Source organism: Odontesthes bonariensis, chromosome 8 (genome assembly GCF_027942865.1).
Source record: "Odontesthes bonariensis isolate fOdoBon6 chromosome 8, fOdoBon6.hap1, whole genome shotgun sequence".
NCBI classification, from domain to species: Eukaryota; Metazoa; Chordata; class Actinopteri; order Atheriniformes; family Atherinopsidae; genus Odontesthes; species Odontesthes bonariensis.
Genome location: NC_134513.1, coordinates 18,372,418 through 18,444,506, shown reverse-complemented (window position 1 = coordinate 18,444,506; position 72,089 = coordinate 18,372,418). Strand labels below are relative to the sequence as shown.

At 39.0% G+C, this 72,089-nt stretch overlaps 4 protein-coding genes and 2 long non-coding RNA genes across 6 annotated transcripts; 1 reads left to right on the top strand and 5 right to left on the bottom strand.

The window, feature by feature from the left end:
- Nucleotides 1-6,830: 6,830 nt before the first annotated feature.
- Nucleotides 6,831-9,374, bottom strand: LOC142385935 (L-rhamnose-binding lectin CSL3-like). The gene is made up of 5 exons (XM_075472611.1): nt 9,292-9,374; nt 9,094-9,197; nt 7,983-8,117; nt 7,070-7,202; nt 6,831-6,975 (listed from the first exon to the last, which is right to left on the bottom strand). Exons 1-5 carry the CDS (start codon nt 9,372-9,374, stop codon nt 6,831-6,833), a joined length of 600 nt encoding a protein of 199 aa, XP_075328726.1.
- Nucleotides 9,375-9,557: 183 nt separating this feature from the next.
- Nucleotides 9,558-10,904, bottom strand: LOC142385447 (uncharacterized). The gene is made up of 3 exons (XR_012770180.1): nt 10,850-10,904; nt 9,883-9,915; nt 9,558-9,626 (listed from the first exon to the last, which is right to left on the bottom strand). It is a non-coding gene; the product is annotated as an uncharacterized LOC142385447 (long non-coding RNA).
- Nucleotides 10,905-28,509: 17,605 nt separating this feature from the next.
- Nucleotides 28,510-32,563, bottom strand: LOC142385934 (L-rhamnose-binding lectin CSL3-like; the record flags this gene model as incomplete). The annotated part of the gene is made up of 5 exons (XM_075472610.1): nt 28,510-28,786; nt 31,136-31,239; nt 31,334-31,466; nt 32,247-32,350; nt 32,445-32,563. Coding segments are annotated over 5 exons (486 nt in total), but the record flags the coding sequence as incomplete, so codon positions are not given.
- Nucleotides 32,564-32,716: 153 nt separating this feature from the next.
- Nucleotides 32,717-35,961, bottom strand: LOC142385828 (uncharacterized). The gene is made up of 4 exons (XR_012770234.1): nt 35,873-35,961; nt 34,004-34,052; nt 33,036-33,068; nt 32,717-32,779 (listed from the first exon to the last, which is right to left on the bottom strand). It is a non-coding gene; the product is annotated as an uncharacterized LOC142385828 (long non-coding RNA).
- Nucleotides 35,962-38,624: 2,663 nt separating this feature from the next.
- On the bottom strand, nt 38,625-41,784 carry LOC142385827 (toll-like receptor 1). Its single transcript, XM_075472548.1, has 2 exons — nt 41,711-41,784; nt 38,625-41,564 (listed from the first exon to the last, which is right to left on the bottom strand). Exons 1-2 carry the CDS (start codon nt 41,722-41,724, stop codon nt 39,095-39,097), a joined length of 2,484 nt encoding a protein of 827 aa, XP_075328663.1. The 5' UTR covers nt 41,725-41,784; the 3' UTR covers nt 38,625-39,094.
- A 12,242-nt stretch (nt 41,785-54,026) lies between these two features.
- Nucleotides 54,027-71,740, top strand: mkrn1 (makorin, ring finger protein, 1). Its single transcript, XM_075471998.1, has 8 exons — nt 54,027-54,129; nt 55,292-55,423; nt 64,475-64,653; nt 67,169-67,392; nt 67,852-68,066; nt 68,219-68,329; nt 69,814-69,958; nt 70,970-71,740. Exons 1-8 carry the CDS (start codon nt 54,056-54,058, stop codon nt 71,180-71,182), a joined length of 1,293 nt encoding a protein of 430 aa, XP_075328113.1. The 5' UTR covers nt 54,027-54,055; the 3' UTR covers nt 71,183-71,740.
- The last annotated feature ends 349 nt before the right edge of the window (nt 71,741-72,089 follow it).

The following is a 72,089-nucleotide window of genomic DNA, read 5'->3' as shown; positions in this document are numbered from 1 at the left end:
TGATAAAGCTTATAGTTAGGGATGGCTCAGGTGATCCTGAAACATCCCATAGTTAAGCTGCTATAGGCCTAGACTGCTGGGGGGCCTCATCTGACACACCTTTCCTCACTTTACTCTCTTTATGTATATGTGATATTATTATGGTCATTAACTCGTGTTTCCCTGTTCCAACAGATATCCTTTGAATGGTGTTACAGTGCCGCCGTCGCGGTGCCCCCCTCCCCCTCCCCCTTTTCTGTCTTCTCAAACCCCAGCTGGTCGAGGCGGATGGCCACCCTTCCTGAGTCTGGTTCTGCCAGAGGTTTCTTCCTGTTAAAAGGGAGTCGTTTCTCTCCACAGTCGCCTCAGGAACGCCGCTCAGGCCGGGAGATTGGAGCGAAAAACAAAAAGTTTTCAGTGCAATCTGTTGGTTTTCTTAGCTAGGAAATTGTTTTTGAATTGGCTCTATATGAACGAATTGGATTATTTTATGAATTATGATTATTATTAATTAATTGAATTCCAATTGGCTTGAATTGGACTTACTATCTAAGTGCCTTGAGATGACATTTGTTGTATTTGGCGCTATATAAATAAAAATGTATTGAATTGAATTGAATTGAATAAACACACAAAACCAAGTACACGACACAACTTAAATCCCAGATCCTGACATTGTAAACCATCAGCAGGCTTTTAAAATCTATTCTGTGACTGAATGGAAGCCAGTGTAAAGATTTTAAAGCTGCTGTGATGTGTTCAGATCTCTTAGTCCGGGTTAAAACTCTAGCAGCAGCGTTCTGGATGAGCTGCAGATGTTTAATGCTCTTTTTGGGAAGTCCAGTTAAAAGAGCGTTACAGTAATGGAGTCTACTGGAGATGAATGCATGGATGAGTTTCTCCTGGTCTTTTTGGGAGAGGAAACCTTTAATTCTGTTGATGTTTCTGAGGTGGTAAAAAGCTGCCTTGGTGACAGCTTTGATGTGGCTGCTGAAAGTCAGATCTGAGTCTGTCAACACTCCGAGGTTACCAACTTGGTCAGTGATTGTAAGGTCCCGAGTCTCAAGATATTTACCAACGCTGACCCTCTTCTCTTTGCTAACAAACAGAATGATCTCAGTTTTGTCTTCATTCAATTGTAGAAAATGAAAAATGAAAAATAAAAAGTTTGTTGTAACATTTGTTGTCCTGTATACAGTGACAAACACCATGCGGCCAGATCTGCTACCTTAAAGTAGATGTTTGTCAACCGTTAAACAAAAGAAAAGGGCGGCCGTGGCTCAGTGGTTAGAGTCAGTCATGCAATACCTGGAAGGTTGGCAGATTGATTCCAACTCTCACCACTCAAAAACATTGGTGGAACTGATAGCTGGAGGGGTGTCAGTTCCACCTCCTTGTCACAGCTGAGTTGCTCTTGAGCAAGGCACCGTACTCTCTATGCGTGCGTCCACAGGTGACAACCTGGATGGGTTAAAAGCAGAGGACAAATTTTGTGTGTATGCATGACAATAAATCAAATCTTAAATATGTTCATTTACAGCTGTTCTCGGGCCATCTGAAGCCCACACTTTTCTATTAATCCATAAAAAGTACCTCACTTTAACAGAGCAGTCACATTTTAAACCATCAGCTGTTTTAAACCCCACTTTGCTGTGCGTGCTGTGTATGAATGGTTGCACACAACAGAAAACATAATCTATGTCAGCAACGTATGACTGTGTGTGTGTTAAGACTTCTTACATCAACCTAACAATCATGAGCACTGTGAAAGAGGCCTCGCCTTGGAAAGATGATTTCCCACTCTGCGGTGCAGAGGTGTAAGAATGTCTCCAACTCCTGGGTCGTGTTTAGTCCAACACATGCTGAGCCGTGGTAGACCCTAAGCATCTAGGGTTATAGAATGTGATGGACCTCTTCGCTCCTTCCCTCAGCTCTGGGTTGAAGATTCATCTGATAGGGTCTCGTTCATCACGGGATAATTTGTTAACCACGAGCCACTGTCACCCAATACAACAATAAACTGACTTTCTTTTATCAGGTAGCTAGTGTATACTAACTTAAATCTGAATGAGGCCTCAATCGAAATGGTTTGATTGGGGGCGGTCGGTGGCGTAGTGGGTTATGCAGCCACCCCATGTACAGAGGCTACAGTCCTCAATGCAGCGGGCCCCGGTTTGACTCCCGCACCAAGCGGCCCTTTGCTGCGTGTCTTCCCCATCTCTCTGCTTCCTGTCTCTCTCACACTGTCCTATCATTAAAGGACAAATAATACTTAAAATAATCAATGCTGGAGACTGTGATGGGGAGGGGACACAACAGAAATGACAACAAGTGGTCCAGTTGGTGAGAGTCCAGTCTGAAGAAACACACTTTTAACATCAGCATTTGTATGTAGTTTTTATGTAGAAGCCTCGCTCCACTGTACAAGAGGCTACAGTCCTCGCTGCAGCTGGCCCCGGTTCGAGTCTTGCATCGGACAGCCCTGTGCTGCGTGTCGTTCCCCCTGTCTCTGCCCCCTGCTTCCTTTCTCTCTAAACTTTCCTATCCATTAAAAGGCACAAAACCCCCAAAAAATTATATATTAAAAAAAAAAACGGAGTGTCTCTTTGCACCCCTGGTACAAATAGCCTTGGCCACACAGCTGAGCTATTCACACCCCGTGACGTAACACCAAAATAAAAGCTGCTGGCTTGCATAAAAAAACATGGCGGACATCCGTTTTTTCGTCATCAGAAAGTGAAGAATACTGCAAGGTTTCGGCACTAAAATCTGTTCCAGTTAAAAACTAGATGGAAACATTGTGTTTTATTTTCATAATCGATGTTCAGTGAACACATTACAACCGTCAGTTTGTTAGTTTCGCGATCATGACGTTCAGCTATATTAACTATAAAGTTACCTGCACACCACAGATATGTTATAGGATCAACTAGGATAGTGGTAAGTGATTCGGATAAAGGTGCAGGAGTCCCGGGTTCGATTCTTGCCCGATGCCTTTTGGAAGGGATAGCGCTCATACCAACGTCTCTGCAGAGAAGGCGCGCAATTTGAAAAACAATTCATTTCTCAAACGGAAGTTTTGATTGCAACAATTAGCTAGTGCACCAGGGTGTAAATAGCACACTTTGCTATAAATAGCATACATTATTCTGAATGTCTATTAGCACCCCTGGTACAATAGCCTTACACTATTCACACCACTGATGTGCTCGTGAGCACAAAGGCCATTGCGCACATTCGTTTTTTCTTCATCAGAAAGCGAAGAATTCTGATGGCACTAATATCTTTTTAAATTGAAATATAGATGTCTTTCTTAACTCTTAGCTGAGGACATCTCTGGCCTAATGGATAGCAACGTAATCCTCCATACGGGAGACAGTGGTTCAACTAGCTGTCATTTCATGCTAAATCACCTCTCCCATTTTTCGTTATGATTATTAGCTATATAACCAAAGCAACCATGAAACAAAACTTTAGCTGCCATTTCAGTTTAGTTTTTCATAATCATCCTTGGGTTCAATTTGAATGCGAGTAGTAGATGGAAATATCTTATGCCCTGTTGCTTGAAGCATATACCTTTGACCTCCGGCATTGGTATCCCTTTATTGATCACCTCACGTTTGGATAGAAAGTCCATGTTTTGAGAAATGTTTCCAATTTCGCGATCAAGAACAAATATGTGTAGAGGAAGAGAGGCATTTTTTTTAAATGTATGTGCACGAGTGCTCCTGGAAAAAAAAGTACCGGGGTACAAATAGCATACACTTCTAATTGCACCAGACGGGGTATCAATAGAACACATTGCTGAGTGCACCGGGGTACGAATAGCATTCACTTCTATTTGCACCAGGGTACAATCAGCATACAGTGCTAATTGTACCAGGGGTGCAAATAGCCTTACCCAAAAACAAAACTGCATTAATGCGCGATAAAATATTTATCGGCGTTAAATAACTAACAAGTTAAAGCGATAATAACGAGTTAACTCGCCCAGCCCTAATATATATATATATTAGTCCAACACAATATATATGTCATTAGCAGCTCCGTGAAGAGAAGCCACCTTGGACAAACAAACCTATACAACAGATATGACAGATAAAGTCACACGCTATCAAACCTGTTTTACAACATAAATCCTGTGTAATCCTTGTTAGACCAGTCGAGGAGTAAATGCAAGTGAACTTTATTAGTGTTGCAGAATGAAATCAAAGAGGTACAGTTGAATTTAACTAAATTAAACATGCCAAATAATTAAAGAAATGAAATTGCAGTCCATAAAAACAGGAAATCAAAGAGTCATTAAATCACTGAGGGCACTAAACAGATTATTAAAACTGCAGGACCTTACTCTTCATTAGGTGGACACGAGAGATGGGTCAACAGATGAGATAGTCAACACTCAAATAGATAGATACATTTTCCACATATTATCGGACACATTGTGCATGTAGAATTGCCCTTGGTTTGTCGATTACTGATTAAAATGTATTTCATCCACCACGTCTTTTGATTTTGTCAGTAATTTTTACCAGTCACATGACCTGCAAAAAAAAAAAAAAAAAGTATTAGACAATAGAATTAAAGTTTCATTATGTACGACTTTGTGACATATTGGAGTATAAATTTTTGATTGTAACCAACTGAATATGTCCAACCTAACCCTCCTCTTTTAATAATCTAGGAATTATGCAAAAGCTATAAAACATGTGAGTGGTCCACAGTAAAGCCAGTGTTTAGTTTGTCCATCTGGGTGACTTCAAGAAGTTGGTGGTGCAACATGGTAAAGAGGTGGATAAAGAGATTTTTTGTCCCTTTGGCAATACAATGCTTATTTTAAGGTTATGAAAATGGAACATTCCCTAATTTAACCAGTTCTATATCATATTATACATATATATTTCTACCAATGGATCATCTTAAGGAGATAATGCCACTTAATGTTATGGCCCCGCAAAAAAGGTTTTTACTTTCTTAAGATTTTAAAACATCCAAACTCTGGGTCCACTCTTAAGCTTTTCTATGTGTGGTGGATGCTCTTACCACCACCACATCGTGTTAGTATTTATTTATTCTATATTTGCATTTTAGATCATTTTTTGAATGATTTACTTGCACTTATTCTTCTGCTTTGAGGTGCTGCAAATTCAGATCAGCTGGAGGAGGAAGCCTGCATACCACTCTTTCTAAAAGACTGAGGGGGGGGGGCTTTATTTGTTAAATTTGGCCTTAGTTCCTTAATTTAGTCCCTTTAACATTCACTTATTATTTGTGCTAAGTTAAAGTTAGTTTTGCTTTATTTGTTTTATATCTTGCTGTAGCTAATCTTTTATTCTCTTTTATTATGCTCCCTCATGTGGCAGATTTAGGTTACTCCGTCCCTATTTAAGCAGCCTTTGGTTCTTTGTTTGGAAGTCAGTTTTTGGTTGTGTTGTTAGTGTTCAATTAGTTGACCTCATTTTAGTTGGGCCCAAATTTGTTTTTTGTATGATTTAATTGTTATTCTTATTTGATTTTTTTGGATTTATTCATATTTGAACTATTAAATTGAAATTGTTCCTCATTTTTTTGAATACCTTTGTCCTTACTTAAGCTTGGTCCCTCACACTATGGAAGCCTCTTTTCAATTCAGCACTCATCATGACTTTACACTTGTTCTTATGATTTAACCAAGAGTGAAACAGCCCAAGAGGGCAGTTGAGCAACCACTCGCAGGTACTTATAGGTACCAACACAGGGGTCTCCGAACACTGAGTTTCTTGCTCTGATATTACAAAACCTTCTTCCATTACATCTGTGGATACAGGTCAGTGTGAGTGAATAAAGGCTTTGGTGTAAATAGTAAAATGGTCCACACTTTTTATACATTTTTTTTTACAATGCCTAGATTCCACCATTTTTTGTCTGCAAAGCATTTTTAACACAAAGGCATTTTGCACTTGCTTATAAACACACACAAGGCACATTTTATGCATTTTATGAATTAACTTGAACTGAGTTGAACTGGACTGGAATTGGATAATGGCTGTTAGTTTTGTTAAGTTTTAAGTTACTGTTTAGTTTTTAGTTTTGCCATGTTTCCCATAGGATTTGTTCGAAACCGCATACTTCTCCTACTACTCCCACTACTCATACTAACTTTTTGAGTTAGTAGGCGAATTTGAGTTAGCGAGAAGTTCCCGGATGCATATTAGATTCGCCGAAATGTTGGGTAAGCATCATGAGGTTACTACTCATACTCAAACTACCCAAGATGCAACGTAACGTGACGTCACAGATCGTCATTTCCTGTCAAAACGGCAGTTTCAAGCTAGCTACAACGAGGGTAGGTTCACTTCCTGTTTTCAAAACAAAAGCACCAATTGTATCGTAATGGCTTTCCCTATGATAAAAGGCCACAGGTATATTGTTTTGTGAAAATAATTGGAAGTGCGTTGCTCACTGCGGCTAGCTTTAGTAGCGCCGAATTTGTGGGAACAAAATTGTAAATAGCCGGTATTTTGTCAGGTTTTCAACACGTTGGGGATCTAAACGACTACTTTCTCGCCTGAAAATGTTTCAAATGTTGCTCTTTACCTCTATACTTTCATATTGTGTGAAAGTACAGAGGTGGAACGAGGGGTCGAGGTCAATACACTGCTGTTACGCATCTGTGGGAGGTAGTAACAGAGGTAAAACAATCCTGCCTTATGTGGGTTTAAGCACGCTTTCAGATGTTCAGTCTCTCTTTGCCATGTGTGAATTACAGCGAAGCAGCGGCAGGTTAAAGAAGACGCATGCATGTGTGAAAGAAGCTAGAGGCTCTTAACTGTTAGCTTTGTGCATTCCATATTGAATACTTTGTAATATAGTCAGAAGTAATACAGCTCCAAATGGTCTTTGAGCCACTTACATTGACATGTGTAAGCCAGCTCCAGGTACTTGTAAGTGCCAGGACAGGGGTCTCCAAACACGTAGTTTGACACATTGATGGAACAGCTGCTTTTCCCATTACAGCTGTGGATGGAAATATAGGCTTGAATGTGAACTGAAGAATGAAAAGTCTCAAATGACAAAAAGTTACCATCAAAGAAAAGAAAGGTATCTATACCTTTCAGCGACTGTTGTTGATTGGCTTGAGCAGCACACATTTTGGATCTGGGAGGCAGGTCGCCCAGTGGCGCATGTGGTCTTATCACGACGTCCATATACAGCACTTTGGACAGATATAACCCGTCCTTGGGCTGACAAAGCGGACAAGTTGGAGAGGGGAAAAAAAACAAAGCAACATCTCAGATGTTACAGGTAATGTATTGTCTTGTAAATCATGCTAACTATCAGTTAAAGCACTTTACACACAATAACAAAGACTCTTACCACAGTTCAGTTGTGCCACAGATCCCTCACAAACCACAGTGTGGACATTTCCATACCGTCTTTCAGGTACTATTGTATCAGAGATGAAGCTAATGTTAGTAACTCTGTTATGATCCAGGAAGTTCATACACCAGCAGCCTCAGCCCAGTTATCACCTGACCCAAGGTTGGATATGGAATTTCTTATGTGATACTAGGTGAATGTGCATGTTTTTCAAAATGTGATTTACTCTTAATATGTAATTAATGTAAATGACATAGAATATTATGCACTGTAATTTGTAATAATGTGTAAATAAGTGAAAATTTCAGTTCAAGATAAAAGTATGGTTTTAACACAAAGTGTAGACGTTAAATGAACCTATTAGTGACAACCTCGGGAAACTGGGTGGAGAATGAAGAGGTGAAAAAGCTGCTATCAAAACAAACAATCACCATTAGGAAGAATCTAAAGTATGGAAGTTTAGCTTTGTTTAAACTTTTGTTGTTCACTTTATATAATATGGAAGTATGAGCAAGTACCACAAGGCATAACAAAGCTATGTGGGCATAGTGCTATATGCCCACGTGGCTTTGTGCATTCCATATTGTATACTTTGTAATATAGTCAGAAGTAATACAGCTCCAAATGGTCTTTGAGCCACTTACATATACATGTGTAAGCCAGCTCCAGGTACTTGTAAGTGCCAGGACAGGGGTCTCCAAACACAGAGTTTATCGCATTGATGGAACAGCTGCTTTTCCCATTACAGCTATGGATGAAAATATAGGCTTGAATGTGAACTGAAGAATGAAAAGTCTCAAATGACAAAAAGTTACCATCAAAGAAAAAAAAGGTATCTATACCTTTCAGCGACTGTTGTTGATTGACTTGAGCAGTGCACATTTTGGATCTCGGAGGCAGGTCGCCCAGTGGCGCATGTGGTCATATCATGACGTCCATATACAGCACTTTGGACAGATATAACCCGTCCTTGGACTGACAAAGTGGACGAGTTGGAGAGGGGAAAAAAAACAAAGCAACAACTCAGATATTACAGGTAATGGATTGTCTTGTTAATCGTGCTAACTATCAGTTAAAGCACTTTACACACAATAACAAAGACTCTTACCACAGTTCAGTTGTGCCACAGATCCCTCACAAACCACAGTGTGGACATTTCCATACCGTCTTTCAGGTACTATTGTATCAGAGATGAAGCTAATGTTAGTAACTCTGTTATGATCCAGGAAGTTCATACACCAGCAGCCTCAGCCCAGTTATCACCTGACCCAAGGTTGGATATGGAATTTCTTATGTGATACTAGGTGAATGTGCATGTTTTTCAAAATGTGATTTACTCTTAATATGTAATTAATGTAAATGACATAGAATATTATGCACTGTAATTTGTAATAATGTGTAAATAAGTGAAAATTTCAGTTCAAGATAAAAGTATGGTTTTAACACAAAGTGTAGACGTTAAATGAACCTATTAGTGACAACCTCGGGAAACTGGGTGGAGAATGAAGAGGTGAAAAAGCTGCTATCAAAACAAACAATCACCATTAGGAAGAATCTAAAGTATGGAAGTTTAGCTTTGTTTAAACTTTTGTTGTTCACTTTATATAATATGGAAGTATGAGCAAGTACCACAAGGCATAACAAAGCTATGTGGGCATAGTGCTATATGCCCACGTGGCTTTGTGCATTCCATATTGTATACTTTGTAATATAGTCAGAAGTAATACAGCTCCAAATGGTCTTTGAGCCACTTACATATACATGTGTAAGCCAGCTCCAGGTACTTGTAAGTGCCAGGACAGGGGTCTCCAAACACAGAGTTTATCGCATTGATGGAACAGCTGCTTTTCCCATTACAGCTATGGATGAAAATATAGGCTTGAATGTGAACTGAAGAATGAAAAGTCTCAAATGACAAAAAGTTACCATCAAAGAAAAAAAAGGTATCTATACCTTTCAGCGACTGTTGTTGATTGACTTGAGCAGTGCACATTTTGGATCTCGGAGGCAGGTCGCCCAGTGGCGCATGTGGTCATATCATGACGTCCATATACAGCACTTTGGACAGATATAACCCGTCCTTGGACTGACAAAGTGGACGAGTTGGAGAGGGGAAAAAAAACAAAGCAACAACTCAGATATTACAGGTAATGGATTGTCTTGTTAATCGTGCTAACTATCAGTTAAAGCACTTTACACACAATAACAAAGACTCTTACCACAGTTCAGTTGTGCCACAGATCCCTCACAAACCACAGTGTGGACATTTCCAGACTGGCTCTCAGGTACTGTTGTATCAGAGATGAAGCTAATGTTAGTAACTCTGTTATGATCCAGGAAGTTCATACACCAGCAGCCTCAGCCCAGTTATCACCTGACCCAAGGTTGGATATGGCATTTCTCATGTGATAATAAATGTGAAATCTAAATGAGCATATTTTTCAAAATGTGATTTACGCTTAATTAAAGTAAAAGACATAGAATATCATGCACTGTTATTGTTTAATAATGTGTACGTAAAAGAAAATTTCACCATCAATTTACCTGCATTTATTAGCAAAATTGTTGCTGCAAGCACTGAAAGAGAAAAAGAAAAGTTATTTTATTCTATTTGTAACCTTTTCATCATTAAATCTATTTTTTTATGACCAACTACAAAAGCCGCAGCCTTTAGAATGTATTACTTTCAAACTTTTAAAATAATATCTCTTCTCACTATATAATTATATATTCAATTTCCCCACCTGAGGGATGAACAAAGTATTTTTCTATTCTATTCTATAATGTTCAGACTACAGGAACTTTGTACAAAGGAAAGAGAATTATTTTAAGCATTGCAAAAATTATGAATAAATGATTCACAAATGCTGTGCATATACATGTGTAGGCTTACATTTGTGCCAGAAAATGTTACTATTGACAAATTCACTTATTATTATAATTCACTCATATGGTGTGTACACTATTGAGCGTCGACTCAATAACCAACTTGCTATTGACTCTCTACAAAAGAGTTATTAATCGCACGTTTTTGACAAACAGATAAAACAGGCTATGTTGTTGTTTATAACTTTTTAATAGAGCATTATAAGATCATCCATTATCATCCATAAAACTTAAACTTAACTTAAACAACAAACCATTTGATTTTGCTTCTGAAATCACAGAAACGTATTGTAGTCACTTAAAGTATAGGTATCAAAACTTTATGAACAGACGACATAAACATAAAAACAGAGAAACTGAATTTTTTTTTTTTGACCAATTCAATTCGATTCAATTCAGTTTATTTCTATTGCGCCAAATTACAACAAATGTCATCTCAAGGCACTTAAATAATATAATCCAAGCCAACGCAAAGGTGAAATGATATGGGATTTATCTTCTTTTTTTTATTTTAACAATTACCCGCTACAGTGCACTCATAAAGGATGTCTTTCAATAGCTGCAACTGGATATAGAAAGTGATTTTTTTTTTCCATCAATGGAGAAGTTTTTGTTATGTACTCACACAGAGTGGATCCAAGTCTGGAGCAGAGCATGTTTAAGAGCTGAAGTGGCTGTAGATGAAAGTAACAGATACCTTTATTCAGACTTTTTATAGGTTCTGTTTGCCCATATTCACAACCAGTGACCAATAGAACAACTCACAGAGATGAAGGAGGGAGTCGGACACGTAATCATCTGTTCTCAGGCACTTTGTGTGCTCTCAGGTACTCTGACAAATCATGTTCTTAGTATATTTGATGCATCACTGAATCTGTGTTTAACTTGTCATTATATAAATAATATAATATCATTATATTAATCATCTTTGTCAACAATGTGGTCATTTCTTTATGCTCACATCCCAGCTTTCATCACCACGCAACAACTTGTATGAATGTCTTGTTTTCCTGGATTTATGTTGGACATTTTATTGCTTCTTATCTCTTCACTGTGATTCTTGCATTGAAAAGCTGTTTTCAGTTTATCTAAGTACTTTGGTATCTCTCCTAATCATATTCATGTTCCATTATCATATGTAGTTCTTGTACTCTTAAAGTACCGGCCAATGATCACTCAGAGTCTGTAGATAAACGTATCGTTTGGACTGTCCTCGCTCTCAGGCTGAATCAGAGAAGAAGAAGCAGGATTGAGATGAGACACTCTTAGGGTGATAGTATTTTATGACAAAGAGAACAACTAATAACTTTATGGAGCAGCTTGGAGGTTATCAGTTATCTGAAAAAGTGTTTGGAGCTTTTAATCTGTGTGATTCATTATTTACTGTGATGCTGCTGCACAGCTGATCTTTAGTTAGAAACCTCAGGCCTCGCCTTCAAATCTGTTGATTTTTCCTTATAGGTCTCTTATTAGTGCGTTGATGCTGAAAAAAAATGATTAACTTTTGTCATTAAACTTTGGGATCAAATATTTCATATATCAACTTTTTCCTTCTGTATTATGCATGCGCTTGATTCTTACTCTCTCGTTTGTTTTGAAAACATTTTGAACACACACACTCAGCCTCAGTGGAGCAAACCCGCACACTCTTTTTTCTGCATTTCTCCAGTCCAATTTATCTGTCAGTCCGCTTTTTTCTTCTTCTTTTGGGACCTTTTTTACCATCTCGTCAAGGCGTCAAATAATACCGACCCCAAAGAGCCGGGTTCACATGTTTTCCACTCATTGATCATTGTTTGTGACATATTTAGATATTATTACACGTGTTAGTCAGAATGGGTCAGTGCCCGAGTGGTAGGACCCGTATCAAGAAGCTTCTACACAAGTTCTAAAACTCCTGTGCGCTTGATTCGCTCGGGGTCATTTCCCAGCCCACACACTCGTTTTACTTCACCAATTTCTGAAACACCCTATCTTACTTCCCCCCTTTTTCTATTCCAACCCCAATATGCACAAACCACTTGAGACCTGTATTCTGTCACAGCAAAAATCTCTTCAAATGGCGAACCACCCCCACAGTTTCATTAAAAATAACAAAAACTCTTTCCCTGTGTCCTTTATGATTTATCAGTCTGACCCCCACCGTGGATTAGTTTACCGACCCTTCCCATGAAGATAACACTTTATTTTCTAGTCTAACCACTAAGCTGCGGACGTTTTTACAGACTCTTCCCATGAGGATACCAATTTAGAAGAAAACCTCTCACACGGTTTCTTTTATTTGTTCGAATTAAACTTTTCGCAGGACACTTCTTTTCTTTCCCTATGGGAGAATATGTGTTTTTATACTTTACGTGTGACCACTCAATAAACAAACAGTAAATTTATGCTTTGATTTTTACTGATCAGGGGACATCTTAATTCAGACAACTTAGCTTGTCCAATGTGCAGAAATTTCACATATATTCATATATAAGAGGTTTTTCTGCTCACCTTATTTCTCGGGCCCCTCGAATTGTCTGAACAAAGTGACCCCCTCAATCAGCTCCGGCAGTCCTCCCTCGGAGTCAGTCCAATTCACGGGGTCGCGGCACCAGCTGTTAGACCCGATTCTTTATATTGGAAGCCCAAGAACCAGTTGGAGCAGTCTTAAGTTAAACAAAGTATTTATTGGAGGAACAGAGTTCTCGCATGAAATCCGTCCGACCAAGTCCCGAGATCCGGAAACATTTCATATTTATGTTCACCCTTATCTCAGAGGTTGTGCCTACATTTGACGACGCATCATTGAATACTTACTCATGCTGTGAGCAGGCCATCCACCGTCTTCGTCATGTTCTTTGGGAAGAATTTAAAGTCTTAAGTTAAACAAAGTATTTATTGGAGGAACAGAGTTCTGGCATGAAATCCGTCCGACCAAGTCCCGCGATCCGGAAACATTTCATATTTATGTTCACCCTTATCTCAGAGGTTGTACCTACACTTGACAACGTATCATTGAACACTTACTCATGATCAGGGCCGGTTCTTCCTACAGGCCACCAAGGCGGCTGCCTAGGGCGCCAAATTGCCAGGGGGCGCCCCCCTTCTTTTTTTTTTTTTTTTTATTAAAAAAATAAATAAATAAATGTATTTTTTTGGGGGGGCTTTTTATGCCTTTCACACGGTGGCCGACACGTGCAAACGAAAATGCCCCAACCCATATTTCGAATGAAAATGTAATATTATATTACATAAAATATGTGCATGGGTGTTGTCATGATGATGCAGTTGCAAGTCACAGCCACACTGGAACTAGATCACGCTAACGGTCGTAGAAGGTCAACTAGCGACATGAAAAGGACCAAACTGTCTGGTGAACAGGGGCGAAAATGAAAAAAAGATGAGGAGGAGAAGAAAGCCCAGTATAGAGGTATGTATTTTCATCTCAGACATTAGTTCTAAATTTTAATCAAAATTGTGTTTTCTGTCACTGTTCATGGTTGACATTTCATTGTAGAAGCTAGCTATCACTGCATAACGTTACTCCGCTAGCATTAGCTATTTCTAGAAAGCTTGTGGGCTATAGATTAGCTAGCTTAATCCACAAGCTGTCTTTTACAGGCAACAAAATCGTTTTTTTAAAGGAAACTAAAAAACCTAGAGTTAGTCTTGTAAGCCAAGCTACTTTAAGAAATAGCCTAGCTAGTTTTCTTTTGTTTTATCATTTATCATTTGTCGAGCCTTCCAGCTAGGTAAACATTCAAAGTAATCAGATAAATGAGTTACTTTGCTTGGAAATCTTATGGAAAAAATGGCTTATGTAGAATCTGCTACGGTCATGTAAATAGTAGATACATGTGAATACACAATTGTAATAAATGTGATTGTGTTGGTGAGTGGTGTGTTATGCTCATATTATTTTATATTTTAAAATGTCTAGGTGCACTCCAGAGATTTTTACAGAGACCCATACCTGAAGAAAGCTCAGCTGATCTCCCAGGTTCACCGCTCTCTGAATCTTGTGAGTTTATTTATTATAGTTTTTGGTAGTAATAGCATTCGTTTTAGTGGTAGTGGGCTATACATAATAAAGCTATAATCATCTGTTATAGGAGTATGTTAATACAGTCAAATTATGAACTCATACTTCCAGTCATTGTAAAACTATAAATCTGTAAAATTCCCTGATGTGTCAAAAGCTGGCATGACCACTATGGATCTTGTAACTTTCTTATACGAGAAGAAATTAGGAGAAATCTTTCCAAACATGTGGGTCGCCCTCAGAGTTGCTGCTACCCTTCCAGTAACAGTAGCTTCTGCAGAGAGAAGCTTTTCCAACGTCTCAATGGCCTTGCTCTTATAAGTGTAAACCAAGACGTGTCAAGCCAGATATCATTCGATGACACCATTGATGAATTTGCGATTAGGATGGCTAGGCGTGTTTCATTGTGAGCAGTTGGTTGTAAAAGTTCCAAAGTTTCTAAAAATAAAAATGTTCTGAGACCATTACTTTGCTTGTAGTTCATGTATCAAATATAAATATACAGCATAATACATATAACATAGTGTACCTATATCAGAATGATTACATGTATTTTCTCTTTTGCTTTTTCCCTTTTTCATTTTCATAATTGTACTTTTACGTTTGTGTGTTTTGTTGGCTTATCCCTTTAAAGGAGCACTAGGTAGCATTTTCACCTAAAATTATAGCCTTCAGGAGTTTAACAAAAGTTAAACAAGTCAATGGTAAGCGAATGAAGCCTGTCTCGCTCCCAACAGGGGTCTGTATGCTGAAAATCCCATATGTAACTTCGGCAGGAGCGACCCGCTTCTGAAGTGTCGTGATGCGCGAGAAGAGTCGTTTGTGTTTACGGCACTTAGCTAGGTACTGTATGCTAGCTGTAGTTGTAGCTATGTGTTCGCTTGCGTTGAAGAGCCAACACCAAGCGTTTCATATTCTGCCTTTCACAGACTGAATATGAAACGTTCGATGTTGGTACTTCCCATCTTTGTGAAATTTCTCCAAGCGTGATCTTGTTCATCTACCTTAGTGATCTGCGTTTTAGATCGTACAGAAACAGGTGATGACGGTGCTCTAATTCCCCCCTGAGTTCGAGACGTAGCCTAGCTTCAGAAATACACGGACTGACCTGATTAGAATAAGAATAGCGTTTTGATCCGAACAAGAATTGTTATCTACAAATGAAAATGGATTCATTTGTGATTGTATTCGGAATAGTGTAGAGCTAGTCTGCGTTTATTGCGGCGTGTATGTTGGTAGTGTTTGCGCGCATCTGTCTAAGATGTAACTTTTGTAAGTGTCTGCTAATACAAAGGAATCACTCCACGAATACACCATGATGAGGGAAGAATCCCATTCAAGATCAGCAACAGTCCATCCATACATCCATTATGTGCCGCTTGTCCGGGGGTCGGGTCGCGGGGACAGCAGCCTGAGCAGAGAAACCCAGACGAGCTGTCCCCGGCCACTTCCTCCAGCAACAGTATTATAGCATATTATCTTGAGTTCTCTCTTCAGAAAATCTCTGATTATAGTATCTTACGTGGGCAGTCTACACTTATGAATCAGATGACCTAACTGCACTGACTAAATAACACAACGGCAGCATTCGCCACGATGTTTAGTTAGTGGGTGTGTACAGGTGGGCATTTTTACGACAGTGTAGAATTTCAGTTTGACCAATAGAGATCGCTATACTGCCGCTAAACTACCTTGTATCCCTTTAAGGGTGGGGGTGGGATTGCTGCTCAAAATAAAAATTGCAAAATGTAAGACTGAATATATGTGTCCTGAATGGCTTTCTTTTGAGAAATAAAAAGATACTTAAAAACAAAAAAGAATGTGGTTGTGGTTCGTTCAAACAGGATTCAAATGGGGGTGGGGGGCAAAATCGCAATCTCGCCTAGGGCAGCCAATGGGCTAGAACCGGCCCTGCTCATGATGTGAGCAGGCCATCCACCATCTTCGTCATGTTCTTTGGATGTGATAAGCGATGTGTGTGTGTGAGTGTTGTTTCAGGCGTGCATCTACTGTACCAGACCTATCTGTCCCACGAGACACTTTATCTGACCCAGTTATTATATCCCGCTACGTTATCTTAAAGTGTTGGTGTATGAGCAGAGTGTACCGTACAAACTAGGAACATAGATTATCTAGAGAACTACAGAATATAAATACATAAAGTCTAAGAATAAAGCCAATTTATAACACATCGTGCGATTTAATGCAGCAAACTTAATGAAGCTGTTCCTCCACCAAAAATACTCCAGCTCTATATAAAAATACAGATAGCTAGTTACCCTATTGATGCGAGAGGGAAATAGTTTAGCAGTGTAGCTGTAGGTTAGCAGCATATGCTAGTAAACCAGGCTTTTCTATCAACTGTTGTGGATCTCGTAGCAATGCATGTGCAAAAATAATCACTGTGTTTAAACATTTTTAACATATTAGCGTCAGTAAACAGTTGTACTTGGAGATCTAGATATTTTTCAGAAACGCAAAGTATTAAGCTGATTACCTTTTAGGCTTTCAAAATGCACGGGATAGAGACGCGGATGCAAGCAGCTGATATAATAAGAATACAGATGATTAGGACAAGGCACAAAGTGCACAATATATTGATTAAAGAGAGGCTTTTCAGATAGTTTGTTTTTTAATTTACCCTTCAAAACCTTGGTAATGCTGATAGGCACTAACAAACTTAGGAATACAAAAGGTAGAATGGAATGAACGATGAGGAAATTGAGCAAGCAGCTAGTGTGCCTGGAACCCTAGCATATCACACATATGTAAAAATGCAATATTTAACATTTTATTAAATCTATACAAGAATGTACTTGCATGTATTTTCCATTATATGAAAAGCGGTACATTTTTATTATATATATTAGTAATATATTTACTATATCTTTTTTGGTATTTACCATATATATTTGACTGATTTATGAAATTAACTAACTTTTACAGTTAATTTGAACTATCAGTTTGTGAAACCCGAAAAGATGGGAATTTTATCAAATCATTTCAAATAACTAACAAATCAGAATTTTTACAAAATTCAAAATATTGACAGTAAATATAGAATAGAATAGAAAAATACTGTATTCATCCCCCAATGGGGTAAATTAAAAAAATATAAGAAGAAATTTATTATTTTTCCGTAAGGGGTGTTGCAGCAGAAGAATAGAACAAACAAACAAAAAAAATCTGCAAAAGGAAGAAATAAGAAAACAAGATTAAATAGTTTAAAAAGCAACTACACAAAAATATCTAGTATGAAAAAAACGACACAACAAATTAATATAAAAAGAACTGTACAAACAGTGGTATTTCTCTGTGAATGAGAAAAATTCCACATTGACGCAGAGATATTGCACTGTACAGTCTGACAGCTGTTGGAAGGAAAGACCTGCGATAACACTCCCTCACATGTTTGACAGAGATGGAAGAGCGTGTCATTCAACAAACTTTCCAGAGTCATCACAGTGCCACATTGGGAGAGAGACATCGTGATGAAAGCTTGTCTAGCATCCTGCTGGCCCCACCTGCCATCCTTCTGTTTGTCATTAGCCACCAGGGGCGTGGCTACGGGGGGGCTGGGGGGAGCACTGCCCCCCCAGGAACAAGTCCCGCCCCCCTGAGAAATGCCCTGTCCATCCAAACAAAAGTGGCCAGAAAAAAGGCCACGATGTATTATCGTTGTTTGTGTCTTGTATTGATAGAAGAAATGCAGGTGGTGATTTAAAAAAAGCATATATCTGCAAAGTTTATAGCTTTATTTATTTTTTTGTTATCGTGTTTCCCCCGCTCCGTAACCTTAACCCCTTGCTGCTGAAAAAAAAAAGACGATTTTCATATTTTCGGATGTTTTTGTTGTATATAATGATCTGAAATGTAGACTTAATGAAGGTAATAAAAAGCTGGAGTTGGCTGGATGTCTTGCTCCAAGTATCTACTTGAATTTAAACCCTCAATGGAGAATGTGGAGCATGTTAAACAAAAGCTATTGCATCCTAAAGTCCTGGTCTAAAAACCTCTCCCAAATAGGACATATTTGCAACATGGCGAAGGAGTTAAAGGTAGGGTAGGAGATCCTGGATTTTGAGTCCAGCGAAGCTGCACTTTGAAAATACACAGGTGAAAAGTCCCAACCCTTTTCTTCACTTTCCCCCTGAAGCCACGCCTCTAGAGACATGAACGAGCTATGCTTGTTCACGAGCACGAAGGTGCACGAGCGCTGTTCTGACAGCAAGCATCGATCGTTGCCGTATTTAGTATTTAGTATATGCTAACTATACGTTTAATAATGCTAGGTGCTAGCCAAGCTGGCTCTAGTTTAGCTTCCTGCCAAGCTTCTGGACGCGTAATTCGTTCACGGAGCAGGGTACACGCACAGGGGGAAGGAGGGGGAGGGAGGAGCAGATTGCAGTTTGATAGACGGCATCAGAATCCAATCATCGTTAACGGTCCGTTCAGTATGATTGGATAGTGTTTTTCCTAGATTGTACGTTCTACAGGCCACTAAAACTTTTCATATTTGTGTCAAAACTTTTAATTAATTGGTTGCAATGGGGGTGTGAAGAGTATTTCAAGCAATATGTAAAAAAAAATGCTCCAGAAAAAGATCCCCTACCCCACCTTTAAGGGGCAGAACAATCGTCAAAACTGCTCTCCAGTTGGTATCTAGTTGTAGTAGTGGTTTTCCACCGATTGTTTTTCAGGTATTGTTTTCTGCCCCCCCAGATGAGCTAACTGCCCCCCCACACATGCCATTCTGGTCACACCTTTGTTAGCCACTCAGTCAAAGAAAGATTCAAACAATCACCAGATAAATAAAATAAGGTCTCAAAATTGAAAAAAATTTAGCAATATTAAAAACACACATTGCAAACATTTTATATTTCAGTCACCTTACAAGCCTATCAATAAGTTGCCAACATTCTTAAATAGTTAACCTTACATTCTCATGGGGTTAAACGTGCGCTTACAGTCCTGTAACAGTGCATTACAAGATTATCAACTTGGCTCTTCAACCCACGGAGCATAAATCTGTTTCCCTGAGCTAGTGTGTCGTCACATCTGTGGTGGTGCGGCATTTTGGCTTCACTCTTCACAAAATGAATCCAGTTTTTCTCATTCTCGTCATTCCTCTGCATTTTTAGTTGACGGCCCAAGCTCTGCAAATTCCTCGCATCCAGAGAAGACACATTTCCGTGTGACAAGGGCAGAACAGTTGCCAGTCGGAGGCTCATGTACTGCAGTAGGTCAATTTACAACATTTAAGTGTTTGGTCTTTTTCTCGCCTTATGGAGTCAATCCCACGGGACTGGAAATGGAAATGGGACTTTTAAATCTGCCCTAAAAAATTGTGAAATGAAAATAGAGGAACTGTTTTAACAGTCTTACTCCACATTTCAGTAAAACACATTTCTGATCCATTTTAAGCAACTATTGTGTAACACGTATGTTTCCATGAAAATCTCCGGATCTGCTACACTTTGGACTTCAAACTTAATTTAAGTGACAATTAAAGTCTGAATTTCGCATGAATCAATTTCAGAAACTGTTAAGGATCTGCAGACACACTGTTTAAAGCTAATTTGTAACTACATTAATGTTCCTGAAAATAACTATTTCTATGTAGATATTTGAATGTAAATAAAGTCATACATGACCCATGCCACTGCAAACAGCTATTTAATCTGATATCTGCTTTTTAATTTAGCTGTTTTCTTCCCTCCTGTGTTACAACAATACATAGAAAATAATATGCTGCCATCAAGTGGTCAATTTACTGTTTTAGCAAGAAGTGCTGTTTCTTTACCCACAATGCAATGTATTTCTGTTACGACTTGTATGTTTGTTTTTCTTTCGAACTCCCAGTTGTTTACCTATTTTACACCATGTGTGACAATGAATGACTACACAGCATTTTGTTTTCAGTGTGTTGCCTGATGCTATGATCTGGGAAAGATATTACTCTACTCACACGAAGTTGAAACAAAGAATCCAATCAAATCAAAATCAAATCAAATTTATTTGTATAGCACATTTCATGTACAAAACAATTCAAAGTGTTTTACATAAAATAAAAGCATTGCAGCAGGGAGATAAAGAGAGGTATAAAGAGAAAGAAATAAAAATAATTTAAATTAATTTAAAAACAAGCAACAGTCCAGATAATTTCAAAGATATCGTGCAGATTTCATGCATAGACACATGAGAACAGAAATGTTTTTAACCTGGATTTAAAAATGTCTCCATTTGGTGAAAGTTTAATCTCCACTGGCAGTTTGTTCCACTTGTTGGCAGCATAACAGCTAAATGCTGCTTCTCCATGTTTAGTCTGGACTCTGGACTGGACCAGCTGACCTGAGTCCTTGGATCTCAGAGCTCTGCTGGGTTTATATTCTCTGAACATATCACAGATGTATTTTGGGCCTAAACCGTTCTGGGATTTGTATGTCATGTTGTTTTTAGGGAGGACCCAAGGTGCAGACACGACGGGAGGCAAAATAAAGTAAACGGGTTTATTGACAAAATGAATATAAACAAAAGGCGCAGCAAAGCTGGAATATCAAAAAACTAAACTGGACATAAAACTAGAAAACAACAAACACTACCAAAAAGGACAAACAAGGAACATGGACTAGGAATAACAGATCGGGGAAACAAAACCAGACCAGGGGACATGACAAGACTCAAGACAAAAGCATCGAAGACCAAGGTTGGGAAGGTAATGAAGAGGATCCGGCAAGGAATGGTAAGACTAGACAGACATATATACTGGGGAGGTGATTGCTGGAGTAGGAACTGGTGGTTGATTGGAAACGGGTTGCAGGTGATTAAATGAGAACAGGAGAGAGACTGAGGAGAGAGAGAGAGATGGCAGAACACAGGGGGCGAGAGAGAGCACACTAAGGGAATACACAAGGAGAAAATAAAACATAACTGAATACTGAATGAAACATGACAACCCAGGGCTCAGACCAGGATGCAGAGTTGTAGTCTTACACACTTCTCTGCAGCTTCCCACCTGCTGCTACCCACCCAATCAATTAACACAAAAGGAGCAAATCCTCTTGTGCAAAAAGAAATTATTAAAACAAAAACTTTAACTAAACAAAAACATCAAACTATTAAATGTGGTTTGCTGAATATCAGATCTCTCCTTTCGAAGTCTCTGTTAGTGAATGAGTTGATTTGTGATCATCATATTGATATATTTTGTCTTACAGAAACCTGGCTGCAGCAGGAGGATCATGTTAGCATTAATGAAGCAACTCCCTCTGACTGTTTAAATGTTCACGTTCCTCGAACCACAGGCAGAGGAGGAGGAGTGGCAGCTATTTTCAGATCAGGGTTACTCATCAGTCCCAGACCCAAGATTAGTTTGAGCTCTTTTGAATCTCTGATTCTCAGTTTTTCCCACGCAAAGTGGAAATCCCAGAAACCTCTTGTGTTTGTTGTTGTGTATCGTCCACCTGGCCCTTATTCTGAGTTTCTGTCTGAATTCTCAGAGTTTTTATCCCAGTTAGTGCTGAGTACAGATAAAGTCATTGTAGTGGGTGACTTTAATATTCATGTAGATGTTGAAAATGACAGCCTGAATATGAACTTTAATTCTATATTGGACTCTATTGGATTTTCTCAGAGTGTACACAGACCGACTCAGTGCCTTAATCACACCCTTGATCTTGTGCTGACTTATGGCATTGAGAGTGAACAGTTAACAGTGTTCCCTCATAACCCTGTCTTATCTGACCATTTTCTGATAACCTTTGAGTTTACATTACTTGACTATACAGTTTCTGAGAAGAAATTTACATATAGAAGGTGTCTATCAGAGGATGCTGTAACCAGATTTAAAGAATTAATTCCATCATCCTTTTCTTCACCGCCATGTGCAGATATGACAGAGGACGACTACATAAACTTTACTCCAGCAGCACTTGACTCTCTTGTTGACAGCACTATAGTTTCAATGCTTACAGCACTGGGCAATGTTGCCCCTCTGAAAAGGAAGGTAATCAGTCAGAAGAGGTTGGCTCCTTGGTATAATTCACAGCTGCGTGCTTTAAAGCAGACTGCAAGAAAGCTGGAGAGACAGTGGCGTTCCTCTAATTTAGAAGAGTCTCAGTTAGTCTGGAAAGATAGTTTAACAATGTATAAGAAAGCCCTTCGTAAAGCTAGAACTGCTTATTATTCATCATTGATAGAAGAGAATAAGAATAATCCCAGGTTTCTTTTCAGCACTGTAGCCAGTCTGACTAAGAGTCCGAGCTCTGCTGAGCCAGTTATTCCTTTAACTCTCAGCAGTGATGATTTCATGAGCTTCTTTATTGATAAAACTGTTTCTATCAGAGAGAAGATTGATGGAGTCCTTCCCACTATTATCAGTGATGTATCATCAAGTACAGCAGCTTTAGAAGTATCTTTAGAACCTGATTTATATTTAGACGGCTTCTGCCCAGTTGATCTCTCTGAACTAACAACAGCAATAGTCTCTTCTAAACCATCAACTTGTGTTTTAGACCCAATCCCAACCAGACTGTTCAAGGAGGTTTTCCCATTAATTGACACTTCCATATTGGATTTGATCAATCTGTCTTTGTTGACAGGATATGTACCTCAGACTTTTAAGGTTGCTGTAATTAAACCTTTACTTAAAAAACCTACTCTTGATTCAGAAGTGTTGGCTCATTATAGACCTATATCCAATCTCCCTTTTATGTCTAAAGTTCTTGAAAAAATAGTTGCAGCTCAGCTTTGTGATCATTTACACAGAAATAATCTGTTTGAAGAGTTTCAGTCAGGATTCAGAGTGCATCATAGCACAGAAACTGCACTGCTGAAAGTTACCAATGATCTCCTCTTAGTCTCTGATAGCGGGCTTGTGTCTGTGCTTGTCCTGTTGGATCTCAGTGCTGCATTTGATACGGTCGATCACAGTATCTTATTACACAGACTTGAACATGTTATTGGGATTAAAGGAACTGCATTAGGCTGGTTTAAATCATATTTATCTGATAGATTTCAGTTTGTTCTTGTAAATGAAGAATCTTCCTCACACACCAGAGTAAGTCATGGAGTTCCCCAGGGTTCTGTGCTTGGACCGATTCTTTTTACTTTATACATGCTTCCATTAGATAACATTATTAGACAGCATGGCATAAATTTCCATTGCTATGCTGATGATACTCAGCTGTACTTATCTATAAAACCAGATGAAACCAATAGGTTGGTCAGACTACAAGCATGTCTTAAAGACATAAAGACCTGGATGACTCAGAACTGTCTGCTGCTAAATTCAGACAAAACTGAAGTCGTTATCTTTGGACCTGAGCGTTTCAGGGAGAAATTGTCTAGCTATATAGTTACTCTAGATGGTATTTCCTTGGCTTCTAGTTCTACAGTGAGGAACCTTGGAGTTATTTTTGACCAGAACTTATCATTTGACTCGCATATAAAACAGGTTTCTAGGACTGCCTTCTTTCACCTTCGTAATATTGTTAAAATCAGGAACATCCTGTCTCAGAGTGATGCAGAAAAACTAATTCATGCATTTGTTACTTCAAGATTGGACTACTGTAATTCTTTATTATTGGGCTGTCCCACATATTCTCTGAAAAGCCTTCAGTTGATCCAAAATGCTGCAGCCAGAGTTTTGACGAGAACTAACAGGAGAGATCATATTTCTCCAGTTTTAGCTTCTCTTCATTGAATCCCTGTTAAATTCAGAATAGAATGTAAGATTCTTCTCCTCACATATAAAGCTCTTAATGACCGAGCTCCATCATATCTTAAAGATCCCATTGTAAGATATTTTCCTAACAGAGCACTTCGCTCCCAAACTGCAGGTTTACTTTTGGTTCCCAGAGTTTCTAAAAGTAGATTTGGAGGCAGAGCCTTCAGTTATCAGGCCCCTCTATTGTGGAATAAGCTGCCAGTAAATGTCCGGGAAGCAGACACCCTTTACACTTTTAAGACCAGGCTTAAAACTTTCCTTTTTGATAAAGCTTATAGTTAGGGATGGCTCAGGTGATCCTGAAACATCCCATAGTTAAGCTGCTATAGGCCTAGACTGCTGGGGGGCCTCATCTGACACACCTTTCCTCACTTTACTCTCTTTATGTATATGTGATATTATGATGGTCATTAACTCGTGTTTCCCTGTTCCAACAGATATCCTTTGAATGGTGTTACAGTGCCACCGTCGCGGTGGCCCCCCGCCCCCCCCCCCCCCCTTTTCTGTCTTCTCAAACCCCAGCTGGTCGAGGCGGATGGCCACCCTTCCTGAGTCTGGTTCTGCCAGAGGTTTCTTCCTGTTAAAAGGGAGTCGTTTCTCTCCACAGTCGCCTCAGGAACGCCGCTCAGGCCGGGAGATTGGACCGAAAAACAAAAAGTTTTCAGTGCAATCTGTTGGTTTTCTTAGCTAGGAAATTGTTTTTGAATTGGCTCTATATGAACGAATTGGATTATTTTATGAATTATGATTATTATTAATTAATTGAATTCCAATTGGCTTGAATTGGACTTACTATCTAAGTGCCTTGAGATGACATTTGTTGTATTTGGCACTATATAAATAAAAATGTATTGAATTGAATTGAATTGAATAAACACACAAAACCAAGTACACGACACAACTTAAATCCCAGATCCTGACATTGTAAACCATCAGCAGGCTTTTAAAATCTATTCTGTGACTGAATGGAAGCCAGTGTAAAGATTTTAAAGCTGCTGTGATGTGTTCAGATCTCTTAGTCCGGGTTAAAACTCTAGCAGCAGCGTTCTGGATGAGCTGCAGATGTTTAATGCTCTTTTTGGGAAGTCCAGTTAAAAGAGCGTTACAGTAATGGAGTCTACTGGAGATGAATGCATGGATGAGTTTCTCCTGGTCTTTTTGGGAGAGGAAACCTTTAATTCTGTTGATGTTTCTGAGATGGTAAAAAGCTGCCTTGGTGACAGCTTTGATGTGGCTGCTGAAAGTCAGATCTGAGTCTGTCAACACTCCGAGGTTACCAACTTGGTCAGTGATTGTAAGGTCCCGAGTCTCAAGATATATACCAACGCTGACCCTCTTCTCTTTGCTAACAAACAGAATGATCTCAGTTTTGTCTTCATTCAATTGTAGAAAATGAAAAATGAAAAATAAAAAGTTTGTTGTAACATTTGTTGTCCTGTATACATTGACAAACACCATGCGGCCAGATCTGCTACCTTAAAGTAGATGTTTGTCAACCGTTAAACAAAAGAAAAGGGCGGCCGTGGCTCAGTGGTTAGAGTCAGTCATGCAATACCTGGAAGGTTGGCAGATTGATTCCAACTCTCACCACTCAAAAACATTGGTGGAACTGATAGCTGGAGGGGTGTCAGTTCCACCTCCTTGTCACAGCTGAGTTGCTCTTGAGCAAGGCACCGTACTCTCTATGCGTGCGTCCACAGGTGCCAACCTGGATGGGTTAAAAGCAGAGGACAAATTTTGTGTGTATGCATGACAATAAATCAAATCTTAAATATGTTCATTTACAGCTGTTCTCGGGCCATCTGAAGCCCACACTTTTCTATTAATCCATAAAAAGTGCCTCACTTTAACAGAGCAGTCACATTTTAAACCATCAGCTGTTTTAAACCCCACTTTGCTGTGCGTGCTGTGTATGAATGGTTGCACACAACAGAAAACATAATCTATGTCAGCTACGTATGACTGTGTGTGTGTTAAGACTTCTTACATCAACCTAACAATCATGAGCACTGTGAAAGAGGCCTCGCCTTGGAAAGATGATTTCCCACTCTGCGGTGCAGAGGTGTAAGAATGTCTCCAACTCCTGGGTCGTGTTTAGTCCAACACATGCTGAGCCGTGGCAGACCCTAAGCATCTAGGGTTATAGAATGTGATGGACCTCTTCGCTCCTTCCCTCAGCTCTGGGTTGAAGATTCATCTGATAGGGTCTCGTTCATCACGGGATAATTTGTTAACCACGAGCCACTGTCACCCAATACAACAATAAACTGACTTTCTTTTATCAGGTAGCTAGTGTATACTAACTTAAATCTGAATGAGGCCTCAATCGAAATGGTTTGATTGGGGGCGGTCGGTGGCGTAGTGGGTTATGCAGCCACCCCATGTACAGAGGCTACAGTCCTCAATGCAGCGGGCCCCGGTTTGACTCCTGCACCAAGCGGCCCTTTGCTGCGTGTCTTCCCTGTCTCTCTCATCCTGTCCTATCATTAAAGGACAAATAATACTTAAAATAATCAATGCTGGAGACTGTGATGGGGAGGGGACACAACAGAAATGACGACAAGTGGTCCAGTTGGTGAGAGTCCAGTCTGAAGAAACACACTTTTAACATCAGCATTTGTATGTAGTTTTTATGTAGAAGCCTCGCTCCACTGTACAAGAGGCTATAGTCCTCGCTGCAGCTGGCCCCGGTTCGAGTCTTGCATCGGACGGCCCTGTGCTGCGTGTCGTTCCCCCTGTCTCTGCCCCCTGCTTCCTTTCTCTCTAAACTTTCCTATCCATTAAAAGGCACAAAACCCCCAAAAAGTTATATATTAAAAAAAAAAAACGGAGTGTCTCTTTGCACCCCTGGTACAAATAGCCTTGGCCACACAGCTGAGCTATTCACACCCCGTGACGTAACACCAAAATAAAAGCTGCTGGCTTGCATAAAAAAACATGGCGGACATCCGTTTATTCGTCATCAGAAAGTGAAGAATACTGCAAGGTTTCGGCACTAAAATCTGTTCCAATTAAAAACTAGATGGAAACATTGTGTTTTATTTTCATAATCGATGATCAGTGAACACATTACAACCGTCAGTTTGTTAGTTTTTAGAAATTTCGCGATCATGACGTTCAGCTATATTAACTATAAAGTTACCTGCACACCACAGATATGTTATAGGATCAACTAGGGTAGTGGTAAGTGATTCGGATAAAGGTGCAGGAGTCCCAGTTTCGATTCTTGCCCGATGCTTTTTGGAAGGGATAGTGCGCATACCAACGTCTCTGCAGAGAAGGCGCGCAATTTGAAAAACAATTCATTTCTCAAACGGAAGTTTTGATTGCAACAATTAGCTAGTGCACCAGGGTGTAAATAGCACACTTTGCTATAAATAGCATACATTATTCTGAATGTCTATTAGCACCCCTGGTACAATAGCCTTACACTATTCACACCACTGATGTGCTCGTGAGCACAAAGGCCATTGCGCACATTCGTTTTTTCTTCATCAGAAAGCGAAGAATTCTGATGGCACTAATATCTTTTTAAATTGAAATATAGATGTCTTTCTTAACTCTTAGCTGAGGACATCTCTGGCCTAATGGATAGCAACGTAATCCTCCATACGGGAGACAGTGGTTCAACTAGCTGTCATTTCATGCTAAATCACCTCTCCCATTTTTCGTTATGATTATTAGCTATATAACCAAAGCAACCATGAAACAAAACTTTAGCTGCCATTTCAGTTTAGTTTTTCATAATCATCCTTGGGTTCAATTTGAATGCGAGTAGTAGATGGAAATATCTTATGCCCTGTTGCTTGAAGCATATACCTTTGACCTCCGGCATTGGTATCCCTTTATTGATCACCTCACGTTTGGATAGAAAGTCCATGTTTTGAGAAATGTTTCCAATTTCGTGATCAAGAACAAATATGTGTAGAGGAAGAGAGGCATTTTTTTTAAATGTATGTGCACGAGTGCTCCTGGAAAAAAAAGTACCGGGGTACAAATAGCATACACTTCTAATTGCACCAGACGGGGTATCAATAGAACACATTGCTGAGTGCACCGGGGTACGAATAGCATTCACTTCTATTTGCACCAGGGTACAATCAGCATACAGTGCTAATTGTACCAGGGGTGCAAATAGCCTTACCCAAAAACAAAACTGCATTAATGCGCGATAAAATATTTATCGGCGTTAAATAACTAACAAGTTAAAGCGATAATAACGAGTTAACTCGCCCAGCCCTAATATATATATATATATATATTAGTCCAACACAATATATATGTCATTAGCAGCTCCGTGAAGAGAAGCCACCTTGGACAAACAAACCTATACAACAGATATAACAGATAAAGTCACACGCTATCAAACCTGTTTTACAACATAAATCCTGTGTAATCCTTGTTAGACCAGTCGAGGAGTAAATGCAAGTGAACTTTATTAGTGTTGCAGAATGAAATCAAAGGGGTACAGTTGAATTTGAATTTAACTAAATTAAACATGCCAAATAATTAAAGAAATGAAATTGCAGTCCATAAAACCAGGAAATCAAAGAGTCATTAAATCACTGAGGGCACTAAACAGATTATTAAAACTGCAGGACCTTACTCTTCATTATGTGGACATGTCTGTCGACACGAGAGATAGGTCAACAGATGAGATAGTCAACACTCAAATTGATAGATACATTTTCCACATATTATCGGACACATTGTGCATGTAGAATTGCCCTTGGTTTGTCGATTACTGATTAAAATGTATTTCATCCACCACGTCTTTTGATTTTGTCAGTGATTTTTACCAGTCACATGACCTGCAAAAAAAAAAAAAAACAAGTATTAGACAATAGAATTAAAGTTTCATTATGTACGACTTTGTGACATATTGGAGTATAAATTTTTGATTGTAACCAACTGAATATGTCCAACCTAACCCTCCTCTTCTAATAATCTAGGAATTATGCAAAAGCTATAAAACATGTGAGTGGTCCACAGTAAAGCCAGTGTTTAGTTTGTCCATCTGGGTGACTTCAAGAAGATGGTGGTGCAACATGGTTAAGAGGTGGATAAAGAGATTTTTTGTCCCTTTGGCAATACAATGCTTATTTTAAGGTTATGAAAATGGAACATTCCCTAATTTAACCAGTTCTATATCATATTATACATATATATTTCTACCAATGGATCATCTTAAGGAGATAATGGCACTTAATGTTATGGCCCCGCAAAAAAGGTTTTTACTTTCTTAAGATTTTAAAACATCCAAACTCTGGTTCCACTCTTAAGCTTTTCTATGTGTGGTGGATGCTCTTACCACCACCACATCGTGTTAGTATTTATTTATTCTATATTTGCATTTTAGATCATTTTTTGAATGATTTACTTACACTTGTTCTTCTGCTTTGAGGTGCTGCAAATTCAGATCAGCTGGAGGAGGAAGCCTGCATACCACTCTTTCTAAAAGACTGAGGGGGGGGGGCTTTATTTGTTAAATTTGGCCTTAGTTCCTTAATTTAGTCCCTTTAACATTCACTTATTATTTGTGCTAAGTTAAAGTTAGTTTTGCTTTATTTGTTTTATATCTTGCTGTAGCTAATCTTTTATTCTCTTTTATTATGCTCCCTCATGTGGCAGATTTAGGTTACTCCGTCCCTATTTAAGCAGCCTTTGGTTCTTTGTTTGGAAGTCAGTTTTTGATTGTGTTGTTAGTGTTCAATTAGTTGACCTCATTTTAGTTGGGCCCAAATTTGTTTTTTGTATGATTTAATTGTTATTCTTATTTGATTTTTTTGGATTTATTCATATTTGAACTATTAAATTGAAATTGTTCCTCATTTTTTTGAATACCTTTGTCCTTACTTAAGCTTGGTCCCTCACACTATGGAAGCCTCTTTTCAATTCAGCACTCATCATGACTTTACACTTGTTCTTATGATTTAACCAAGAGTGAAACAGCCCAAGAGGGCAGTTGAGCAACCACTCGCAGGTACTTATAGGTACCAACACAGGGGTCTCCGAACACTGAGTTTCTTGCTCTGATATTACAAAACCTTCTTCCATTACATCTGTGGATACAGGTCAGTGTGAGTGAATAAAGGCTTTGGTGTAAATAGTAAAATGGTCCACACTTTTTATACATTTTTTTTTACAATGCCTAGATTCCACCATTTTTTGTCTGCAAAGCATTTTTAACACAAAGGCATTTTGCACTTGCTTATAAACACACACAAGGCACATTTTATGCATTTTATGAATTAACTTGAACTGAGTTGAACTGGACTGGAATTGGATAATGGCTGTTAGTTTTGTTAAGTTTTAAGTTACTGTTTAGTTTTTAGTTTTGCCATGTTTCCCATAGGATTTGTTCGAAACCGCATACTTCTCCTACTACTCCCACTACTCATACTAACTTTTTGAGTTAGTAGGCGAATTTGAGTTAGCGAGAAGTTCCCGGATGCATATTAGATTCGCCGAAATGTTGGGTAAGCATCATGAGGTTACTACTCATACTCAAACTACCCAAGATGCAACGTAACGTGACGTCACAGATCGTCATTTCCTGTCAAAACGGCAGTTTCAAGCTAGCTACAACGAGGGTAGGTTCACTTCCTGTTTTCAAAACAAAAGCACCAATTGTATCGTAATGGCTTTCCCTATGATAAAAGGCCACAGGTATATTGTTTTGTGAAAATAATTGGAAGTGCGTTGCTCACTGCGGCTAGCTTTAGTAGCGCCGAATTTGTGGGAACAAAATTGTAAATAGCCGGTATTTTGTCAGGTTTTCAACACGTTGGGGATCTAAACGACTACTTTCTCGCCTGAAAATGTTTCAAATGTTGCTCTTTACCTCTATACTTTCATATTGTGTGAAAGTACAGAGGTGGAACGAGGGGTCGAGGTCAATACACTGCTGTTACGCATCTGTGGGAGGTAGTAACAGAGGTAAAACAATCCTGCCTTATGTGGGTTTAAGCACGCTTTCAGATGTTCAGTCTCTCTTTGCCATGTGTGAATTACAGCGAAGCAGCGGCAGGTTAAAGAAGACGCATGCATGTGTGAAAGAAGCTAGAGGCTCTTAACTGTTAGCTTTGTGCATTCCATATTGAATACTTTGTAATATAGTCAGAAGTAATACAGCTCCAAATGGTCTTTGAGCCACTTACATTGACATGTATAAGCCAGCTCCAGGTACTTGTAAGTGCCAGGACAGGGGTCTCCAAACACGTAGTTTGACACATTGATGGAACAGCTGCTTTTCCCATTACAGCTGTGGATGGAAATATAGGCTTGAATGTGAACTGAAGAATGAAAAGTCTCAAATGACAAAAAGTTACCATCAAAGAAAAGAAAGGTATCTATACCTTTCAGCGACTGTTGTTGATTGGCTTGAGCAGCACACATTTTGGATCTGGGAGGCAGGTCGCCCAGTGGCGCATGTGGTCTTATCACGACGTCCATATACAGCACTTTGGACAGATATAACCCGTCCTTGGGCTGACAAAGCGGACAAGTTGGAGAGGGGAAAAAAAACAAAGCAACATCTCAGATGTTACAGGTAATGTATTGTCTTGTAAATCATGCTAACTATCAGTTAAAGCACTTTACACACAATAACAAAGACTCTTACCACAGTTCAGTTGTGCCACAGATCCCTCACAAACCACAGTGTGGACATTTCCATACCGTCTTTCAGGTACTATTGTATCAGAGATGAAGCTAATGTTAGTAACTCTGTTATGATCCAGGAAGTTCATACACCAGCAGCCTCAGCCCAGTTATCACCTGACCCAAGGTTGGATATGGCATTTCTCATGTGATACTAGGTGAATGTGCATGTTTTTCAAAATGTGATTTACTCTTAATATGTAATTAATGTAAATGACATAGAATATTATGCACTGTAATTTGTAATAATGTGTAAATAAGTGAAAATTTCAGTTCAAGATAAAAGTATGGTTTTAACACAAAGTGTAGACGTTAAATGAACCTATTAGTGACAACCTCGGGAAACTGGGTGGAGAATGAAGAGGTGAAAAAGCTGCTATCAAAACAAACAATCACCATTAGGAAGAATCTAAAGTATGGAAGTTTAGCTTTGTTTAAACTTTTGTTGTTCACTTTATATAATATGGAAGTATGAGCAAGTACCACAAGGCATAACAAAGCTATGTGGGCATAGTGCTATATGCCCACGTGGCTTTGTGCATTCCATATTGTATACTTTGTAATATAGTCAGAAGTAATACAGCTCCAAATGGTCTTTGAGCCACTTACATATACATGTGTAAGCCAGCTCCAGGTACTTGTAAGTGCCAGGACAGGGGTCTCCAAACACAGAGTTTATCGCATTGATGGAACAGCTGCTTTTCCCATTACAGCTATGGATGAAAATATAGGCTTGAATGTGAACTGAAGAATGAAAAGTCTCAAATGACAAAAAGTTACCATCAAAGAAAAAAAAGGTATCTATACCTTTCAGCGACTGTTGTTGATTGACTTGAGCAGTGCACATTTTGGATCTCGGAGGCAGGTCGCCCAGTGGCGCATGTGGTCATATCATGACGTCCATATACAGCACTTTGGACAGATATAACCCGTCCTTGGACTGACAAAGTGGACGAGTTGGAGAGGGGAAAAAAAACAAAGCAACAACTCAGATATTACAGGTAATGGATTGTCTTGTTAATCGTGCTAACTATCAGTTAAAGCACTTTACACACAATAACAAAGACTCTTACCACAGTTCAGTTGTGCCACAGATCCCTCACAAACCACAGTGTGGACATTTCCAGACTGGCTCTCAGGTACTGTTGTATCAGAGATGAAGCTAATGTTAGTAACTCTGTTATGATCCAGGAAGTTCATACACCAGCAGCCTCAGCCCAGTTATCACCTGACCCAAGGTTGGATATGGCATTTCTCATGTGATAATAAATGTGAAATCTAAATGAGCATATTTTTCAAAATGTGATTTACGCTTAATTAAAGTAAAAGACATAGAATATCATGCACTGTTATTGTTTAATAATGTGTACGTAAAAGAAAATTTCACCATCAATTTACCTGCATTTATTAGCAAAATTGTTGCTGCAAGCACTGAAAGAGAAAAAGAAAAGTTATTTTATTCTATTTGTAACCTTTTCATCATTAAATCTATTTTTTTATGACCAACTACAAAAGCCGCAGCCTTTAGAATGTATTACTTTCAAACTTTTAAAATAATATCTCTTCTCACTATATAATTATATATTCAATTTCCCCACCTGAGGGATGAATAAAGTATTTTTCTATTCTATTCTATAATGTTCAGACTACAGGAACTTTGTACAAAGGAAAGAGGATTATTTTAAGCATAGCAAAAATTATGAATAAATGATTCACAAATGCTGTGCATATACATGTGTAGGCTTACATTTGTGCCAGAAAATGTTACTATTGACAAATTCACTTATCATTATAATTCACTCATATGCTGTGTACACTATTGAGCGTCGACTCAATAACCAACTTGCTATTGACTCTCTACAAAAGAGTTATTAATCGCACGTTTTTGACAAACAGATAAAACAGGCTATGTTTTTGTTTATAACTTTTTAATAGAGCATTATAAGATCATCCATTATCATCCATAAAACTTAAACTTAACTTAAACAACAAACCATTTCATTTTGCTTCTGAAATCACACAAACGTATTGTAGTCGCTTAAAGTATAGGTATCAAAACTTTATGAACAGACGACATAAACATAAAAACAGAAAAACTGAATTTTTTTTTTTTGACCAATTCAATTCGATTCAATTCAGTTTATTTCTATTGCGCCAAATTACAACAAATGTCATCTCAAGGCACTTAAATAATATAATCCAAGCCAAAGCAAAGGTGAAATGATATGGGATTTATCTTCTTTTTTTTATTTTAACAATTACCCGCTACAGTGCACTCATAAAGGATGTCTTTCAATAGCTGCAACTGGATATAGAAAGTGATTTTTTTTTTTTCATCAATGGAGAAGTTTTTGTTATGTACTCACACAGAGTGGATCCAAGTCTGGAGCAGAACATCTTTAAGAGCTGAAGTGGCTGTAGATGAAAGTAACAGATACCTTTATTCAGACTTTTTATAGGTTCTGTTTGCCCATATTCACAACCAGTGACCAATAGAACAACTCACAGAGATGAAGGAGGGAGTCGGACACGTAATCATCTGTTCTCAGGCACTTTGTGTGCTCTCAGGTACTCTGACAAATCATGTTCTTAGTATATTTGATGCATCACTGAATCTGTGTTTAACTTGTCATTATATAAATAATATAATATCATTATATTAATCATCTTTGTCAACAATGTGGTCATTTCTTTATGCTCAAATCCCAGCTTTCATCACCACGCAACAACTTGTATGAATGTCTTGTTTTCCTGGATTTATTTTGGACATTTTATTGCTTCTTATCTCTTCACTGTGATTCTTGCATTGAAAAGCTGTTTTCAGTTTATCTAAGTACTTTGGTATCTCTCCTAATCATATTCATGTTCCATTATCATATGTAGTTCTTGTACTCTTAAAGTACCGGCCAATGATCACTCAGAGTCTGTAGATAAACGTATCGTTTGGACTGTCCTCGCTCTCAGGCTGAATCAGAGAAGAAGAAGCAGGATTGAGATGAGACACTCTTAGGGTGATAGTATTTTATGACAAAGAGAACAACTAATAACTTTATGGAGCAGCTTGGAGGTTATCAGTTATCTGAAAAAGTGTTTGGAGCTTTTAATCTGTGTGATTCATTATTTACTGTGATGCTGCTGCACAGCTGATCTTTAGTTAGAAACCTCAGGCCTCGGCTTCAAATCTGTTGATTTTTCCTTATAGGTCTCTTATTAGTGCGTTGATGCTGAAAAAAAAATGATTAACTTTTGTCATTAAACTTTGGGATCAAATATTTCATATATCAACTTTTTCCTTCTGTATCATGCATGCGCTTGATTCTTACTCTCTCGTTTGTTTTGAAAACATTTTGAACACACACACTCAGCCTCAGTGGAGCAAACCCGCACACTCTTTTTTCTGCATTTCTCCAGTCCAATTTATCTGTCAGTCCGCTTTTTACTTCTTCTTTTGGGACCTTTTTTACCATCTCGTCAAGGTGTCAAATAGTACCGACCCCAAAGAGCCGGGTTCACATGTTTTCCACTCATTAATCATTGTTTGTGACATATTTAGATATTATTACACGTGTTAGTCAGAATGGGTCAGTGCCCGAGTGGTAGGACCCGTATCAAGAAGCTTCTACACAAGTTCTAAAACTCCTGTGCGCTTGATTCGCTCGGGGTCATTTCCCAGCCCACACACTCGTTTTACTTCACCAATTTCTGAAACACCCTATCTTACTTCCCCCCTTTTTCTATTCCAACCCCAATATGCACAAACCACTTGAGACCTGTATTCTGTCACAGCAAAAATCTCTTCAAATGGCGAACCACCCCCACAGTTTCATTAAAAATAACAAAAACTCTTTCCCTGTGTCCTTTATGATTTATCAGTCTGACCCCCACCGTGGATTAGTTTACCGACCCTTCCCATGAGGATAACACTTTATTTTCTAGTCTAACCACTAAGCTGCGGACGTTTTTACAGACTCTTCCCATGAGGATACCAATTTAGAAGAAAACCTCTCACACGGTTTCTTTTATTTGTTCGAATTAAACTTTTCGCAGGACACTTCTTTTCTTTCCCTATGGGAGAATATGTGTTTTTATACTTTACGTGTGACCACTCAATAAACAAACAGTAAATTTATGCTTCTATTTTTACTGATCAGGGGACATCTTAATTCAGACAACTTAGCTTGTCCAATGTGCAGAAATTTCACATATATTCATATATAAGAGGTTTTTCTGCTCACCTTATTTCTCGGGCCCCTCGAATTGTCTGAACAAAGTGACCCCCTCAATCAGCTCCGGCAGTCCTCCCTCGGAGTCAGTCCAATTCACGGGGTCGCGGCACCAGCTGTTAGACCTGATTCTTTATATTGGAAGCCCAAGAACCAGTTGGAGCAGTCTTAAGTTAAACAAAGTATTTATTGGAGGAACAGAGTTCTCGCATGAAATCCGTCCGACCAAGTCCCGAGATCCGGAAACATTTCATATTTATGTTCACCCTTATCTCAGAGGTTGTACCTACATTTCATTACCCCCTACCCGAACCAGGGTTTGAATCCCATTCCCGCTTATCTTACCTCTTTTATTTCTCCCCCTACCCGAACCAGGGTTTGCATCCCCACCCCGCTGTGACTGGTGTGCAGTTGGTGAGAGGCTGAGGTAGCTTGTGGCTGTAAAAGATGGTTCTATATATGGATCTATATAGGGAGTATAGGGAATTACTCACTGAGTCTGGTCCTTTATTTATTTATTTATTTTCGTTAGCACAAGTTTCTTGTGTTTACCTTGAATAGGGATGGCTCAGGTGATCCTGAAACATCCCATAGTTAAGCTGCTATAGGCCTAGACTGCTGGGGGGCCTCATCTGTCACACCTTTCCTCACTTTACTCTCTTTATGTATATGTGATGTTATTGTGGTCATTAACTCGTGTTTCCCTGTTCCAACAGATATCCTTTGAATGGTGTTACAGTGCCCCCCCCCCCCTTTCTGTCTTCTCAAACCCCAGCTGGTGGAGGCGGATGGCCACCCTTCCTGAGTCTGGTTCTGCCAGAGGTTTCTTCCTGTTAAAAGGGAGTCGTTTCTCTCCACAGTCGCCTCAGGAACGCCGCTCAGGCCGGGAGATTGGACCGAAAAAACAAAAAGTTTTCAGTGCAATCTGTTGGTTTTCTTAGCTAGGAAATTGTTTTTGAATTGGCTCTATATGAACGAATTGGATTATTTTATGAATTATGATTATTATTAATTAATTGAATTCCAATTGGCTTGAATTGGACTTACTATCTAAGTGCCTTGAGATGACATTTGTTGTATTTGGCGCTATATAAATAAAAATGAATTGAATTGAATTGAATTTGACGACGCATCATTGAATACTTACTCATGCTGTGAGCAGGCCATCCACCGTCTTCGTCATGTTCTTTGGATGTGATAAGCGATGTGCGTGTGTGAGTGTTGTATCTACTGCACCAGACCTATCTGTTCTTCAAGACGCTTTATCTGACCCAGTTATTATATCCCGGTACGTCATCTTAAGGTGTTGTTGAATGAGCACAGTGTACCGCACAAACTAGGAACATAGATTATCTAGAGAACTACAGAATATGAATACATAAAGTCTAAGAATAAAGCCAATTTATAACAAGCAGCAGCTGAATACCGCGATTGAAAAAAGTCGCACAGTGTATGCCCAGCTTTAGTGCGTCAGGCTCTTGGAAGAGGCCGTGTGGAGACAGACGAAAAAAGAAAAAAAAAAATGGAAACTAGCTTCAGCGTATTATTTAAAGGGAAGAATTAACTTATCAGTTGTTGGATTCCAACCAGTTGCAAAGGAAGATCTGTCACATTTATAATCTTTAAATTGAACACCTGACTCTCAGAAAGCATGTACTGAGCTTTTAAGAAGTAACACTGATGTGTCATACAAATAACTTCAGCTTCACATTCCACTCAATATATTGATATTCATTTCATCCTAATATCAGTACTGATAAATGTTTTGGTGATGAACAGACAGTTTAGCCTTCAGAAATACCAATCTGCTGTTGTTTGTTCATCTTTTAAAGGAAAGGAGAAATATTAAGGAGCTGACTTATTCATTTGCTCTCCGTGTTAAACAAGTTAAACACATTGTTTTTTCTGGTAAACTACTTGTTGACTGTTTTACATTTTTCCTGAAAAAAAAAAAAGAAAACAGAACGATGATCAAATTATTAATTTCAGTAAAGCAGTGAAGATGACCAATACGAAAGCATTGAGTGAAAGATTTAACGTGGGGCTCCTAATTTTAGTTCGGAGAAGCGGTGTGGAAAAAGATAGGGTGGAGGGCTATTTATTAATGAATGAATGATCATTTTTCCCTCCACGTTTTTAAAAATGGTATGAAGTATCGCTATCAAGTTTCCATAACAAGCGATCTTGATGTTCAGCTGGAATGTCTTAAGTTAGAACAATTATGTTTGTCCAGTGCAACTTTTTTCTGTGCCCATCATTGTTGATTGCATATCCAAAATCCTTCACCCTGTGTGTGGTGAGAACGACACAGACACATGTAAATGCTACAATGAATGATGGGCGTGTCGTGTAAATTCTTAATTATTGCGTGTAAGGAAATGATGATTATTGTGGGCAGTTTACACATGGGGTGTCACGTGTCAGAAAAAGAACAATTCTTATTTAATGAATTATACAAAAACTTTTTATTCTTTTGGTTTCTCTTGAATACACTTCAATTGATAACTCATAAATAATAAAATGTAGTAAATTCAGTTCACCTCAAAACACTGCACTGTTTAAGATGGTTTTCATATTCCAAAGTCAGATGCAAACATGATGTCTTACACATTTCTTTTTAACATAATCAATTCAAATATAGAGATGGCATACTGCTCAAAGTGGAAGAGGCCTCCTTTAAACCAATAAAGACGCATAATAAGTTATTTTCTTGAGTATTTGGACATTTACAAGCTAGGATTTGGAGACAAAGAAATATATGGAAAAACAGCAGAGGAATGACATGCAGTAAGTGTCAGATAGAGAATTCAGCTTGAGATGAACACATTAGAGAAATTGTAACTATGTCCACTCTGCTCTGACCAAGCATTTTTAAATTTCTTAGTAAAAATGTAATCATCAAATCAATAATAGTGTTGCAAGGCCTCATTACAAACAGTAGGTGGAGATCTGACCAAACACGAGACCATACTAGAACAATTCATTTCTTGCTTTGTAAAGACAGTTGGTCACTCAAATATTTGGTTGTTATAGATTCTTAAGGTTTCAATTGATATTTCAGTTTGATGCTAAATCTGTCAAACATCACATTTGTTTTTTCTCTTCATGGTCTTTGTAGTCACTATGAGCAGGATCAACACTTAAGGCAACGAGAGACCTGTTTTAATGTACATATTGGCATTTGTGTATTCTCTTGATATCAACCTGGGAAAAACAAATCTATCTTTGGAATTTTTACACTTGGTCTGTAATCAGAGGCATAGTTTCTGAAATGGCTTCTGCCACATCCTTGAGAACAACGGATTTGTCTGCCATATGCAGCATGGATTTAAGACTTGACCAGAAAACCTGCTGCTTCCGTTCATCACTCGGCCACTCGAGGTATGTCTGCTGCCTCAGTAAGGTTCTCAGTCTCAGGAATCTCTTGGGAAGACAATCTGTTGGAATTGGCTCTAATAAGATGAAGACGAGAGACTCCTGCTGGATGCTGATGGATCTGTGTTGGGCGAAGAAGAGCTCGTAGTTGCACCAGTCGCTCTGAACGAAATGCTTGGAGAGCACAAACAGTGTCTTGTAGCTGGACTCCACAGAGTTGATGATGTTGTCTATTATCCATTCACCTGGGACAAAGTCTCGCTCATGGACGCAAAGTGAAAAGCCAGTACCTTCCAGAGAGGGCACCAGCTGGCTGTCCACCCAGTCAGAGTCCTGATGACTGTAGGAGATGAAAGCATGATAACAAAATGATACATTTTTCAACATGTTGGAATGTTTCTTGCCTCTCTTCTTCATCCTGATCCAGACCCATAACATCTTAGTGTACCACACTCCATCACACTTATAGAAAACCAGACCAGTTGTTGCAGATATGGCTATAAGTAAAGGCAAAGCTATTGCAGCTTGAAGCCAAGTCTCACAAGACAACTTACTGGGTTTGTATTCTGACAGTGAAAGGCCCGCGAATGATGGTGGGGCACTGCATGTATAATCTAACGGCCAGTTCAGAAGCAAAGACTTGTTGAAAGCAGAAACAAACCAATAAGAGTCACATGAACAGAAAAAAGGATTGCTTCCAGCTTTGAGGGTCTTAAGTCTAGGCAGTCCTGCCAAAACCTCCCTGGATATAGACGTGATAGCATTCTGGTCCACGTAGAGGCTGATCAGCATGGGGATGGTGAGATCTGAAGGGATGACCTGGATGCTGTTAGAACTGAGTTTGAGATGCGTCAGCTTTGGAAACCTAGACAGATTCTCTTGCATAATGGATGTTATTCCTGTTTTTGACAGGTCAATCCTCTCAAAGTTTGACGACAGATATTTAAAGACGTCATTGCCCAGGTTGTTGTTTCCGAGGCTGAGCTCAATCAGCTGAACAGGCCAATAGCAATCCCCATCCAAGTGTATGGAGTTGAAGCTGAGGTCTAGAGATTCTAATGTCTTCATCTCTTGCATCTTCTTCGAGATGAAAGAAAGACTGCTGAAGCGGTTCTTGCTTAAAGACAGCTGCCGCAGTTTAGGAAAGTTAGAGGTGTGCGAACAGGAAAGCCACCAGAAGCCCGACTCTGATAAGAGGTTGTCCGACAGATCTAGCGTCTCCAGTGAAGGTAGAGCAGATATGGCTCTGCAGGGTAAAATGTTCATTCCTGTTCCAGAAAATTTTACATAGGTCAGTTTTGAGATGGCCTCAAAGCTCATGTTGATAATGGGATATTTGTATTGATAGTGATTCACACCATTGAAGGTAACCGAGCAAAGATTGATTGTATGATTAATGGTGGGAAATTGAAACCCATCTGGTTTATCTTCATAATAAGTCATATTAACAAACGAGAGGTCATATAGGGAGGAGAGCCACACGTTCTTGAAAAAAACCTCCAGAAATGAGCTCTTTATCCTAGTGTTTTCTATGGTGAGATTCTGGATGTGTGGCATTGTTCTCAGGTCATTAAAAGGGTTGCCCCTCACAAGGCAGTTGTCCGGAAATACAGTGATGAATTTCAATGATTTTGCTTTTGTCTCATTCAAGTCCACGAGAAGGTTCTCAAACATATGCAAATCGTCACAAAAAGAGGCATGAAGAGAAATCTTTTGGAGACGCCTCATTTTTGCAAGAGAGCCAGAATCGTACTTTTGCCAGCGATTTCCTGCTCCCAAGACGAGATGTTGCAGAGAGACATTCATCAGTGGATCAAAGTCATTGTAGTTTACTGATGTAGCAGCCGTACTTCCTAATGACAGCAGATCCAGACTGATTAAACTCCGAAACGATGCTGGTATCCGATAGCTGGTATACAGATTATTATTCAAATCAAAAATTTTCAGCTGTTTCAACGAAATTTCTGGAATGAAAGACAATTTATTGTGAGATATATTGAGAACTTTGAGTGCTGGTGTATTACTAAAGACTGCGGGTGAAATCTCCTGCAGGCCACAATGCGTTGCCTTCAGGAAACAGAGCTGGGACAATCCGAAAAACTGCGCTCCATGCAGACGATGGATGAAGTTATGAGAAATATCCAAATACTGTGTGTCGTTGGAAAGATGTGAGGGAACATCTGTCAGATTTTGATTGGAGAGGTCCTTCAGTCTTTGCCGCATTGTGACACACAGTGTAAATCCCTTTTCATCTTCCTTCAGAGCCATGCAATCGGGAATTAGTAGGGACAGAATGACAATGGTCCCCATCAACCAAGGTACGGTTATCCTGAAACACCACAATAAATGAGAGTTGTCACTAATAAACTAAATTAAACTCCTGGACATGATCATTTACTGTATAGACCAATCATGACCAATTATTCTTAAAGCAGTAGTTCAAAATAAGAAAAAACAGATAAGATGTTAGTTTACCTCTGTGTAGACATAGCTGAAGAAAATATCAAGAGCCAGGGCCTAAGCAGTGTTATCTGTAGCTGACTTTTATCTTCAGTGATCTGAAAAGCAATGTGTCAAAAAGCCAAAAAGAAATAAAAGTTCCTCATTTCCCACGCACAAATTCCTCTTTTCTCTGATTTGCCCTCATTTCACATTACAGTAAATTGTTAAAGGGGAAGTTTTGAATGAGGATTATTGTAACTACAACAGACACAGTCATGTGAAAACAGAAAACATAGCACACACTTTTCAGTTCAAAGGTTTCCCATATCAGGATATATATATAAAAAAAATGATATGGTCCTTATCAGGTCTTACATTTGGTAAAAACAACCTTTGAAAAACAAAATGCAGAATCATGTGAAAAGTGCCCATCCTGTGCCCATCCTAACTCCCTCCAAAGACATTAAGAGGATAAGCAGTAGCCAAGTGCTGCTTATCAAATGCTCTTGATGACCAGGTGTTAGCACCTCTAATGTAAAAAAAAAGAAGAGGTTGTGTCAGTTTTCCTGTCTGACACATTCAGATGTGTGTTAACATAACGCCAAAGAGTAAAGACATCAGCACTGATCTTAAGCCTCGTTTCCACTATGCAGTCCGGTACGGGTCGGTTCAGAACGGCTCGCTTATTTCAGTGTTTCCACTACCACGAAAACGTACCGGTCCCATGGAACCCGTTACCATTTTTGTAACCCTTCTGCTTGGGGTACCTAGCACACAGGACCGGTTCCAGGCTCTGCTCTTCGTTGTTGGTGAGGAGGCTGTGCAGCGGGAGCTCGATGGCGCTCAATGGTGGTTTCAACCGGACCGCGAGCCAGTGTCGCATTAAGCTGAAGAAGCTTGGAGGTGGTTCGAAATTATGGATGTTATTTGTTATTTGCTGTTATTTGCTATTTACGCTTCAGCAAGCACTCCGCCCACCCCTGAGGGTCCCCTTTGTACAGTCGGAACGCAAGCTGACCCCAAAGCGGCTCGACCCGTACCGCACCGTTCTGAACCGACCCATACCGGACTGCGTAGTGGAAACAAGGCTTTAGAGAAGCAGTTGTTGCTGCCCATCAATCTTGCGAATGGTTATTAGGCAGTTTTCAAACAATCATTCTAGAGTGAAAAAGTAGAGAAAAAAAAAATCTTCCAAGGAGTGGACATTCTAGCAAAGTCACCCCAGGGTCCGACTGCGCAATGCTCAGAGAAGCTGCAAAAAAAAAAAAAAAAAGCTACATCTCAGACTCTACAGGCCTCAGTCAGCATGTTTAATGTTAAAGTTCATGACAGTACAATTACTGAACAAGTATGGCTTGCTTGAAAGGGTTGCAGGAAGAAGTCTCTTCTCTCTAAAAAGAACATGGCAGCACCCTTTAGGTTTGTTTCTTTATTCCCACTATAATAGACTGTGTTATTGTGTGCGTGTCAGTGTCGAACAAACATGGACTTTGTTTGGTTGAGAATTCTCAAAGTCTTTGGCTATGAGGTGTGTAAGTTTAACATGAACATTTGTTGAATTATGAAATAGATTAGAATTTTTATACCTCTACTCAACTAATATTTATGAAAGTGGCGGGAAGGCTTGAGGTAGTTAAACCATTAAGTAAGAAAAGAAAAAAAAATCACAGGAAATATAATGCTTGAGTGTCCAAAAATGTACAATTAGGATTATGTTTATTGGAACACACAGAATCATCTCCTTATTCACAAGAAGATTATGTCTCATACAACATTATTGCTTCATCTCATTTAAAGGAAGTGACACTGGAAATCCCCACAGAAGCCTGCGATTGCTTAAGCACACGCTGGCAGTTTTTTCATGTTTCCCACTCAGTTCAGTATAATTTTACAAAATTTTACAAAATTTAACGTGAAATTGAAGCTACAAAACAAAAAAACCCAACAACACTTCAACTGCTGTATATTGAAATGCAACTGGGCGATATCTATTTATAACACTGTATAGCTAACTGTACAATAACTTTTTTTGTGCACTCCATAACCTGTATGTATGCAAAAAAGTGTATGTGTGCATATATATATATATATATATATATATATATATATATATATATATGTATGTACTTATGTGTGGTATGTATCTATTCTATATCCATAGAGTTAATTCTTGCATAGACATAAATGGCTTTTTTTTTTACAATTTCGACAGAGTTTTCCTGTAAAATCACTGATTTTGTAAACATTTTTCTATGCTAGTTAAGAGGCCATGTTGCCTGAATGATTCTTTCTTTTTTTTCCACATCTGTTATGATGCGTAGCCATGGCCAAGTTAATAAATTGTAAGTGGGAGCAGCTCATTGAGCTTTCCAAATCTTTCCAAGTAGTACTTCAATTAAGACCCTGAATCTAGATGAGATGCAGGTCAGGAATGCAGGAAAAATATATGAGGAACCATTGGGAAAATGGGAAAATTAATTTTGTGATGATATCAAAGCGTTAATGTACTTTCTGGAGTGAGGTAAAACTGTTACTTGAAAGAATTTGTCTGACCCTGTTGTGCTCATTTAGATAGAATAAGCTATACTGGTAATATAAACATGCAGTTCTTCCAACATTTAAGGTTGCTAAACTAAAAAATTGCATAAATTATATAAAAAAAATCTAACAAAGGCCTAAAGTAAGATAAAAGACTAAATGTATTCAAAATTATGATTGTAAATCTGTGCCGGCAACTCAAAACCGTAGTACACTAAAACACTATTAAAATATAACTTACCAAAGTACCAAGACATAAACTAAACCAATAAAAAGTAACATTTAGAATAGTAATGAAGGTTTATAACTCAACTATTGTCTCCTAGAGTTCTCAGATCAGGCAAGTTGCATTCACCTCATCATAAAGAAACATGTGATATATCCCACACCAAACAACAAATCCTAGTGAAGTGTCTAGATTGCTCCAGCAACTGGCACAGAGTTATAGGTTCAATCTTGATGAACTGGAACAAGCTGTAAGACCAATTGTGGGACCAAGCTGGTGTTTGATTTTAAGACCTTATCCTCAACGATTGAAAAAGGGAATACCTGAATGGACTTCAGCCACAAATTTCAAGCTTTGTTTAAAAAAGAACACCTGCTGACTGTCAATACTTGTCATCTCCAAGATGTGAAGGATTATGCGATTAATGCTTAAAATCTTCAAAACTCAAGAAAAAGAAATCAAGGCACACAACAGACACCTGTTTAACTGATGAAACTGATTCTGATGTTTTTTTCCGAGGTCAACTTTCTTTTAAGCGCGACCGTGGCCGTGCCAGAGCAGAGGCCATGAGAAGGTGGAAGGGGGTGGGTGACGACACCTATTACATTTGTGGGAGAGGTGGCCAATGGGTCCATGGTTGTCCTTTGTGCAGTGGGACACTTAGGCTAAAAATACAGTTGCTGTTAACTTCACGTACCTGTGTTTATCATGGCAGCCTTTTGTATCCTGCATTCATTTGGTGCATCCGTTGTGCACCTTCTCAGAAATTAATATTACTTGTATGCAAGCTTCAATTTGTAGGTGACCAGTAGGGAGTGTGTAAGCTTACTTTTGATGTTTCAGTGTTTTGTATTGTCAATTTCTCACACCATGCTTGGTTTAGAGGCCTATACATAATAATCTATGATACTAATACTGCAGTTATCACTTTTTCTGTTGTGATTTTAAGGTAAAAACAATGCTAACCTCTTCTATTCACCTCATGATTACTATTTATCAGAGTGCTTCTGCTTACATCCCGTAAATCCGGTCGCAGCTTCCCGTCTGAGTGATCATCTGAGTGAATCTTCTGGTAACACATGTACTACACAGGCAAGTTGCTGACATGAATGCAAGGTGAAACAGCAAGTATATTATTCGTCTATGAAGGGGTGGAAGGACCGGACCTGTGGACAGGACTGGACAGTCAGCGTGACTCGACAGCGGTGGAGCAACAGAAAACTCATGCATATAGGCATACGTATCAACACAAAGTGTCAGACCTGGGCTTGAAAGAGGACTCAGATGCAGAGAATCCAATTAAGGCAGAGTTTATTAGATAATTCCAACCACCAATACGATGTGATGAAAATAATCAGCTATGAAAATGTAGTTCTATATTTTATATAAAACCTAATAAATAAAAGAGGAAAAAAAACAACCTAAACTCACTCTGCTACAAAATGCACTCCTACAAAACCGGAGGCTCTACAAAATCTTGAAACGTTATCTATAACGAAAAATCACTCCTAACGGAGGCTATCAAAAATGGCTGTGAAAACTTAGACTAGATTACAAAATTTACAAAGAAAAAAATCACTCGCAAGGAGGCAAGGAATCGAGGCTTAGTATTCGAACTAGCAAGGCAAGGTTTACTGTGACTGTGGCAGGCTTGGGTGAACGACAAAACGAAACACTCAGGCACAAGACAAAGGGAGACGCAGACTATAAGACACATGAGGGCGATGGGAAACAGGTGGACAGCGTCAGGAATCAGGGAAGACACTCCAACGGGTGACACATGAGGAAGGGCAAGTGACCTGAAACAAGACGAGAGTTAGTGTTCGAAACCGCCTACTTCTCCTACTACTCCCACTACTCCTACTAACTTTAACTTTTTTTAAGTTCCTGGATGCATACTAGATTTGCCGAAATGTTGGGTATGCATCATGAGGTTACTACTCATACTCAAACTACCCAAGATGCAACGTAACGTGACGTCGCCGATCGTCATTTCCTGTCAAAACTGCAGTTTCAAGCTAGCTACAACGAGGGTAAGTTCCCTTCCTGTTTTCAAAACAAAAGCACCAATTGTATCGTAAAGGCTTTCCCTATGATAAAAGGCAACGGGTATTTTATTTTGTGAAAATAACCGGAAGTGCGTTACTCACTGCGGCTAGCTTTTGTAGCGCCGAATTCGTCGGAACAAAATTGTAAATAGCCGGTATTTTGTCAGATTTTCAACACGTTGGGGATCTAAACGACTACTTTCTCGCCTGAAAATATTTCAAATGTTGTTAAAGTTATATATTTACAGAGTTTATAGCTTAAGCGAAATCAGCTTTTCAGGCCGGCTGATTTCGGCTCGGGCAGGAGTGAAGTGCACTGTGTAAACGCTCTGCATACTGTCTGATCGATGAGTATGCTGTTTGCAAGTATGTAGTATGTAGTATGTAGTAGGCGGTTTCGAACACAGCCTTACTCTTCAAAATAAAAGAGGAAATGACAAAACATGGAGACAAGACAAAAACCCAACTTGACCTCACCGTGTGACACAAAGAGCTAAAACCTGAATTGCAAACATATCATTTCAGAAAAGAATGTAGAGATGTTAGAGCTAGGAATTGTTCAAGCTTTACTATCTCAAGAAGAAATGCGATTCCAGATATTGAATCTCCACATTATTGGTGCAGCCTTGACCTTGTTAATACAGGTCCCTCCTCGGTGTCTCTTGTCATGACGGAAAAAAGCTAAAGAAAGAGCACCAACTGCTCACGTGAGATGTAATCATGCTAAACTGTCTGAAGACTCAAACTGCACAGTGTACTACAAACACACTGCTGTCTTCCCTGATTCCAGATAAACAGTATGAAGAGCAATTACGCAAGCCTCTTTATTGGAACAACAGTGGCTACATGGGGGCAACATGTAAAATAGAAGAGTCAGCACAATGACTCCCCATGTCTCGTTGGCTAAACCACAACACGTGCCATGGCAGGATGTGAGGTTTTTGGTCACAAGGCAAATGAGACCACAGGGCCCTTGGAAACTGTGGACAAAGGAACGAGATCTATTGTTATTCTACTAAATTATGCCAATCCTGCAGCTACACATTTTACTGTGATCAACTTAGCAAATGCATCTTTCTCTATCCTAGTAGATAAAGACTCTCAGTTTTGGTTTGCTTTCCAGTTTCAAGGTAAAAGATGAACAAATGCTCCAACAATAAGTCCAACAATATTATTCATAAGAAATGCTGAGTAATTTGTCAAAATGTAATGCTAACAATCAAATTCTATCACACGTCTAATAAGATATTGCTTGTCACTGAATCACGTGAGGCATGCAGAACTGAGTCTTTAGCAGAAAGAAATGACAGCTTTAGAAAGAGAGGGTTAAATATCTGGGCTATGATATCTCAAGTGAAGGCAGATCACTGGATGATAAAAGAACACAAAAGAAAGGTGATGCAGTTTCTGAGAATAACTTCTTTCTGTAGACAATTGATATCCAGTTATGCTGAAAAAGTCCAACCTCTACGGGATTTATCAACAGCCCATGGCTGTGCTTGATGAAATAACATGGAATCAAGTTGTAGACGAATCATTGAAAAAATTAAACGGGTTCAAACAAGCTCATCAGTGTTAGCTTTGCCAAATTGTATTATTAACTTTTTTTAACCATTATTTTTTAACATTTGGTTGAGAACCAGTTCTCATTTGGAACAACGACGTAGGTACAATTACAGTTGTTCGAGGCAGCAAACTGAAATGAGGAACGGCCAGTTCATACCAATGGTGCAGATCCTATTTCATATGGAAACAGTTGTAAGAGCAGAATTTAACGTCATCCGTTGAGTTAGAGCATGACCTTCTCAGAGATATACAAACAAATGCGTCTCCAGTTGAAAAGTCGTACTGGCAAACACAGGGTTGCAAACTTGATGATAGAGGTCTTTAGCAGAGCCCAGAAGATAAATTTGTCCTACCCAAATCGTTATTTAGAAATGCTCTCCCCTCTTGAGCCATGATAGAAATCACAAACTTCTCAAAAAAATTAGTTTTTCCAATGAACAGTATGCGCAAGGACAATGCACAATGACATGAAAACAGGTAGCTATGGATTTTATTGAGCGAACATTGTGTGAAGGAAAGGAGTATTGCCTGGCAATAGTTGATGTATTCTCTAGATGGGTTGACACCTTTTCCTACTGTTAAACCTGATGCAGTATCTGTAGCTAAAGCCCTAGTGAAAGATATTATTCCAAGGTTTAATGGCAGTGACAGTGATAATGGCAAACACTTTGTGAACAAAGTAATTTCACATCTATAGCCACTGCATTGAATATCACACTGAAAATGAAATGTGCTTATCACCCACAATCAGTAGGCCTTGTGGAAAGAACAAATAAACAAAGCTGAACTCAGAAAGACAATGGCAGAGACAAGAACAAATTGGATGTACTGTTTACCATTAGTAATGTTAAACATGCACATAATGCTCGGGGTCAGACGATTATCACCCTTTCCGATATTGTCAAATGACCAAATTTTAGCCCTTTTATTTAGCGAACACGCAGAGCTGGATTAGACACTTGCTGATTTTTTTTAGGAAAATGTCACAGAAGCGGAATATTACTTCTGCTGTTGTTCCTTTCTTTATTTCCGGGTCACCATTTGTGAAAGAAACAACATGCAGCCTTGGGACTGGGTAAAAAAACGGATCTCACATTGCTGGGGAGGCCCATATCAAGTGGTGCTGACCACCCCATAAAACTGTAAAGACGAACCACCAATCGCATTTTAGATTAGTAAGAAATCCCCTTGATTAAAGTTGCATTGATGCACAAGATGCGGTGGAGCTTGATCTTCGCTGAACGCATCCGCTTCGGGGAAGTCTGACAACAAAAGGGAACGAAACCAGTGGGGTCGTTTTTAACATGAGGACTGGGGAGCTGGAGATCAATTCACGACCTTCAAGATTCAAGAGATTCAAGATAGTTTTATTTGTCACATACACAATCATACACAGTACAATGTGCAGTGAAATTCTTCCTTGTCCTGCTACCAATAAAAAGATAATGAAATTAAATATGAAATATTAATAAAAAGGAATAAAACATATAAAAGAAGAATAAAAGAAAATATATAAGTATACAGTATTAACAGTATTTAATTATTTTATTCAGTTATAATTATTTAATTCAGTCCTTCTCATTGAGGACTGCTCTAACTCCTAAAAAAAAACAGCCTAAAAAAACATCCATTAGTCTATACAGCACATGACCTCTGTTAAAGTAAATTAAACCTAACAGTTCTTGGGTCAGGAAGTAATACAAATCGTCCTTAACAATTTGACTGAAAGGCAAGAGGAAACAAAAAAAAAGTGTGCTTAAAGGCAGACCACGTAGATTATCCCTAAAAATTCAAGATGTTGGTTCATTTAAATGGATTCTCTCACCGTCAGCTATCTTATGGCTCTAATAGTGCAATAGAGCATTTTCCCTCCAGAGACAATGACCACTGCCAGGATGTTTTTGGGCAGTAGGTACAATGTAGATATCTGCCAAAGTGTGTGAGAAATATAGGAAAAACTCTGCTCTTCTCCCTGTGTGAATGAGCCTGAATTACACACACAAACACACAGACTCACTCAGCCCAATGGGAACTTTCACTTCACATAAATATGGTAATGCAGCACCTCCTAGTGGAGTTGTGTGGAAGTGGAAATGTATGTTTGAACGCTTTCGAACTTAACTGCTCTAAAACAAACTTTGAATAAAACTTAAGATGTATTGCTCTATTTTGTAGCCTGTCTTTTACTTTGACTGCCTCCAGATCTTTTTCACTTCCCTGTTGAGGGGGAGAGAATGGACCAAGTTTGACTCCTAAAGGCCCATTTATGCCCTACGGTAAATACGGAAACGGACGCTTTCACCCGGTTCCGGGGTCGTTTCATCCGTCAGTTTGTCCGTAGGTCAAGAGCTTAGCAATCAGACACATTTCTAACAACATCAGACTTGTGCTAGACTTACTTGATTATTCATATTTGGTGCCTGATGATAGTTTTATTCTTTTCCTGGATTTTTATAAGGCCTTTGACACAATCGAACATCAATTCATTTTTCAATCCTTGGAAAAATTTGGTTTTGGCCTTTTTTTTTGTAACGCTGTCAAAACATTATACTCCAATTGCAACAGTGCTATTAAAATGCCAAATGGCACCACCCCTAGATTTGACCTGAAATGTGGCATTCGCCAAGGATGTCCCATTTCACCATATTTATTCTTACTTTGCTCTCAAATCCTTACAACTCATGTTTCCAATAGTCCTGTACAAGGAATCTGCATCGCTGATAAAGAGACACCACAATATTTCTAAGGAATGCAAACCAGATCACTCTTGCCTTAGAGGTGATTAATGCTTTTTCCAAGGCCTCCGGTTTATTTTTAAATTTAAAAAAATGTGATTTGCTAGCAATTAAAGATTGTACTGCTAATGTTATCTGCAATATCCCTGTTAAACAAGAGGTTACTTATTTGGGAATTTTAATCTCTAAAGACCAAAAGTTAAGAAGCTCCTCTAATTTTACACCAATTATACAGAAAACCAGAAAGAAGCTAAACCAGTGGCTTCAGAGGGACTTATCTCTAAAAGGAAGAGTGTTGCTTTCCAAAGCTGAAGGATTATCCCGACTGACATATACTGCTCTCCCCTTACATTTAGACAACAAAATCTGTAAAGATATTGATCGTATGCTTCTTAATTTTATATGGAAAAATCGTACACACTATATCAAAAAAACTGTTGTCATGAATAATTATGAATCAGGTGGTCTTAACTTTCTCGATTTCTCTACCTTAAATAACACATTCAAAATTAAATGGGCTAAACACTTCCTTAAAAATCCAACCTCTATCTGAAACCTCATACCAGGTCACGTTTTCTCGCGCTTTGGTGGCTTTAACTTCATTTTAAATTGTAATTACAATGTTGAGAAACTTCCTGTAAAACTCTCATCTTTCCATAAGCAGGTGCTCTTAGCGTGGACGCTCATTTATAAACATAACTTCTCACCTCACAAATACCTCATCTGGAACAACAGAGATATTTTATTTATAAACAGGTCACTCTATCTTGAAACTTGGGTTCAAAATGGGATCCTACTGGTGGCTCAGCTGGTTAATAAGGAAGGTAAAATTCTCAGTTACAACGAATTTTGCTCAATATGCAAATTTCCAATTAATTTCCAGGAGTTCTCCATGGTGGTTGATGCTTTACCTTCGGGCACTTTAATGCTGTTTAAAAACACTAATTATACTCTATCTGTTCCACCCAGTATCCCTGATCTAGTCGAGTCATCTGTGGGGAAAATCTGTTTTTCACAGGAGATTAGGAAGAGCAATAAAAGAATATGCAGGTTGTTCCAAGAATCTATTATTTCTCGTTCGTCGGTAGAAATTTACTGGAGCCGTTATATCCCAGATATCCACTGTAAAACAGTTTGGATGATCCCCCATAAATATTTAATTGTAAACAAGGTGAAGGAAGTGTCATTTAAAATTCTCCATAAAATTTACCCTGCTAAACACTATATGATCAAATTTAAAAGAGATACTAATTGCAGCTTCTGTGAGGATCTTCCAGAAACTTTAATACATCTCTTTTGGCTCTGCTCTTTCACACGTAGGTTCTGGTCAGAGTTTAGCAGGTTTATTAATGACCATATTTTAAAAAAAGTTTCCTTATGCTGGGAAAATGTTTTATTTTGTTTCTATAGATTTCATAAAAAGGATGCTAAATATTTCTTTATAATAAACCTGCTAATCCTCTTTGCTAAATTTTATATTCATAAATGTAAATTTGCTAATAAAACACCATGTTTTTCTGTTTTCATTAAAGATATGGAAATATATATCAAATCAATAACAGACTCTACAAATGAAAAGGCTCTAAGGACAATTTCAATATGTACGTCTTTGCATGTTCTTATTTAGTTATCACCCCTGGTTGTTTGTTTGCACGGTTGTTGTATTGTGTACTTCAATCTGTTGGTTTGTTGTATACTAATATTGTTTAAATAAAATTCTTTAAAAAAAAAAAAAAAAAAAAAAAAAAAAGAGTTTAGCAATCCGGTGAGCTCCGGGCGAAACGGAGCAATACCAGAGGAATTTGTGGGGGCAGTAGAGAGTCAGGAGCGTGTTGGCTCCGGAAGTTATGGAGGAAGAAGAAGAACGAAGAGTAGGAGATTAAAAAATTTTAAGATTTAAAAATGCCAGGTAATGGAGGAGAGGATTTGTGAGATGGTCAGGGGGTATATACATTTGTATGACTGCAACTTCCTCAATTGACGCCATGTTTCTCAAACCCGCGGCCGACAATGACTCAATATATACCGCCCTCTAGAGGATTTCTTACGGACGTGCGCAATACGGACGGAGGCATAAACAGAAGCTCCGGGAGCAATGGACCTGACAGACGAATTTCGTCCGGTTCCATAGGGCTTAAATCGGACTTAAGAATGAAAACGTTAATCAAAGTTTTGTGCACCCTGTACAGGTCTTCATTCCTCAACTAAATACAATTAATTGTAAATGAAAATAGAAAAATAAACTAAGGAGGCAACTAGTGTCGATAACTACCCACTTTAATCCATTCCGGGCTCTTCCTTTCCTGACACTGACAAATGCATTTTTGTCATAATCAATCATAATTTTCTCATGTACATGTGGCAAGTGGAGTGGGAGAGACAGTCCTTTATTATTATCAAACATGAATCAGGGTTTGGACAGGTTGCCAGTACTTAATGAATATGATTATTGTGATACTGTTTTATTACTTGCTTTGACAAGTAGATGCTCCTCTCCATTAAGAATACAGAAATATTGCGATGATGACACTGTCATTTTCATCTTAAATAAAATTTAAATGTAAAGTGTGCACTTTCAGAAGCTTTGCCATTTCTGATTATAACCTTGTTTTTCAGGAAGATATGATTCTTCATAGAGCCACGTCTAAATAACAGTAATAATGATCAAAATAATAATTAGAATGATTAAAGATTCAGTTAGGACTAATACTAATCTCGTCCTTTCTATCTGTGTAATCGATTTTGAACCATCCTGTAGCCACTGAAACATCTGTTTTTAGCATTGCGTCATCTGATCTATATTTTCTCAATAAGTCAATGGTTGGTGCGTAAATAAGCAGAAGAATGTGGAACATTCTCACAAGTGCTTTCAATGATTATCATCAGGCCACGGTATTTTATACATTTTATTAAAAAAAATTAAAAATGTCACAAAAAATGTGATGAGTTTGATGTAGTTAAGTAAAAAGTATAATCTCTAAATTAAAGAGTAAACGTAGAATTGACATGAAAAGCTTTTCTTTCTTTCCTCTTTTTTTTCCAAGTTAGATAGTATTTTTTTTTCTATAACACATTACCAACGACACACATTTCAGAAGCCAATTTGCATTTATATCATTTGCTGATAGTGAATAGAGCCGCGCCGTTAACCGTACACAACCTGTTTCTCGGCAAGCTTCGACTTCGACCTCTTATGTCCGAAAAAAGACGAGCTGTGGCGGAGCTGTCCGGAACATCCGGCTGAGGCTTCTCAACATAAACAGAAATGGCGGAGGCAGCAGCAGCGTCTACGGCAGCTACATCAGTAACAGGAGGTTGGACCAAGCACGTAACCTGCAGGTAAGACAAGATTATCGAGTGTTAACGCGTTGAAAATGAGCAAACTATTGTTAGACACCAGAATATTTCCTTTACAGTGACCGGTGAGTAACTGACAACAATGTCTTTTAAGGCTTTCTCAGCTGTTGGTTAGCTAGGTGGAAACGTCACTGGATTCCTCTGTTGTTATGTTAACTGGTCACAGAGCAGACTGGCGTAGGACGGCAATGGCCACATTCTAGCTTCGTTGTCTACTAATAAAGCCGACTGACATTAACGATAAACATTGAAAAAACGCTATATTACGCACAAAAGCTGTCATACTACTAAAACCTGATAATAGCACTAAGGCTAACCAGTAGCTATATATAGTATTTTTTTGTGGTCTTTCACTTTTAATTCCGCCACCCAGTCAACATTAAAAAAAAACAACGGGTTTTGCCAGTAGCCTACGTCTATATTTAGTTTTGGGTTTGCTACATTCAACTTTTACATCCGGACTAATACTGAAAGACATTGGAGGTCGAATTCTGTGTCGTGTCTTATTCAAAGAGAAGTTTGACTTTGTTATCACTTCCAGGGGCATTGTCACAGAGATAGCTTTCTCACATCGAGGTGGCCATTCAACTGTTTTTAACTGACACACTGGAAAAAAAATCAAAGTCTTACCAAGTATATTTATCTAATTTCTAGTCAAAATATCTCATTACACTTAATATAAGACACAACTGCCTAACAAGTACTATTTCAGCCAGATATAGGGACTTGTTTGAAGACGATACATCTGAAATATCTTTTTAAATGAAAAAGTCTTGAAAACAAATTGTTTTGAGTCACATATCATATGAAACAAACTTTTTTTTTTTTTTTTTTTTTTACATTTGAAGAGGTTTTTAAGCTAATTTCAAGATCAATTTTATCTCAAAAGTCCCAAATATCACATCTTATTTCAAGAAATCTTGACACGCCGATTTTCATTAGTTCCATTGGCAGGTTTTTTTTTTTGCTTATTTCAAGCAAAAACGTCTTGTATTTGTTGTTTTTCTTTCTTATTTTTATTGGGGCATTTTTTTTCCAGTGCAGAGTTGAGTTTGACGTGCGGGACTGAAAACGGCAACTTTGTATTTCCCATCGAGTTACAGTTATGCCTCTGAATAGTTCTGATTGTATCCTGTGTTTTCAGATATTTCATGCATGGTCTTTGCAAAGAAGGAGACAACTGTCGATACTCCCATGATCTGACCACCAGCCAACCTGCAGCCATGATATGCAAATTCTTTCAGAACGGAAGCTGTGTGTTTGGGGACCGTTGCAGGTAAAGAACTGGACCAAAATTAGAATTCAAATGCATATTTGAATGGCTGACTTAGATGTACAAAAATAACAACGATAGTGATAATGACGGTAAATGTAATGATAACAATGATGATGAAAGTTTGCATTTTGAACTCTTCTTCCGCAGGATAAAAAAAAGGGCTGTCAGTTGGTTCGCTTTCATTGTTACTTCTTGTCTAAAAGTAGCTGTGCTCTCACCCAGTAACCGCGCGGCCACTTTGCTGGCAGGGTGTCTTAGATGGACTGCAGCCTGCTCCTCAAGTGGATCTGACACCTGAGACAGATGCTTTTTAATGCCAACATGTTGTTGGTCTGTCACTGTGGCAGCTCCATGTAGAGTCAAAGGAGTCGCAGTCTCTACTGTGTCACTCAAAAGCTTTTCTCTGCGGGGAGAAATGTTGTATTACGTATTTTAAACGTTATTTAGTTCTGGAGTGTGTTTTACTTGTCTGCCTAACATAGATCTCTGTGTTCTCTATGCTGGTGCCTTGCATGAATGTTGTCGAAATGTTGCGTTTTTGCGGCCACTTGGGCGCAGTGTCAAAAAATGCGAAGAGCAGTCAGAGCTGATCTTTGTTGCATTGCCACTGTTGTTCCTTTAGCTTTACACTGCTGTGACAAAGACAGAAGTTAAAGTGGGCAAAGATCTGCTTTCTAACGGAGTGAAAGGAAGTGTTGGATGGTAAAAAATGTGTCCAGTGCAGCTGTTGTCATTGTTTTTCAACCCTGCTCCTCAGCTTTACGTTGGGGAAATTGGTTGTTGAACTCGTCTGACTGTTCATAGTCTATATTAGCCTTTCGGAGGACTGCATCGCTTTCTGTGTGGGTTGAAAAATGGCTGTCTCAGGACTCAGTTTGGACCTAGTTTGGCTCTATATAGCCACAGATCTTGAGAAAGGCTTGAAAAAAAAGTGTTACTAAAAACAGGAAGAACATTCTCGATTGGCAACGGATCAGGAAAATGTTTCGGTATAAAACGACCTGAAAGAGGCAGATTCTCTCAGAAGGAACGAGGGACAGAGGTTCAATAGTCTGCACAGAACTGTGTCCACAAATTATGCATCAGTTTTAGAATAATGTTACAGGTTTTTTTTTGCAAATGTGGTTGTACAGGCTTTGTTGTAGCTGATCGAATTTGTTAATTGTTGTTATTAATATTATTGTTATTCAAATCAAATCAAGTCCTCATTTTTACTAACCCTACCCTTAACTCGAGATAACATTATTTATTGTTTGATGTGTAAATATTTCAAGTAATAAAACGCAATGAATTTTTGTTGTTCAAGAAATGGCTGATAAAATGTGAGTAATGCCCATAACAGTTTCCTGGAACTATGGTTTTTGTTCCAATATTAGTCCAAAGCACAGAGGGGGTAAGGGTTAAGGCTTAGAATTCTAACAAATCATCCCATTTTAGAAGCTAACCAGACTTATTTATTGTATTTGGTTTTGAATTGATTTGTCCATCTCCTGATTTCAGATCTACATTACTTCCAGTAGCTGCTTTTAAGCACATTGTAGTATTGATTATGGTGCTTCATAATTTTTTTCCTTTATTTGTTTATTATTATTATTATTTTTTTTTTAATCTTTTTTTTTTAGATGATTAAGTTGTAAAGACTTCAAACTTGAGGTGAAATGAATATTCATTCAAAGAATTGTCTTTCCTAATGGCAAATTAACATTACAATATTTGGACTGACTTATTGTCTTGCTGGGAAATCTGTCTGTCTCAATGTCCATCCTGTGCATCATCGGTTAAAATATTAAATGAGTCCTTTTAAAAGACTAAAACACATTTTATCCTGTAGTTAAACAAAACAGTTAGTTAAAACCCTTAATTTCCTCTGCATAGAGTTTTTTTTTTTTTCCGCAGCTTCTGCGCACATATTCACATATTCTGAAACACTGCACCATGCTTTGAATAGGGTCAATTGTAAATGTGGTAAATGGATTCAGTTATACGGTATTTTGAAGAGGCGGATTAGATTCCTAGCCTGTCATCAAGCTTGATTGACCCAGACAATAGCAGCCACCTTATACAGACTGTCTGCTCCATGTCTGGTTTCCGGAGCGTCCTAGGAGCCACCACTGCACTCTGAGGTGGAACTTAACAGCGGCTGCGACGCGTGTGTCACTCGCATTCTTCATCATTTCTCTTGTTATAGTAAGCTTATTGTTTTCAGGAAGCCTTTACTTGGGAATGTGGTACTCGTAGTTGTTGTGTTGAGAAGTCACATTCCTTAGGATCTTCATCGGGGAGCTGCTGTAAAGAGGGTGTTTTGATTATTCCTGTGACACGGTGGGGCCGTGAGCCCTGTATTAAGAGACCTGACAAAGGCTCTCTCTGTGGGGGTTTCTGATAGTTGAATTGCCAGGGCTCTTTCTATTGTGATGGGTTCTGTCTCGCTCTCTCACGCTGTGACTGCCCCTCTCTCCATCTTTCTCCTGCAGCACCTAGAGCCAGACAGAGTGCACTGCAGCCTGCACTGCAATTGCATAACATTTCTTTTTTTCTTTTTCTTTTTTTCCATGCTGCTCTCTTTGTCAGAGCTGCCTCCTGTCTCTTGGAGTGCTTTTGCCGGGTTCGCTGGGTTCACTCTGCTGCAGCACCTTCCTCTCTCTGCATGCAAATCTTCAACCCCCTCCTCACTTGCGCCCCTCTCAGATCTAGCCATTAATGTGGTAAGGTTTTTGGTGTCCTTTTAAGATAGGGATGGGCAATGTTGCCCTTAATACCGAGTCAAAATATTTCAACAAAAATCGATGTAATGTTTATGACATTACTGAAGAAAATCATCTCCCGACCTTCATTTCAAGTTAGCAACTGTCCTTGATAACAGACTAGTCTGTCTGCTAGAGTTTTAACCCGGACTAAGTGATCTGAGCAGTTTTAAAATCTTTACTCTGGCTTCCAGTCAGTCACAGAATAGATTTTAGAAGCCTGCTGATGGTTTGCAAATCCCAGAACGGTTTAGGCCCAAAATACATCTGTGATGTGTTCAGAGAATATAAACCCAGCAGAGCTCTTAGATCCAAGGACTCAGGTCAGCTGGTCCAGTCCAGAGTCCAGACTAAACATGGAGAAGCAGCATTTAGCTGTTATGCTGCAAACAAGTGGAACAAACTGCCAATGGAGATTAAACTTTCACCAAATGTAGACATTTTTAAATCCAGGTTAAAAACATTTCTTTTCTCATGTGTCTATGCATGAAATCTGCACGCTATCTTTTAATTTATCTGGACTGTTGCTTGTTTTTAAATTAATTTAAATTATTTTATTTGTTTCTCTTTATATTCTTTTATGTATTTTTAATGCTTCTTCCACTCCCTGCTGCAATGCTTTTATTTTATGTGAAGCACTTTGAATTGTTTAACTTTTGTACATGAAATGTGATATACAAGTACATTTGATTTGATTTGATCTTGATTTAGTCTAATTCAGAGGATGGATATGTATATAGAATTCACCTCACTGAAATATAATGGATTGCAACAGTAATGCTCTCCTCCCTATCTGAGTCTAATGATTACCAAAACTTTAAATGGAACACTTGGCTTTGGACTCCCAACCCCCACTGGAGCGGAGAGGACAATATTCCATTTTCAGTTGGTGACCGAATTAAATACCAATACATAATTGGTATCAAGGTTTGATAGACCTACTCTTGTGGACGCTCATCTCAAATGAGCAGCCCACATCGGGTTGTGAGTGCTGCTAATTTTCATGTTGAACCTACATAAATGGCACAACATTTAGCTAACACCCGTGTACTAATTGCTGTTAACGCTGGTTGATAAATGTATCAAACGTGGTCAGAACACAGGCCTCAAGGACGCTGACATTGCTGGAGAAGCTGTGAAGGCTTGCTTTACTTCCCTTGTGACTTTATTTGAAAACTAGAACCAAAAACGGCACTAGTTTGACACTGGATTGATAACTTTACTGCCATCCAGACAAACTTTGAACAATATGGAAACTGTAAGTGTCAGGCACTGCAAGATATTTGATTAACTTTGACCACTTTTAACAACAATATAAATGTAGCAAGTATTTTGGTAGGTATGGGTAATTACAACCTAATAATGCCCTAAGGACTTATTCATCAGGGTTCCCTTGAGGTTAATGGTGCTGTGACCCATAATACTCTGTACAGGGGTCCTCGGTGTAATGTGTTTTTTTTTTTTTGTCTGTTTTTTGTTTTTTTTAAACAGACCTGTGCTCTTAAGATTAAAATAGATGAAAAAAATCAGTTATGTTCTGATTTGCCATCTGGGTCTAACTGTTTCCATGTTTAGAGGGTGCCTCAGGTCTTATTGGGTTAAGATAAGTTCATTAGAATGAAGTTAAAATTACATTAAAGCAGTAGCTCACTCTCAGCCTTTGAACTGCATTGAAGTCACACTTGTCTTGTGTGAACCATCTTTATTAGTGGTGTATGGTTGAGTATGAACAGAGAAATGCAGGTTCTCTCTGGGTTTCCTATAGTTTATGCTATAGCTAAAAATATAAGCCCTTGTCTCATATTGCGCCTTAAAAAGTATCCTCATTAACCCATCTCTATTCCTCTTTGATAGATCACACATGCCAGGCAGAGTTGACTCAGCCCCACATTAGTGTGTCCTTACACACAGCAAGTTGGCCAAGTGACGATAGATTGGTTAACATTGGTTAGAATTGTGTGTTATGCAGCGTTGGCTTGCCCTTGGAAACAGCCCATTTAGCCTCTTCTACTCCCTCCCTGGCCAGCTCAGAGGTGTATCAGCGCTGGACCAACTTCAACCCTCAGTGCTGCCCCTGTACTTTCACAGGACACGGATGTGCAATAAAGGTGCATCAGTCCTGGTTTGAAAGTCATAAAGTAAAAGGTCTATAAACTGCAACTGACACCCGGGGAGTGTATGTGGTAGCTGAGAACAGTAACTGCTTGATGCTTTTATGGTTTTTCTCAAATGATGTAAAGTTAATCATACAGTTTTACAATTGTAGCCATACTCATTTGAATTTTCTAGGCCAGATTTCAGCATTTTCTTTCCTAGAGGCTTAATTAGAAGGTTACAAAAGAATGAATGTAATTTTTGTTTGATGACAGAATGTTTCATGATGTGTCAGATGGAAAGAGTTGTTTTCAGTCAAAGCTGGTGCCAGCTGAAATTGATTATTCTCCTCCCCGACCTATTTATAAAAGTTGTCACTAAACCTATAACCAGAATTATTTATTCATTCATTCATTCATTCATTTATTTTATTCAGTCATGGAAAATAGGAGGCTTTGGACCGGTACTGATTGGACTATAATTTTGCTTAAAGGTAGGGTAGGAGATCCTGGATTTTGCATCCAGCGAAGCTGCATTTTGAAAATACACAGGTAAAAAGTCCCAACCCTTTTCTTCACTTTCCCCCCCGAAGCCACGCCTCCATAGTACATGAACACGCACGAGCACAAAGGTTTCAAGCAATATGTAAAAAAATGCTCCAGAAAAAGAACCCCTACCCCACCTTTAATTGTTGAAGTAAAACCAATTCTAAGTTTAATTGACTGTGGTTAAGCTGCAGATCCTATTCGGAGTCAAAGTAAGATTTCCACTTCAACAGTAGGATAATCATAATAGTAACCCCACATCTTTACTACACTGGTAGTTAGTGGTGTCTGCCCACCTTTAAAAACTGCCTATCGACCTGGCCTGCCTGTCATAGGCCCCATTCAGAGTCGGGAAAGTTACAAATTTGCCTACTACTGTTTCTTGTCATTAAAAAAAAAAGAACAGCAAATGCATGACGAATGACCAATGCAATCAAATCTGGAAATTCAAATTGAAGGGTTTCGCGGTGAATCCATGCATGTTATACATTCCATTCGCAATACAGCAAGCACAGACAAGCATGCAAGATGAAGACTTTTTTTTTTCTTTTTTTTTTTGTCTACCACATCTTAGACATAACTTGGTAATGTCAAAAGCAATAACGGCATATATTGGCAAACTTATTCTGTTTGAGAGTGACAGCTTTGTTGATATGATGCTGTACAGAAATAAGTTATTAGACTATTATCACAAATCTTTAAATCAGAATGGAGGCAGAATTTCAGAATCTTGAACATATAATATGTATTCTTATTTTTTTTTTTTTCAAATGTACATATCAGCTTTCACTCAACTCTTCCCTTGTTTGCAAATATGGCTCCTAAAAAGACCAAACTTGCCAAGGTGGTGGTTATTTTTGGTCAAAGTCACAAAACTTTTTAATGGTCATTCTATTATTATCGTTGTCTTGCTAGATGTAACAAACTACCAGTGACATTCTTAATTATTTCTATTTTGGCACCATTTAAAGAAAACAAATTGTTATGGTTAGATAATTGAATGCATGTGCCATGTTGTTAAAATCAGCAAGACGGTAACAGAGTAATAGCAACAGTAAAAACACTTCATAATTTGACATCTTAATTTGCCAGGGACATCGTATTAGTTCTACCTGAATAAGATAAATGCTGGGGTCCTAAAAGGCTATCTTCATCTCCAAATACTCTCTCTTCCTTGTGTTAGTTTAATATTAGAATATGACTGTGACTTATTTCTGTCTTGAAATACTTGCTCATATTCAGATAGAACCTTTGTTGGGGAGTTAATTGAAGAGGCCGTTTATTATGTTGATATTGTGCTAAATTGAATGTTTAGCTGGGAGTCTTGGAAAGGTTTAGTTGAAGGTGGCATTGTTTTAATCATCTGGAAATATCCTGAGAGACCAGCTGACATTTGTGCCTGAACCATGTCATCATCTGGTGAAAATGGTAGGCACAGTTGGATATTATCTTAACCTCTCAATGCAGTAATACAATAAGTTGTTCAGTCAAGTGATTGAGCTCACGGAGTTGATGTTTATTGCAAAGAAAATGGGTCCCAGTGCCAAGCCTTGGGGTGTCTGGTTGTAAAGCAGCAGGGTGTTGATGTTCCAATGACACTTTGAAAGAATACCTAGTGAGTTATGATTCAAACCAAGAGTATGCCATGGCTGAGATCCCAATCTTAGAGAGCACAGATAGTAGGATGGTATAGTAGTGATAGTGGCATAGTGATAGTGATTATATTACATAGGTGTCAATACAATGATAACATATTTCTTTGATATTTGGAATAAGAATACCTTTTGTTTAGATTAGGTAATCTTATTAAAAATATCAAAGAAATATGTTATCTTTGTATTGACACCTATGTAATATACTATGCCAAAAGCTACAGGAAGGTTTGGCAAAATAAGAACTTAAGAGTGTGCTTAAGGTCCAGCTACCTTAGGGCCTATGTCACAAAGAGTAGAGCAGTCTCAGTGGAGTGGCTACTTTTAAAGCCTGACTGGATCAAAGAGGTTGTTCTGTGAGAAGAAGTCTGAGCCATGTTTGCCCTTTTTTATAACCTTTGGTAGGTATGAAAGTAGCAAAACAGGCTGTTAGCCTTCAACTTGACCCGGCATTAGAGTGGGCTTTATTGGCAGAGGTGTTACCTGAGCCCCTTTAAATGTAGTTGTAAACATGCCCAAGGCCAATGGAGTGTTTATTGCACGTGTGAATGCTGACACAATGGAAGCGGAGATGGCTTAAAGGACGTTGGTGGGAATCAAGTCCAACAGACTTGTAGCAGGATGATTGCATGTCATGAGTTTTGATGGAAATGACACACTACTGACTAGGGAAGGTGAAGGGCATTAAGTACGACTGCTACAAGTCTGGCTAGGGGAAGACCTTCTTTGATGCAGAGGGCTGGACTGGTTGGTTGTGATCCTTTAACCAAAGTAGAGTGGTGGTGATTTTAGCATAGTAAAAAAAACAGGTTTGGCAGTACTGGTGTGAAGGAGAATAGGAGTGACTTATTGTACATGATATCAGCTAGCTTGCAAGATTTGTGCCATTTTCTCCCAGCAACTCCTCAGATTGGTACGCCTCTTTCACAGGGTATCAGTGAGCCATGAAGGAGGTGGGTTCAATCAAGCAGGTTTGGTGGACAAAAGACACAGGCTATCCAGGCATGAGCTCAGGATAGAGCACAGAGGCCCATTGCTATCACCCTTCTAGTGAAGGAAACGAGTTAAAAGCTTGTAGAGCAAGGCAACCACACTGAAAAAATTTCCAGAAGATGCGCCAAGAATTAGTCAGAGTTGTGACAAATGGGTTGTGGGGTACAATTTTGAATGAGGAGATTGAGTTCTTTGCCAACTTTTTGAGTAGGTGGTGTGAAAACTCGCGTCCTGGAGAGTGGCAAATGACAGCCACAGACATTTTTACACGAGCAGTCACCATAATGGTGTGATATTCAAAGGAGGGACATGTGCTGGGAGACATCATGAGTAAATCATAAAATCTATCCCACCTCCCTTGTTTGGGAGAATGTGTAGTTAAAGGAGAGCACAGCCAAGTTAAGTGTTTTCATGCTTGACATAAGTCTCCGTGAGAGGCACAAGTCATAATTAGATGGCAAAGGCAGCAATGAAGTCAGCTTCGGTAACTGCATACTGGATACTCTGTAACCAACAGAGAAGGTGGGCTTTGCTGTGATAACTGGAGTTGAGACATTTTTCTTTCCATGCGGGCATCACATTGTCTGCATGTACTACAAATGATTGTAATGGAGTAAATAGCTTAAATGGGTAGTGAGGATAAACTGAGATAAAGCAGTGGAATGGGTCTTGCTTTGTTGGTGGTATTGCTTTGTAAACTCGCACAAGTAGACGTCTCGGTCGATGCCCAAGTAGGACCAAAAAAAGAGGGCTGACACAACAGCTATTACCTCTGTCAGTATATCATGTGCAACAATTAGCATGGCTGCTCAAGTGTAAAGAAATATTGCACCCAGCTAAGTACATCCACTGGATTACCTAGGACTCATTGAAGGTTCCTCGTACTTATCATGTTAATCTTGTGTTTTTGGTTTGGCTGTTGTCATTCATATGCTTTTTCTGGCTGTAATGTTTCCTCATTGCTTTTGAGAGACAGTATATTTTTTTGTGCTGTAACAGGCCATGTCTGTTTTGCTTGTTTAGGTTTGAACACAGTAAACCCATAAAAAAAGAAGAGCCAACCTCCCAGACGCTGCCGTTGCCCTCCATCTTACCGGCCGGCCCATCAGACCCTGGGCCCTGTGGACTAACACCTGGACCAGGAGCACAAGACTGGGTCAATGCTGCTGAGTTTGTTCCAGGACAGCCATACTGTGGACGGGGTGAGTGACCATCATTAATAACACATATTTTTATATTAACCAGGTGTTTGATCGTGTTTTGACGTGTTGGCCTATTTCAAAGCCACACTTGACTTTTTTGCTATGCGCCCGAAGACCAAGTCTTGGAAACTCTACTTTTCAAGTTATTGAACAATTATTCATCTTGCCACATTGGGACTTGATACAACATATGGGTATACCATTACCCTAGATTAGAGGGCACCTCACTGGATAGGATTTTTCAGAATACTTTGCTTCTTGAATAACAACTCCATGTTATTAGTGATGCAGTTGTTTTCATGCTGCTGTATCTTCTTGTAAGGTCTACTGCTCGACATCTTCAGGCTCACAAACTTTGTAGCAGACATTAACAAATGTTAAGATCCTGATAATTGTTTCAGAAAATTTGCATCACTGTGTCCAGTCGGCCCTCGGTTCCATATAAGCTAATGTTAAAGATGGCGTCAGTAGCTTGGGTGCACTTCTTGGTACTCATCTCACTTTTGAGAAACATAAACAAAGTTACCCAGCCACTCGACAGTCAACTAAGAAAAATGTCTCAAATCGGATCAATACTGAGTTTTAATGACACTCGTATCCCTTTAATGGCTGCACAATAATTTTAGGACTGATATTAAAACATAATACTTTCGAAGACCTTCAAGGTAGTTAGTCACCCTAACAGCCATTGCACAACCTGAGATCATCAGCTAGGAATCTGCTTGCTGCTTGAAGTCTCCCGAACTTCTGTAGTTTGAGTTTACCAATGGGAATTTTCTATTAAGAACACTGCACAGCAAGTTATGTTGACAGTGGAGATGGTTGCACACTTGAGCATCACATTAAAAGCAAGAATAGCTGTTTGGGCTCTACGATTATGGAATGATCAGACTGAGGTACTTTGGGCTTGCTCAGTTAGAATCTTCCTGTATGTCTCTTTACAAGTATTTATATCACGAGGGGTTCACGACAAGGCAAGTTCAGCACAGCCAGACTTTCGTTATGTTAGCTGGCTCAATAAAACCCAAACCTCCTTTCAGAGATAACGGACACTGATTCAACATTGTGTCATGGCCACATTTAGTGATTTTTTTTTTTTTTTTTTTTAAATACCAACATTGAATCAGTATCTATATGTGGTACGCTAGTTTGACTTAAATAACTGACAGGAAATCAAGAATTTAACAATACAAGGTTTGTTAAACGTCATGTCCTTTCAGTTCTGTTGCAAAGGCACACATCAACTTTCAGTTTGCCTGGCAACATTTAACATGCTCTTTCAACCTGATTTATTTATTTTTTCTTTTATCTCTGGGATATCTATCTTGACAGCAATTAGTGGAAGAATTTCTCTCTTTTTGAATGTAAATTGCCCTCAAGCAGGTTCTCAACCTGGCTGCATGTCCAACCACCTTGGGCAAGACATCGAACCCCAGCGTCCAATGGTATATGAATGTGTAGAACAAAGCACTGTGCAGCCTGTAAAAACCATATAGACTACGACGTGCTGTATGAGTATGTGGGTGAATGTGGCATATAGTTTAAAAGCGCTTTGAGTGGTCAGATAAACTGGAAAACTGCTCTACGAGTGCAGTCCATTTACCATTTATATGGCACTTTTCAAGTCTTTTTGATCACTTAGAGCACTATCACACTGGAAACCACATTTACACACGCACACATTCATATAGCACTTCTTAGTCTATACAGTTATGCAGTTATCTCCATCATACGCACACTCGCACTATCGGAGGCAATAGGGGGCTTAGTGTCCGGCCAAGCAGACTTTGACATGTCGTTTGGGGAATCCAGGGTTCAAACCACTGACCTGCAACTTGGCAGATCTTCAACTCCAGCCTCTGTTACAGCTGCAGTTCTACTGAATGCATGTAGTCGTGTATAAGGGTCACGGTGGTCACAACTTTCATCATTCAGACAGAATGCCATTTGTTTTTTCGCTTGTCACCGTTTCAGAGAGTTTGTTGAACAGAACAAATAAGTGGAAGTCTCAAAGCTTACTTCAACACCTTATGTTGCCTGAAACAAGTAACCTATCTTTTTGTTTGTTGTTGTTGTTGTTGTTGTTGTTGTCGTCGTTCTTTAACTGTAGCAAGTTACCCGATTTCAGAATGAAAGCGCTTTCCTCCCAAGGCCTTGATCAGATTAAACAAAAGCAAATTTAATGTTGGTTCAGAGAAATGCCGTGACAGCTAAGCCATGGACGTCAGCTCCTCATTCGTCTTCGCTTCCATTGCCTGGCTAGATGTCATTTGTGTTTATCGTGCGTTTACTTGATGCAGTGCTCCACCAAGTTGAACTTTTGCTGCAGCATCTTGCAAGTTAACGTATCAGATTTGGCACAAACCTTTGTTGTGCCTTGCAAGTCTTTTAGGGGGGGGGGGGGAAGGCTTTCAGAGCCTTGTTATCTGACATCTTTAAAGGAATGCAACATTGGATTTTTATCCCTAAACATGCTTTTTTTTTTGTTCTATGCTCTGATGTGTTGTGTGTGCAGCTGAGCCAGTGAAGGTGGAGAGCTCTGCCCCTCTCATTGAGGAGCCTGTCAGTGATGCAGCCCAGGACAACAAAGACTTGAGGAAGCAGCTCTGTCCATACGCTGCTGTTGGAGAGTGCCGCTATGGAATCAACTGTGCCTATCTCCATGGTGATGTGTGCGACATGTGTGGCCTCCAGGTCCTCCACCCTACTGACACCAATCAGCGCTCAGAGCACATCAAGGTAACATTTAAGAGTTGAATGCTTTTTGGTAGATCAATTAGTTTATCTTAATTATGATGTGCAGCAGCACATCTTAGAAAAGTTGGAACAAGGTCGGCAAAAGGCTGGAAAGGCGAAAAGGCGAATCTAGTATGCATCCGGGAACTTCTCGCTTACTAACTCGCATTCTAACTCAAAAAGTTAGTATGAGTAGTAGGAGAAGTATGTGGTTTCAAACACAGCCATGGTCTCTCCAACGTGTCCTGTGTCTTCCCCGGGGCCTCCTCCCAGTTATGGAACCGTTTCAGAATAATGTTCATCAATGGAAAGAGATTAGATTAGAGGTTGTAATGTATCAAAATCTGACAAAGGACAGGGATACTTTTGCAGGGCACTCGTGCATTATCTGAGGATCGCAGAAAAAGTAGTTCCGTGAAGGAAAAGCTCACCTTGCTCTGGTTGAACTGTTCCCTCTCGTAGGCATGCATTGAAGCCCATGAAAAAGACATGGAGATTTCATTCGCCATCCAACGCAGCAAGGACATGATGTGCGGCGTGTGCATGGAGGTGGTGTTTGAGAAGTCCAACCCGAGCGAGCGGCGTTTCGGCATCCTCTCCAACTGTAGCCACTGTTACTGTCTCAAGTGCATTCGCAAGTGGAGGAGTGCCAAGCAGTTTGAGAGCAAAATTATCAAGTAAGTACAGCTCTCTGCTATCATGAGGAAAAAAAAAAAAAAAAAGGAACAAAGAGCATCTGTGCCATTATGTGGTCAATTTGCTATGAACATTTTTCAAGTATTTGTTTATCAAGTAAGTGGTTTGTCTTGGTCTCTGTCTTTTTTTGCAGATCTTGTCCAGAGTGTCGAATCACATCCAACTTTGTCATCCCAAGCGAGTACTGGGTGGAGGATAAAGAAGACAAACAGAAACTCATCCAGAAATACAAGGATGGCATGGGGTATTGAGTTTTTTTTTTTTAGACTTCAGTTGATTTCACTCGTGCTCTACAGCCCTTAACTTACCTAAACATTACCGAGGAGCTGAGTGTGAGAGCGTGAATCTCTAAATCATTAAGACACGGCATTAAATGGACTTTGCCTTGTTAGCTAGCTATGTCCAATTTAGCCACGGTGTAAATACAGCAGATCGTTGTCCAAATAATACATTACATTTCTATCATGCATCTGGAAGAATGCAAACATCCGCATGTGAAGGAAAAAAGAGTCACTCACTCCAAGATGGGTCAAGAAATGGCAAGAGACGAGTTAATGACCACAGCACCGTTTCTGCTTGATGCTCCGTCACATTATTTCCAGCCAGCATCCCTCACCTAAACCAGTCTGTATTTACAATGATGAGACTGCAAATGGAGAAGAATTGAATATAAGAATTGGGGCTGGGTAACGATTAAAACTTTTAATCTAATTAATCACATGATTTCCCTGATTAATCACGATTAATCGCATTAGTACGCAAAATCCAAAAATGAATTCAAAAGTACTGTTTAGCTTTTAGCATTTAGTTTTATTCTAAGTGTGCTGCCATATGAATGAAAGTGCCATAACATTAGTTGTGCAAACACACTTGTAACATCAGCATCTTTCTGTAGTTTTTATGTAGAAGCCTCGCTCCACTGTCTGTTTCCTTGAATGACTTGCTGCTATCAGTTGTGTGTTTTGCCTTTAAGTGATATTTTAGACTGGAACTACTACGCTGAGAAGACAATTCAACTTGGCAGTGTTTACAGATGACTTTGGTTCTGTCGACTCCACCGTCTGGAAGAACTTTAAAATGAAAATGGCCGAGTAAAAGTTCCGTACCCTTCTCCATGTTTGGTGGAGCCGCCGATTACTTTCTTTTCCTGTTCCGCAGCAGACAGCAACAGACTTTTACAAAATAAAAGCCTGTGACTTTTGGCCCCGGTTCAAGTTCCGCATCAGACGGCCCTGTGCTGCGTGTTGTTCCCCCTCTCTCTGCCCCCTGCTTCCTGTCTTTCTGAACTTTCCTATCCATTAAAGGTACAAAAGCCCAAATAAAAACAATTTTTAATTATTATTTTTTTAATTAAAAACTAAATTAAACCTGCGTTAATGCGTGATAAAATATTTATCGGCGTTAAATAATTAGCAAGTTAACGCGATAATAACGAGTTAACTCGCCCAGCCCTAATAAAAATGGATATATATATCTTAACTAATAAAAAGGATGTGCCTCCTGAACATGGGAGCAGGTTTTCTTATGCAAGTGGATTAAACTCTGAGCAGATTAAATACAAAGCAAAGAAGCAACAAAACCCTGGCGCATTTTATAAAATGTCTTCTTTATTTAGATAATAAAAGTTCCTCTGAGAAAACATCCACCCCCCCACCCTCGGTTCGGTGTTATGAGTCACAGCGACAGTCTAACCTGCAGTTTGTACTGTCTGGTTTTTTTTTTCTCCAGGAACAAACCATGTCGATACTTCGATGAGGGCCGTGGAACTTGCCCTTTTGGCTCCAACTGCTTCTACAAACACGCCTTCCCAGATGGACGTCTGGAAGAAGCCCAACCACAGCGAAGACACACCGGATCCAACAGCAGGAACCGGGTAACGCTTGTCTGTCCCCTGTTTCTTCGATACTCCTGCCTGATCAGTAACATCTCTCCTGTGAACACAGTGATGCATATCGATACGGTATTGACAGAAACATCAGAACTTGTTGATGTTGCAAAATTCAAATGCTTTTCTGTAAAAAAAAAGGGGTCGGTAACAACATCCACAGCACCTCCGCACATTAGCACCATCTGGTGGAAGCAAGTGCAGCTCAGAAAAAAATGGGAGCACGCCTGAGGTGTAATGTACAGAACCGTATTTAAAAAAAAAAATTTAAAAAAATTAGACGGTTTTTCTGTCTAATTTATTTTTTGGTTTGTTTTTCGTGGTAATTTTTTTTTTTTCTAGTTTAGAAAGCAACAATCAACGCATTCATTCCTTTATGAGGGCTCGATTTAATGGAAGCAAACATGACTGGTTTGTTTAGTTTGATCAAGTTTTACTTTGACCTGGGTTTAAGACACTGGGAGAGCAATGTTTCAAAGTGTTCAAGACGGGGCATGTACGGGCGGGGGCAGGAGTCACCTTAGGTCCGCCGGAGTCACTTGCAGGCTGGATAATCTCGCGGGATTTCAAAGTATCTCGATATTAAATTATGTAAATTACCACGAAAAACAGAAAAAATAGCCAGAAAAAATTACCCCAAAAAACAAACCCAAAAATAAATTAGAAAGAAAAACCGGAGTTGTTTTTTTTTTTTTGTTGTTTTTTTTTAATTGAATGCAATACGCTTCCGTAGTAATGCAACAGTTTAACTGCTATGAAAACTCCTTTGCCCAGAAATGACAAATGTTCACGATTTGAGCAGTGTAAGGATAGAAGCTACTGACCAAACGTTTGGAATGTTAAAGATATGATAAACCGATTTAGAGAAAAGAAACGCATCGTGGAAATACTCAGAATAGAGTAGAAAAAGACTTTATTCACCTCTCCCAGTGGGGGAAATTCAAACGGATAACTGAAGGATAAGCCGTTAAATGGCTGTAAAACTTCTTCCATTCGCAGAACTCGCGGCGAACACCGCTGTGGGACATCTTCGACGAGCGGGAAAGCACCGACTCGTTCGACAACGACGACGAGGAGATGGTGACGTTTGAGCTGAGCGAGATGCTCCTCATGCTGCTCGCTGCGGGAACCGACGACGAGGTGACAGATTCAGAGGATGAATGGGACTTGTTTCACGAGGAGCTTGATGATTTCTATGAGATTTACCTATAGCAGCCCCACCCTCTAACCCCCCCCCCCACCTAAAAAACCCCATATATACTAGACACTAGAATGGACTGTCTTGTGTGAGTGGACAGTAGCTTCCCCCCTTGTATTGTGGCAGTGCCTTTAAGCAGGCCATTAATAAATGAACTTATATATAAAAGCTTAAAAAAAAACTAAACTCCAACAACTCAGTGCGCTCGTGCTAAACATTTTATGGACATCTATCCTCGTGAGTCTTTCCTGTGCAGTTTCTGTTAAAAGGAAAAATGATAAAAATGAACTCGATATAAGATTTAACAAAGGTAACTCTGTTCAGATATTGCTAATAAACATTGTCAAGTTTATTTGTGGGTGTGGGTTTGACCTGTTTATTATCTAGCCAGATATTTGTACATACTTCTGAATCTCTGCACTTGAACTTACTCAGCACCATTTACTGTAATTGAGATGGGCATGTAAGATTTTACATACGGTTTTGGAAGGCCGGAACTTCTTTTCTGTTTGTATAAGCTGCTGATAGCCAATATATTGTGCTGATGTTTAATAAATTTTCCATAATCATTTTTTCTCGTTGTGCTGAAAAGTATTTTTGCTGCTTTAATTTTCCTGTGCATTCGTTGTTTTTCAGGGTTAAAAAGGCCTTTAATTTGGTAATCATGACAAAATGGTAAACTGTTTATGAAAGCCAAAAACAATTCAACTAAAGCAGCTCTGATTCATGAGAGCCATCTTTCTTCTTCTTCTTCTTCTTTTTTTTTTCTTTTAAAGCTTCCCTCACTGAGCAGCTCATAGAATTCACTGCTGGAAGAATGTTTGAAACCCCAAACTCTCCGGAGGGTTTTCAGTCTTTTTAGGTGTTTAAAAGAGGCGGAAAATGGCAAAAATTTCTTTGACATTCAGTCGACGGAGTGGA

Bases quoted from the DNA above. Each gene is read 5' to 3' on its own strand.
- LOC142385935 (XM_075472611.1), bottom strand. From the start codon at position 9,374: ATGACCACATGCGCCACTGGGCGACCTGCCTCCGAGATCCAAAATGTG. The intron at 7,203-7,982 runs GTAAGTGGCTCA...CCGCTTTGTCAG, and splicing joins GCTGGCTTACACATGTATAT to CCCAAGGACGGGTTATATCT. The intron at 6,976-7,069 runs GTATAGATACCT...TTCCATCCACAG, and splicing joins TCAACAACAGTCGCTGAAAG to CTGTAATGGGAAAAGCAGCT.
- mkrn1 (XM_075471998.1), top strand. From the start codon at position 54,056: ATGGCGGAGGCAGCAGCAGCGTCTACGGCAGCTACATCAGTAACAGGA. The intron at 54,130-55,291 runs GTAAGACAAGAT...CTGTGTTTTCAG, and splicing joins ACCAAGCACGTAACCTGCAG to ATATTTCATGCATGGTCTTT. The intron at 68,330-69,813 runs GTATTGAGTTTT...TTTTTTCTCCAG, and splicing joins AAATACAAGGATGGCATGGG to GAACAAACCATGTCGATACT.